The sequence below is a fragment of the Bufo bufo genome, chromosome 4, assembly GCF_905171765.1.
Source record: "Bufo bufo chromosome 4, aBufBuf1.1, whole genome shotgun sequence".
NCBI classification, from domain to species: Eukaryota; Metazoa; Chordata; class Amphibia; order Anura; family Bufonidae; genus Bufo; species Bufo bufo.
The window spans coordinates 166239050-166311138 of NC_053392.1; positions in this window are offsets into that span (position 1 = coordinate 166239050).

Here is a 72089-nt window from a genome sequence, read left to right on the forward strand (position 1 = left end):
GATGAATGAACAAATTCTGGATTCACTTCGTCTAACACGTGTAGTCTGTATACTTGAGCAAATCGACCTTCGGATCATAGATCCAAAGTTGATTCGTTCAAATGCTTCGATTTTAATGCTGTTTCCGTACAGCATTAAAACGTATTGGCTCTGTGAAGCCAAAGGTCATATCGCCCGAAGTCGCGCAAGACTTTGGTGAATTCCTACTATATTTATATCTGCGTATTGAAAAATAATTTAAAATAGCTATCTGAACTGGGCTTTGGTACTGGCCTGTACCTGGGTACCAAAGGGTCTGCTATGTTGTCTGAGTTGATTTTTAGTAGGGGATCTGAATTAATTTTGACACTTAGTCTGGAGACTGAACTTATTTAGAGTTTTGGGGTCTCTACATGTTGACCTACCCAATAAATGTAGGAATGGGGGAGCTGGAAAACAAGACTCGCTACTCATGTCAATGACTAATAGTGAAACAGTTGCAGTAGAAACCCCTGTTAGTAAAGCAATAAATCTGGACGTACAGTACAGACCAAAAGTTTGGACACACCTTCTCATTCAAAGAGTTTTCTTTATTTTCATGACTATGAAGGCATCAAAACTATGAATTAACACATGTGGAATTATATACATAACAAACAAGTGTGAAACAACTGAAAATATGTCATATTCTAGGTTCTTCAAAGTAGCCACCTTTTACTTTGATTACTGCTTTGCACACTCTTGGCATTCTCTTGATGAGCTTCAAGAGGTAGTCCCCTGAAATGGTCTTCCAACAGTCTTGAAGGAGTTCCCAGAGATGCTTAGCACTTGTTGGCCCTTTTGCCTTCACTCTGCGGTCCAGCTCACCCCAAACCATCTCGATTGGGTTCAGGTCCGGTGACTGTGGAGGCCAGGTCATCTGGCGCAGCACCCCATCACTCTCCTTCATGGTCAAATAGCCCTTACTTTCAAAGTTTTCCCAATTTTTCAGCTGACTGACTGACCTTCATTTCTTAAAGTAATGATGGCCACTCGTTTTTCTTTACTTAGCTGCTTTTTTCTTGCCATAATACAAATTCTAACAGTCTATTCAGTAGGACTATCAGCTATGTATCCACCTGACTTCTCCTCAACGCCACTGATGGTCCCAACCCCATTTATAAGGCAAGAAATCCCACTTATTAAACCTGACAGGGCACACCTGTGAAGTGAAAACCATTTCAGGGGACTACCTCTTGAAGCTCATCAAGAGAATTCCAAGAGTGTGCAAAGCAGTAATCAAAGCAAAAGGTGGCTACTTTGAAGAACCTAGAATATGACACATTTTCAGTTGTTTCACACTTGTTTGTTATGTATATAATTCCACATGTGTTAATTCATAGTTTTGATGCCTTCAGTGTGAATCTACAATTTTCATAGTCATGAAAATAAAGAAAACTCTTTGAATGAGAAGGTGTGTCCAAACTTTTGGTCTGTACTGTACATAAGACTGAAAACTTTGTGACCTCCATATCCCCAATAATATCATATTCTCCCAAACCCAAAGAGTCTGCCATTGTAGCCACTGGTGTTCAAAAAGAATGGGTACCAAACTCTGAGTAGTTCAGACCCAATTGACTCAAACAAGTTTGAAAATGGCTGAGAACTGGTACTGAGTTAACTGGGATTCATTGGTGTGAATTAACAACTGAGGATTATCAACCCGCACATATGAAAACTCCTTTACTAGGGAAACAGGACAACCTGCACTGCTGTGTGAATTCATTACCATCTACAAACCTATTCCTCAAGCATCTGTTTTGGAACGCCTGACACATACCCTGATGCAGGTGCTTAACATGGTACGCCGACAAGCTGCCTTGACATGATGCTGAAAGCGGCACCAGTTTGCTGATCTGCAGCACTGTGAAAAAGGCCAATGAAAATGCAGCCCTAAAAAAAACTACTTCTCTGGGAGCTGAACACACACCAGCAACCACTCCCAACAGTCTCTACAATATTGTGAAGGATACTGGGCACTTGCACAGCCAGGATACAATCTCCTTCATAATGTTGCAGAAACCCACACATTTTTTTAATTATGTCCCCATCTGGTGCAAATGAAAAGTAATCTTATGTTACTTCCAAATGAACACTATTATTCGCTGGAAGCTGCTTACCAATGACATCCAACCCCCCATTCCAAGTCTTACTTTGATTGTGCCACGTAGTCTATACGACCAGATTCATTAGTTGGCTTTGACCAGCTGCTATAAGAACAAGGCAATGCTCCCTTTTCTCTTGGTTTGTCTGTTCTATGTTTCTCTCCAGAGTTGCTGTTGGGTACAATTCTCGGAAGACCTGCATCAGACATGGAATTTTCCACACCCAGAACATGCCATACCTTAAACCAGATATGCAACTGTAAAAACCTTAAAGGGGTTGTCCGAGTTCAGTGCTGAACCCGGACATATGTAAGCCCCCCTTCACTTATTTAGCATGTGTGAGTGGAGCATAGGAGCATTTCTTGTTCCGATGCTCCCCCTTGCCTTGCGCTCCATCGTGCAGGGCAAGGGCTTTTTCTTTACTACCGGTGATGTACTGGGATTTACATGGGTATGCAAGGTAGAGACTTCCACCTAGCAGTGATCCTGGTGACATCACTAGCACAAATAGGCAGTCTTATAGTACTGCCCTAGGCTGTTTAGGGATCACTGTTAGGCGGAAGTCTTCACCTAGAATAGGGAGAAAATAAACAAAACAGACCTTTTCCTTCACGATGCAGAGCAGGGCAAGGGGGAGAAAGAAATGCTCCAGTGCTCCACTCATACATGCTAAAGGAGTGAAGATGAGATTATGTCCGGGTTCAAGCTCTAAACCCGGACAACTCCTCTAATACTAATTGACGCAGCAATACAAGAACAAGCAACAAACTGGATGTCAAATTGTCAATCACAGGACCAACCATCATGTTATCTGTCCAAAAATGAATCTCCTGTTTGCCATTCTTTCACCCCATAGCTCAATAGCCACAACTGTGGGAAAAAATTCCAGCAGTGTTACATTCTTGGTTAAACCCAGAGAATGTCAATGATCTGAACAAGGTGCCTTGCACAAGATTCCCCTAAATAACCCCAAAACCTACACCACCTGCTGCATCCATAAACAACTTCAGCTCAATGCTTGACACCTCTGTTATTTGACAAATTGGCTGTCTGGAGAAACTATGCAAAAAGGACCACCAAACTAACTATTTCTGACACATGCACCTAGTAATTCTTATAAAATGATGTGGACTCTTCACCACTTTTGTTGCCAACGATAAGCGATGTGAAAAAACATGGGCCATGGGAATAAACCCAACAACAACTGCAACTGCATTAGTGTCACTTTCAAAGCCGCAATTACCTGATCCATACATATAACCAAACCAGCCAGCTTATCCCTCAGGAGCCTAAAAACCATATCCTCTGAGTTTATCTCTATGCCTAAGTAAGACAAATAAGTGGTGGGACTTTCTGTCTTGTCTTCTGCCGGCACCCTGAAATTGGTCCTGGTTCAATGGAAGCATTTGAAAAAAATATAACAAACATCAGTGTCTCAGGGGCCAATGAACAGAAAATCATCATAATAATTTATCACAGAATGAATCCCAGATTCGATCTTGACCACTATTCCAAGAAAGTGCTAAGCAACTCAAAATAACTAGAGAACAAGATGCAAAGATAAGCCGCACTCACCATTCGTGTTCCCGCTTCTTTATTGTAGGGTATGTTACGGGGGCAGACTCACATGGAGTATCAATCCACAGCGACGGCCGTTTCGCGGTGCGACCGCTTCCTCCGGCTGTTTGATCCACTCTGGGAATCAAGTGTGCGCTAGCTTATAGCATCATGTGGGGGAGGGTCAGCTGACCCATCACTCATTCACCCTTGACGCTCCACCACCTGCGCACACCTGAAACACAGGTGCATCGATACATCAGTGCAGGTTTCAGTTTAAAAACAATACTGACATAAATGAAACAATGGTTACACAAAGTGACACATAGTCTGTGAATAGTATCTACACACATGGAAGGGTACATAAATATATATGAAAGGGATGCAAAAATTAATGCAATAGTATATAAATACAAAAACTTATAAATATATATACACAGTGACTAAAGATAATCCAAGGTATATTCATAAGAGAATCGTATTCACATAGCGTCCTATTCAATGAATGCTGCCAAATCATTGCGTTCGTTTAAGCCTAAACAACCTGTGGCATCAGTTTTAATAATATACCGAGCTTCCTTCTGGAGCACGGTACGGTGTCTATCACCTCCCTGAATTAGTGGGGGGACATGTTCTAGGCCCACAAATCGCAAGACACTTGCGTCTCCCCCATGTTGGCACCGTACATGCTCAATTAGGCGGGTACGTCCCTTGCCTGTTTTAATTGAGTTACGATGTTCTCGTACCCGCTCCATTAAGGACCTCTTGGTTTTCCCTATATAAAAGGAATAAGAGGCAACTCACCGCCATACAGGGAGTGCAGAATTATTAGGCAATTTGTATTTTTGAGGATTAATTTTATTATTGAACAACAACCATGTTCTCAATGAACCCAAAAAACTCATTAATATCAAAGCTGAATATTTTTGGAAGTAGTTTTTAGTTTGTTTTTAGTTTTAGCTATTTTAGGGGATATCTGTGTGTGCAGGTGACTATTACTGTGCATAATTATTAGGCAACTTAACAAAAAACAAATATATACCCATTTCAATTATTTATTTTTACCAGTGAAACCAATATAACATCTCAACATTCACAAATATACATTTCTGACATTAAAAAACAAAACAAAAACAAATCAGTGACCAATATAGCCACCTTTCTTTGCTAGGACACTCAAAAGCCTGCCATCCATGGATTCTGTCAGTGTTTTGATCTGTTCACCATCAACATTGCGTGCAGCAGCAACCACAGCCTCCCAGACACTGTTCAGAGAGGTGTACTGTTTTCCCTCCTTGTAAATCTCACATTTGATGATGGACCACAGGTTCTCAATGGGGTTCAGATCAGGTGAACAAGGAGGCCATGTCATTAGATTTTCTTCTTTTATACCCTTTCTTGCCAGCCACGCTGTGGAGTACTTGGACGCGTGTGATGGAGCATTGTCCTGCATGAAAATCATGTTTTTCTTGAAGGATGCAGACTTCTTCCTGTACCACTGCTTGAAGAAGGTGTCTTCCAGAAACTGGCAGTAGGACTGGGAGTTGAGCTTGACTCCATCCTCAACCCGAAAAGGCCCCACAAGCTCATCTTTGATGATACCAGCCCAAACCAGTACTCCACCTCCACCTTGCTGGCGTCTGAGTCGGACTGGAGCTCTCTGCCCTTTACCAATCCAGCCACGGGCCCATCCATCTGGCCCATCAAGACTCACTCTCATTTCATCAGTCCATAAAACCTTAGAAAAATCAGTCTTGAGATATTTCTTGGCCCAGTCTTGACGTTTCAGCTTGTGTGTCTTGTTCAGTGGTGGTCGTCTTTCAGCCTTTCTTACCTTGGCCATGTCTCTGAGTATTTCACACCTTGTGCTTTTGGGCACTCCAGTGATGTTGCAGCTCTGAAATATGGCCAAACTGGTGGCAAGTGGCATCTTGGCAGCTGCATGCTTGACTTTTCTCAGTTCATGGGCAGTTATTTTGCGCCTTGGTTTTTCCACACGCTTCTTGCGACCCTGTTGACTATTTTGAATGAAACGCTTGATTGTTCGATGATCACGCTTCAGAAGCTTTGCAATTTTAAGAGTGCTGCATCCCTCTGCAAGATATCTCACTATTTTTGACTTTTCTGAGCCTGTCAAGTCCTTCTTTTGACCCATTTTGCCAAAGGAATTATGCACACCTAATATAGGGTGTTGATGTCATTAGACCACACCCCTTCTCATTACAGAGATGCACATCACCTAATATGCTTAATTGGTAGTAGGCTTTCGAGCCTATACAGCTTGGAGTAAGACAACATGCATAAAGAGGATGATGTGGTCAAAATACTCATTTGCCTAATAATTCTGCACGCAGTGTACAATGGCTGCGTAACTCAGACCTCATTATCAAGCAGGCGGACAAGGGGGATAATGTTCTTGTTATGTCACGTGATTTTTATGCCACTGAGGCGGAAAGACAGTTGAATGATGGTTCGACATATGAGAAATTACTCTCTGATGCCATTCCCGAGATTAGGTCCAAATTGGTGGACCTGTTGCAGAGGTACATTGAGGCAGGTGTCCTCCATGGATCTACCATTGACAAATTGGTTCCTTCTTTCCCGAATAAACCCTCTTGGTATTTTCTCCCTAAGGTGCACAAGTCACTGACCCATCCCCCTGGACGTCCTATTGTGGCGGGGGTTGGGTCAGTGACTGAACCCTTGTCGAGGTACCTAGATTGGTGTCACGTATCTCGGTGACACCAACGACTTCCTCCTGGCCCTTGATGGCTTCCAGTGGCAGGAGGGTTGGAGTTTGGTGTCCCTGGATGTGGTCAATCTTTACACCCGGATTCCACAACGTGGAGGTGTAAACGCAGTCCTTGAACTCGTTGAACATTTGGGAAGGAGCCTTCAGTTCAGTGAATTTGTAGAAGAATCACTTTTGTTCATTTTAGAGAACAATACGTTTCTCTTCAATGACCAGTGGTATAGGCAGATCTTTGGAACAGCCATGGGGACACCTGTCTCATGTACCTTTGCGAATATATTTCTGGGCAGATTCGAAGATAGATATATATTCTCAACGTCCAACCCTTTCCTCAGTCACATCCGCTACGTGGATGATATCTTCATGGTGTGGTCGGGAACACAGGAGCAGTGTGAGCATTTTGTGGCACATCTTAACGGCACAAACGACATGAACTAAATGTTCACCCTCAATTTTGGGGGTACGACCATCGAGTTCTTGGACGTCCGTGTTGTTGTAGAAGATGGTGCCCTATATACCGAAGGGTATCGCAAACCCACTGCCACAAACACACTGCTGCACCATGGGAGCTATCATCCACGTAGCGTAACTAAATCAGTCCCTTATGGACAGTTTTTAAGACTTAGACGTATTAATAGTCAGGATACAATATTCCTGAGACAGGCGGATGAACTGAGGAACAGATTGATCCAGCGTGGATATCCATCAGAGCAGTTAGACACAGCCCTAGAGAGGGCTAAAACTCACACACAGCGATCACTAATGAAACGCAGGAAAAGAAAAAGTGGGATGGATAGTGGTGGCAAGAAAAAGGACAGATTTGTGTTCGTGTTTAAGTACAGTCCTATGGCAGACTATATTAAGAAAACAATATTAAATAATTGGGAGATCTTAAAGGCAGAGGATGATCTGGGTGAATTCACAGATCAGAAACCCATATTAGCCTTCAAACGGTGTCGCACGTTTAGGGACATTTTGATGCGCAGCCGCTACAGCGAGCAGAAACCGCGCGATTGGTTGTCACTCGGTAAGTCGGTTGGCAACTATCGCTGTGGTGACTGCTCCCTGTGCGGATACATGTTTAGAGGCCGCCATTTTTTCTTTGGAGGTCTGGAACATTGTGTACATCAATTCATCAACTGTAGAGCGACGCACGTAGTCTATGTATTAATTTGTGTATGTGGATCCTTTTATATAGGGAAAACCAAGAGGTCCTTAATGGAGCGGGTACGAGAACATCGTAACTCAATTAAAACAGGCAAGGGACGTACCCGCCTAATTGAGCATGTACGGTGCCAACATGTGGGAGACGCAAGTGTCTTGCGATTTGTGGGCCTAGAACATGTCCCCCCACTAATTCAGGGAGGTGATAGACACCGTACCGTGCTCCAGAAGGAAGCTCGGTATATTATTAAAACTGATGCCACAGGTTGTTTAGGCTTAAACGAACGCAATGATTTGGCAGCATTCATTGAATAGGACGCTATGTGAATACGATTCTCTTATGAATATACCTTGGATTATCTTTAGTCACTGTGTATATATATTTATACCTTTTTGTATTTATATACTATTGCATTAATTTTTGCATCCCTTTCATATATATTTATGTACCCTTCCATGTGTGTAGATACTATTCACAGACTATGTGTCACTTTGTGTAACCATTGTTTAATTTATGTCAGTATTGTTTTTAAACTGAAACCTGCACTGATGTATCGATGCACCTGTGTTTCAGGTGTGCACAGGTGGTGGAGCGTCAAGGGTGAATGAGTGATGGGTCAGCTGACCCTCCCCCACATGATGCTATAAACTAGTGCACACTTGATTCCCAGGGTGGATCAAACAGCCCATAAATGGGCCCATTTGACAGCAGTTATAGACAACTGAGATCATGTTACAATACTGTTACTTAGGCCTATTGCACACGGACGTTTTTTTTTCCCGTTTACTGGCCGTTTTTTGCGTTCCGTATACGGTCCGTATACGGAACCATTCATTTCAATGGTTCCGCAAAAAAAACGGAATGTACTCCGTATGCATTCCGTTTCCGTATTTCCGTTTTTCCGTTCCGTTTTAGCATAGAACATGTCCTATTATTGCCCGCAAATCACAGTCCGTGGCTCCATTCAAGTCAATGGGTCCGCAAAAAAACGGAACACATACGGAAATGCATCCGTATGTCTTCCGTTTCCGTTCCGTTTTTTGCTGAACCATCTATTGAAAATGTTATGCCCAGCCCAATTTTATCTATGTAATTACTGTATACTGTATATGCCATACGGAAAAACGGAACGGAAAAACGGAACAGAAACGAAAACACAACGGAAACAAAAAACGGAACAACGGATCCGTGAAAAACGGATCGCAAAACACTGAAAAAGCCATACGGTCGTGTGCAATAGGCCTTATACACATTTCTTTTCATTCTGATGTCCAAAAAACACAGAACAGACAAACCAAGAGAACAGCTGACCAAGTGGTTTGGACCTTCAACTCAAGTGACGCAGCAGGCCAATTACCTTATGCTGCTTGCTACTATCAATACACAGCGTCCCCTTAGCCAATTCCAATGAGGCCAAGAAGAAGAAACAGGGACAAGTTGCAGATAAAAAAAAAAAAGCGTAGCTGTCCCTTGGACCTCCACTGCCTGGCCTCCTCATTGCTAGTAGTCAGCCAAGTCTTAGTATTTCACACCCTTTTCATCTGAAGCACTTTTTACTTCTATATATAATTTTATTCTGTTAAAAATATGTTTTAGATGTAATATTTTAATATTTTATAACAAGGTTCAAGCAAAGCTCTATGTCATCATCCTCACGTAGGAGATTAAATCCAAAACAAACAAAGAAATCTGACAATAATTAAAATGAGCATAACTTCCCCGGTCCCCTTGTGGATATGCAGCATGAGTCAGTTCAATTTTACGAGGTGACATATAACTGCATGGACTAATAGCAATAGCTACAAGTAGATATTTACAAAGAAAATCTCTTTCTAGAACAGAGAAAAGTAACAACTCACAGACCAATATCCCCTAACCCGGAACTACAATGATCAGCATGCTATAGAAGTGCCAATGTCAGAATATTTAATATTAGTAAATCATACTGAAGCGCATCTGTCACAACGGGAGAAACAATCCCAGTATCTTATCAAAATAATGCATGGGGTAACGAAAAAAATAAAAGGCACTTGCCCTTAAGGTCAGTGTTCCCCAGCATTCCTAGTCAATTTACTTTAGGTATATCCGCAATATCCCCCAATCATGGCATGTAAAAAATTAGATCACCTTGAAATAAAAGAATTTTCAAACTTATCTTGTCAATATACTCCGCTTAAGGCCCCATTCACACAACCGTATTTTTGCTCTGCATCCGATCTGCATTTTTTACGGATTGGATGCTCTCCCATTCATTTCAATGGGGCCACAAAAACTGCGGACAGCACACAGTGTCCCACATCCATATATCCCTACCACAGCCCTGCAAAAAAGATAGAACATGTCCTATTCTTGACTGTTTTGAGGACAAGAATAGGCATTGTTACAATGGGTCCGCAAAAAATTTATGCAACAGGGATGTCACATGCACATCATCAGTTTTTGCGTTTTGTGGACTGCAAAATGCATACGGTTGTGTGAATGCACCCTAACACAAACCCGTCAATATGACAGGAGGAGCTGAGCAGATTGATACATAGTTTTGCAGGAAATGATTTGTAATTTATTCATTTATATCCCTGCTCTTTCTGGGCTTTGGAGTCCAGTGGGTGGTCCTACTCAGTGACTGACAGCTATCTGTGTATAACTGTGGATATAGATATAGTTAGCAATTGCAGATCCACCACCTGGACTCCTAAACTCAGTATAATCATACTTTTAAATTAATAAAATGCAAGTTATAAAACTATACTGTATATCAATCTTCTCAGCTCCTCCTGCTCTCTCTATAACATGCTGACAGCAGATAGCACTGCATTTTCGTGGTGACAGGTTCACTTCAAAAAACATTTTTTATTTTCAAGGCTGCCACTGCCCATCAATCTTTGCTATACCTTTAGTAGGTGTTCCATACTACACTGATCACTATTATAACCCCCTGCAGTGATGTCATTATTTACAACATCACAATCGCAACCAGTTCAGAGTTAAAAAAGACAGTACAACTGTATAGCATCAGTAGTCAGGTTCATACTAGTATAAGAGAATTCCATAACTATTAGTTTCCTAGTAAAAAGTTATTATTGGAGATTATTGGAAAAGTTATTATTGGAAGTTATCAGTGAAAGGTACCCATTATTAACCCACTGGGATGACATTTTAGTAACCTGTCATTACCTTTCAGAGACATTATGATAATACAACAACCATAAATAGCTTAAAGAAATAATTCCAAGCTAAAATCTCTATTTTTATATCCTCAGTACTGAATGGGTTGTCCAATTTTGAGTAAACCAGGACAGAAGGATGTAATTAGCCTAAAGTAAAAGGTACTATGGTCACCTGGTCAAATGCCAAGAATGACTACACTTTGGATCATTTAAATACAGTGTGAAAAAGTCATAAACTGCATTTTTTGAACAGCACTTATACAAAAAGTTTTGCACAAGTGCAGGTACTCTGCTAGCCTTGGCACATTCCCAAAAAGGGGGCGTAGCGAGATCAGGGCCCAGCCACATTTATCATCTTCTGCACCAGTTTCCCTGTTTTATTATGGAAAATCCCTTTACAATCTGTCATTCCCTTATCATTCTCCCTAATGAATAGATTGGCCCACATATACTAAGTTCACCTAGCTTTTGTAATAAATAGTTCCCAAAAATGGGGCAGTTTGGTGCAATTTGGTGCATCTAGCTTTAGAGAAAGTTTAGTCTGAAAAGGGAGTTGCTTTTTGGCAAGGGGCATGGGCTAAGATCCAAGGTTTTGGTCCAAAATTGGGCCACAATTATGGTGTCAAATTCTGCCCCAAAGTAAGCCAACCAATGATTGGTTAGATAAATGTGTCTAGTCATGCAGCTTATTACTTCATCCAGCATGAGGCACTGTGATAAATGTGATGCATGTTTACACAACCTGTCTATAAGGATGAGAGATCTTCAAGTTTTGAAGTTCGGGTTTGGGTATATGGTGAATTGCGTTATGGATTCCGTTACAACGGAGCATAATGCAATTCCATGACAGAATGCCTTTAGAGGCATTCCATTATGCATTCTGTCATAATAAAAGTCCATGGCCATCATAACGGATCCGTCCTGTTTCCGTTATGCATAAGAAGTTCGCTCATCCCTACCTGTCTAAATTTATACCATGTGTAGGATTACTAAATTTGACCAGTATGTCTATTAAGACAATGCCAGGGTCCATTAGCATAGGAGTAGACATTCGCTGAGGCAGGTCACCTCTGCGGCCAGTGATTGGTTGAGCACTCATATTTCCTCGTTTGAGAGCGATGAGGGAGTAGAGATCGTCGAGGAACCAAGAAAGCATTGATCAGTAAACTTGGTATGACTTATTTTATTATTTTACAACATTCTGAGCCTTTAAAAATTATAATAATTTGCCAGACAACCCCTTTACTTTTTCCTGTGTGCATTTGTGTAAAAAGAAGGGCCACACCTTACAGCGGTGCAGCAGTGGAGATTGCCACCACCGACCGGCATAAAGGGTAAGCAAAAAATGAATTTACACAAACACACAGTTAAGTCTATTAAGGCCTAGTTCACACGAACGTTTTTTTTGCGGGTGTACGGGCCGTTTTTTTGTGTTCCGTATACGGTCCGTATACGGAACCATTCATTTCAATGGTTCCGCAAAAAAAACGGAATGTGTTCCGTATGCATTCCATTTCCGTATTTCCGTTTTTCTGTTCCGTTGAAAGATAGAACATGTCCTATATTTGGCTGCAAATCACGTTCCGTGGCTCCATTAAAGTCAATGGGTCCGCAAAAAAAACGGAACTCATACGGAAATGCATCCGTATGTCTTCCGTATCCGTTCCGTTTTTTCTGAACCATCTATTGAAAATGTTATGCCCAGCCCAATTTTTTCTATGTAATTACTGTATACTGTATATGCCATACGGAAAAACGGAACGGAAAAACGGAAAGGAAACGGAAACACAACGGAACTCAAATACGGAACAACGGATCCGTGAAAAACGGACCGCAAAAAACTATAAAAGCCATACGTTCGTGTGAACTAGGCCTAACACTCTGCGAGACTACATGGCTTACAATGGTATTAGATGGAGCAGGTGTTGTCCTGGTGTGAGGTCATACACGTCATGCTAAGACATGTTTAATTCACATGGCTTTTAATTGTTGCTTAATGCATATGCTTAGAGAAAAATACAAAACAATCCGAGAGGCAGAGTCTTTTTATTTCACTCTTGTGCTTCAAGAAGTTTTTAGTACAGCATGACATGGACATTATTTAATATAAGCGGCTGCTGTGTACAGCTGCTGCTGTGTAAGCTATAGAGATAACCGCTATCTATCATCAGACACACTGCTTAGGACTGGAAGCAATTAGGACTTTGCAAGTTTAAATCACTGCAGCACCATGTTTATTTCAATTGTGGAATTATAATGCAGCCTGTTAGGAAAATGTTTTATTACTACTTCGGCTAAATCTAAACCACTTTGTAAGTTTATGTCCCTTCCTGACTGGTTCTGTATGTCTGCTATTGCCTGGTAAAGTGATACAATTATACACTTTTCAGTGCTGTTGGAGGCGCAGGGGGGTAACTGCATGGGGTGCAGATGTAGCCTTCATGCCTGAGAAGGATCAAAAGGTACCTCTGTCACAAAATGCCACATGGTAGATTAGGGGCCTTGTTAAATATGGTACTTTGTATCCCGATGCATAAACTTTAAGTTACATCTTTGATACCATCTAAATGTATGTGCAACAACCCGGGAGGAGCTGGAAAGGAGAATGTGTCATAGTAATAGTGGCTCTGGCTGTTACAGTCAATCACGGTGGCTTTTCCCACACCGTTGCTCCCTTGGGCCATGAAGTGAAAGGTGAGCGCACCCCTTCTTCCCCGAGGGGTGCCCGTGATGGTAAGTGTTTGTATGGGTTCAAGGCAAGGCATGTGGAGTGCAGTAGCTAACGTATGGTGTAGGAGCTGGAAAACCAGGCCAAAGGTAAAAGAATAAGCACCTCTCTTTACTCGAGTGCAAAATGGGAGTTGTAGTACATCCAAATGGCAGACATAGTGGGCACTACAGTCATTATTGCACAAGTACTATTGCTTGCCATAGAATCTACTAAGAGAGAGTTTAGCAAGCTAGAGAGGAAAGAGGGCTATAACTCCCATCCTTGCTTTAAGGGATTCTGTCATCAGAATTACATAGAATGTGTCACCAGATAAGAACCATTTGGCCCATCTAGTCTGCCCAATATACTGAGTACTATGGATAGCCCCTGGCCCTATCTTATATGAAGGGTGGCCTTATGCCTATCCCATGCATGCTTAAACTCCTCCACTGTGTTTGCAGCTACCACTTCTGCAGGAAGGCTATTCCATGCATCCACTACTCTCTCAGTAAAGTAATACTTCCTGATTATTACTTTTAAACCTTTGCCCCTCTAATTTAAAACTATGTCCTCTTGTAGCAGTTTTTCTTCTTTTAAATATTCTCTCCTCTTTTACCTTGTTGATTCCCTTTATGTATTTAAAAGTTTCTATCATATCCCCTCTGTCTCTTCTTTCTTCCAAGCTATACATGTTAAGGCCCTTTAATCTTTCCTGGTAAGTTTTATCCTGCAATCCATGTACCAGTTTAGTAGCTCTTCTCTGAACTCTCTCCAAAGTATCGATATCCTTCTGGAGATATGGTCTCCAGTACTGAGCACAATACTCCAAATGAGGTCTCACTAGTGCTCTGTAGAGCGGCATGAGCACCTCCCTCTTTCTACTGGTAATGCCTCTCCCTATACACCCAAGCATTCTGCTAGCATTTCCTGCTGCTCTATGACATTGTCTGCCTACCTTTAAGTCTTATAATGACCCCTAAATCCCTTTCCTCAGATACTGAGGTTAGGACTGTATCACTTATTTTATATTCTGCTCTTGGGTTTTTACGCCCCAGGTGCATTATTTTGCACTTATCAACATTAAATTTTAGTTGCCAGATTTTTGACCATTCCTATAGTTTTCCTAAATCCTTTTCCATTTGGTGTATCCCTCCAGGAACATCAACCTTGTTACACATTTTTGTGTCATCAGCAAAAAGACACACCTTACCATCGAGGCCTTCTGCAATTTCGCTGATAAAGATATTAAACAATATGGGTCCCAGAACAGATCCCTGAGGTACCCCACTGGTAACAAGACCTTGGTCTGAATATACTCCATTGACTACAACCCTCTGTTGTCCGTCCCTCAGCCACTCCGTACAGTATTAGGGTCCATTCACACGTCCGTTGTTTCTTTCCTGATCTGTTCCGTTTTTTGCGGAACAGATCTGGACCAGATCTGGACCCATTCATTTTCAATGAGTCCTGAAAAAAATCGGACAGCTCAATGTCTGATTTTTTTTCAGGACCCATTGAAAATGAATGGGTCCAGATCTGGTCCAGATCTGTTCCGCAAAAAGCGGAACAGATCAGGAGAGAAACAACGGATGTGTGAATGGACCCTTAGAATGTATTGTCTCTGATGAGCCAAAGTTATTGCTTTGCGCAATAACTTGATAAATTAAGTTGTACTGTAAAAAAAACATTTTCCCGAACTCGTGTTCGGTTCCAAGTGGTATCTTGGAACCGAACCCGAGTTCGGGAAATGTTTTTTTTTACAGTACAAATTAATTTATAAAGTTATTGCGCGAATTCTCGCGATACTTCGCGAACCAATAACTTTGGCTCATCGGAGACAATACATTCTAATACTGTACGGAGCACTCGCTCCGTACAGTATTAGAACAAAGTTTTATATGAATCGACTTCGGATGTTTCATCCCAGCTCTTAATTTTTGTGTTCCTGTTATTCAACAGACAGTATATGTTTTCTTTTTCCATTTCCAACTCTTTCAACCTATGTAAACTGTTGTTTTGTCATTAATTCAGGATCCAGGGGTCACTAGGTGTAATACCCTAGGGTGATTTTTAGCTTAGGGACAGGATTTACTGATTAAAATCAAACCTAAAGTTGAAAGGAACAGCATTTATTAAAGTATTTATGCTACTACTATACATGGATATTTTAATATTGTCCCTGCTGGAGACTTTTTAAACTTCTTTCATTTCCCTGCAGCATAGCTTATAGAAAACAATATCTTTTTATGAGCGATTTATAAAAATGCAAAGCAAGTAAATCTTTAGATTGATTATACAATACAAAGACACCAACAGCAGATGTATATAGAGTTATTGATGTAAAAGTTCAATCATTTGTGTGAAAATGTAGTCGTGTGTCACATAAGGCCTCAATATGTTCTAAGAATTTTAAGTACTTGCCATATTATAGGAAATAAACACTAACATATGTAGATAGGGATTTCTTTATTGCTGGCCATGCATATTCTCCTGTATAGATTACATCAAATTGAACAAATCAGAGCTCCAGCCACATTGTTACATCTACATGTAAATTGGGCCCTATTCACTTATTGCAAATCTGCAATACATTCCAAAACACTGTAAATAAACTTGCATAAATCATGCTCTATAAAAGTAATGCAGTCACATCACTCCGTTTGTAGCAAGAATGTGGTCACATTATCACTATCTGTGCACTTACATTGATCTCTATATGTAAATGGAATGCGTTCTGATCAATCCCTATCAGTAAACAGAATTCGCCCATATACATGCCTATCTGTATACAGACTTCACTTATATCAATCCCTATTGATAATTAGAATGCACTCAAATCAATCCCTACTGGTAAATGGAATGTGTTCAAATCAATCGCTATCTGTTAATAGAATGCACTTGCTTTTAACCCTGTCTGTGACCATATACAGCGGGGCAAAAACTATTTTAGTCAGCCACCAATTGTGCAAGTTCTCCCACTTAAAAAGATGAGAGAAGACTGTAATTTTCATCATAGGTATACCTCGACTATGAGAGAAATAATGAGAAAAAGAATTCCAGAAAATCACATTGTCTGATTTTTAAAGAATTTATTTGCAAATTATGGTGGAAAATAAGTACAAACCGGATTCCAAAAAAGTTGGGACACTATACAAATTGTGAATAAAAACTGAATGCAATGATGTGGAGGTGCCAACTTCTAATATTTTATTCAGAATAGAACATAAATCACGGAATAAAAGTTTAAACTGAGAAAATGTACCATTTTAAGGGAAAAATATGTTGAATCAGAATTTCATGGTGTCAACAAATCCCCAAAAAGTTGGGACAAGGCCATTTTCACCACTGTGTGGCATCTCCCCTTCTTCTTACAACACTCAACAGACGTCTGGGGACCGAGGAGACCAGTTTCTCAAGTTTTGAAATAGGAATGCTCTCCCATTCTTGTCTAATACAGGCCTCTAACTGTTCAATCGTCTTGGGCCTTCTTTGTTGCACCTTCCTCTTTATGATGCGCCAAATGTTCTCTATAGGTGAAAGATCTGGACTGAAGACTGGCCATTTCAGTACCCGGATCCTTCTCCTACGCAGCCATGATTGATGCAGAATGTGGTCTGGCATTATCTTGTTGAAAAATGCAGGGTCTTCCCTGAAAGAGATGACGTCTGGATGGGAGCATATGTTGTTCTAGAACCTGAATATATTTTTCTGCATTGATGGTGCCTTTCCAGACATGCAAGCTGCCCATGCCACACGCACTCATGCAACCCCATACCATCAGAGATGCAGGCTTCTGAACTGAGCGTTGATAACAACTTGGGTTGTCCTTGTCCTCTTTGGTCCGGATGACATGGCGTCCCAGATTTCCAAAAAGAACTTCGAATCGTGACTTGTCTGACCACAGAACAGTCTTCCATTTTGCCACACTCCTGTTTAAATGATCCCTGGCCCAGTGAAAACGCCTGAGCTTGTGGATCTTGCTTAGAAATGGCTTCTTCTTTGCACTGTAGAGTTTCAGCTGGCAACGGCGGATGGCACGGGGGATTGTGTTCACTGACAATGGTTTCTGGAAGTATTCCTGAGCCCATTCTGTGATTTCCTTTACAGTAGCATTCCTATTTGTGGTGCAGTGTCGTTTAAGGGCCCGGAGATCACGGGCATCCAGTATGGTTTTACGGCCTTGACCCTTACGCACAGAGATTGTTCCAGATTCTCTGAATCTTCGGATGATGTTATGCACAGTTGATGATGATAGATGCAAAGTCTTTGCAATTTTTCGCTGGGTAACACCTTTCTGATATTGCTCCACTATCTTTCTGCGCAACATTGTGGGAATTGGTGATCCTCTACCCATCTTGGCTTCTGAGAGACACTGCCACTCTGAGAAGCTCTTTTTATACCCAATCATGTTGCCAATTGACCTAATTAGTGTTAATTGGTCTTCCAGCTCTTCGTTATGCTCAAATTTACTTTTTCCAGCCTCTTATTGCTACTTGTCCCAACTTTTTTGGGATTTGTTGACACCGTGAAAATTGGAATCAACGTATTTTTCCTTTAAAATGATACATTTACTCGGATTAAACGTTTGATCTGTCATCTACGTTCTATTACAAATAAAATATTGACATTTGCCATCTCCACATTATTGCATTCAGTTTTTATTCACAATTTGTTTAGTGTCCCAACTTTTTTGGAATCCAGTTTGTATTTGGTCAATAACAAAAGTTCATCTCAATACTTTGTTATATAATATAATATTTGTTGACAATGACAGAGGTCAAAAGTTTTCTGTAAGTCTTCACAAGGTTTTCACACATTGTTGCTCGTATTTTGGCCCATTCCTCCATGCAGATCTCCTCTAGAGCAGTGATGTTCTGGGGCAGTCGCTGGGCAACACAGACTTTCAACTCCCTCCAAAGGTTTTCTATGAGGTTTAGATCTGGAGACTGACTAGGCCACTCCAGGACCTTGAAATGCTTCTTACAGAGCCACTCCTTTGTTGCCCGGGCGGTGTGTTTGGGATCATTGTCATGCTGAAAGACCCAGCCACGTTTCATCTTCAATGCCCTCGCTGATGGAAGGAGGTTTTCACTCAAAATCTCACGATACATGGCCCCATTCATTCTTTCCTTTACACGGATCAGTCCTCCTGGTCCCTTTGCAGAAAAACAGCCCCAAAGCATGATGTTTCCACCCCCATGCTTCACAGAAGGTATGGTGTTCTTTGGATGCAACTCAGCATTCTTTCTCCTCCAAACACGACGAGTTGAGTTTTTACCAAAAGTTCTACTTTGGTTTCATCTGACCATATGACATTCTCCCAATCCTCTTCTGGATCATCCAAATGCTCTCTAGCAAACTTCAGATGGTCCCGGACATGTACTGGCTTAAGCAGGGAGACACGTCTGGCACTGCAGGATTTGAGTCCCTGGCGGAGTAGTGTGTTACTGATGGTAGCCTTTGTTACTTTGGTCCCAGCTCTCTGCAGGTCATTCACTAGGTCCCCCTGTGTGGTTCTGGGATTTTTGCTCACCATTCTTATGATCATTTTGACCCCATGGGGTGAGATCTTGCGTGGAGCCCCAGATCAAGGGAGATTATCAGTGGTCTTGTATGTCTTCCATTTTCTAATAATTGCTCTCACAGTTGATTTCTTCACACCAAGCTGCTTGCCTATTGCAGATTCAGTCTTCCCAGCATGGTGAAGGTCTAAAATTTTGTTTCTGGTGTTCTTCGACAGCTCTTTGGTCTTGGCCATAGTGCAGTTTGTAGTATGACTGTTTGAGGTTGTGGACAGGTGTCTTTTATACTGATAACAAGTTCAAATAGGTGCCATTAATACAAGTAACGAGTGGAGGACAGAGGAGCCTCTTAAAAAAGAAGTTGCAGGTCTGTGAGAGCCAGAAATCTTGCTTGTTTGTAGGTGACTAAATACTTATTTTACCGAGGAATTTACCAATTAATTCATTAGAAATCCTACAATGTGATTTCCTGTATTCTTTCCCTCCATTCTGTCTCTCATAGTTGAAGTGTACCTATGATGAAAATTACAGGCCTCTCTCATCTTTTTAAGTGAGAGAACTTGCACAATTGGTGGCTGACTAAATACTTTTTTCCCCCACTGTACATCCCAGAGAGAGGTGTGGTCAGGGAAAACAGGTATTTTCCTCCCAGCATGTGCTGCTGGGCTGATTTACAGCCATGTGAGGTCAAATGCCGGACCGGATTTTAAGTGGCGGTCAGGGTTTTGGCAGCACCTGGCTGTCCTTAAATAGGCAGCTGGGCTCAGAAGCCATATCTCTGTATTGGGATCTGGGAGCCTTGTGTCTGGATGAAGGCTTGCTACCTGTTTGGCATGAAAACAGGTTGGTGCTGCTATGCTCAAGGATTCTTTGAGGAAGAATTGCCACATGGTGTGAATTACCACCAACACCACAAGGTGACATTTTGCTTGTTTATGACTGCTTGTTTTGTCACTTGCCTAAAGTGTGAATAAAACACTGAACTGTATGATCCAAAGAACTTGTTGTTGCCTCTATACTGCGTCCGCTAATCCTGTCTACCAGAGCAAAACCCCACTCTGTATATAGAATTCATTCATATCAATCCTTATCTGTAATTAGCATGCACTCGCATTAATCCCTATCTGTAATTAGAATGCTTTCACATTACTATGTTTAAACAGTATGCACCAGTATACATCCCTATCTGTATATAGAATTCAGTCACATCCATCCATTCCTTTCTGTAAATATGAATCTTTATTTATATAGCGCCACTATAATTTGCAGTGCTTTACAGTTCAGAGCGTACATATACAAATCAAAATAAGACATCACAGAATTACAGCCATGAGTGCAAGAGCTTGCAAGGAAGTAGGGGTAACACAAAGGGTACAATTGATTATTTTCTAAGGTGGTCCAGCCATCTTTGTACTAAACAGAGTAGGGCAGACCGAGTTGTATAAACCAGTGAATTGAGTGTGGAACTTAATGTTGAATTATGACATTTGGTTCTGAAGTATAAAGATCGGGGAAGAGACAGTTAAAGGAAAATGATAAGCCTGCCTAAAAAAATATGTTTGAAGGCATGTTTAAAGCTAAGGAAGTTAAGAATTAACCTGATTGTCCAGGGGAGTGTATTCCAGAGAGCTGGTGCAGTTCAAGAAATTTCATGAAAAAACGATAGTGAGAGGTTTGCATTATGGAGGATCTTGACAGAATGGAGAGTGCACGTAGGGAGGTACACAGAAATTAGGGAGGAAAAATAAGTAGGTACTGAGGAACTTTTGGGAACAGGGAAATGTTGTGGGTGAGGGTGATTGAATATGGGAAGCAAAGAAAAAAGAGTCAAACATAACTGTCACAGTCGTTACCTCTGGCTGTGACCATCTGTCTATGCTCTCGCTGCAGCTCCGTTCCTGTGTGTTGTTTGTGGTTCTTTATGGGTTAACTCCCCTGTGTGCCTATTAGGAGTTAATCCTCTCTGTCTGCTCCATGGGTGTGGCCTCTCTGCTGCAATCACGGAATCTGCATATAAGACTGATTTTCCCATAGTTCTGGGTCAGCTCTTATTGTATGTGTTTGTCCTGTCCTTCTCTTGGTTTGTATTTTGTCTCCCATGCTGCTGACCCATGGGATCCGTGTCTGTCTATGTTCTGTGAGTTCGCCTTCTTGTTCATTGTCGTCCTTTCTCCTGTGTTTCTGTTATCAGGGTTACCAGTTATGTTTGAGTTCCCCTGTGTTTATTATTACGTCTTTATGCTCTGCCCTTATTTGTCTTGCCTATTTTGTATCGTGCCTGTCTTCCCCCATTTCATATTCATTCCGCCGTATGGAGGGTTCTGTCTCTGCTTTAGGGGATATTCTGTTCAGCAAGCCCTTGCTGCACCTTTCTTTGCAGCAGAGTGCCATGGGCAAGGCCATGCAGTTTACTTCTGGTGGAGCAAGTCCTCCTCTGCCCATTGTCGCTCCTGTTTCCTTTCTATGTACTCCTGCTTGTGTTATTAGTTGCCCTCTTTGTATTTTCCTGTCTATGTTATGTTTCTCTATCTACCGCCGGTACCTTCTGGTACCTGTTGTCTGGTCGTTCTTGCTGTCACTGTCTAGTTCACGCTCTGGAGTGGACCCTGGCAACTTCCTGCTACAAAGTCTAACCCTACCATCTGGGGCCCTAGTGAATACCAGGAGTTGCTTAGTCACGCCCCTCTGGAGTATTACTAGACAGTGACGCAGTGGGGGTTTTCTCCCACTGTGCTGACGGTACATAGAGCTCATTTTTTGTCTGTGCTGCCTTCCCTGGTTTTTGTTTGTGCAATAAACTCTTGTGTGTCTGTACCTGATTTCCATTTGTTTATTGCGACGATGCAGAGGTCTTTCACTGGATCTCTAACTCGTGACAATAACACCAAGACAGTGCTGCCCACGATTTATGATAGTACCACAGATTGAAATAGAAATATCAGGCTTAGGTAGGTTAGTAGTTTGGGGAAAGGCAAGAAGATCAGTTTTTTGAGAGATTCAGAGAGAGGACATGATGTTAGAGAAGTTGCCAGACAATTATTGGTGTTTTGTAGTTCTGCTGGAATGATATCACAGGAAGAGGTATATGACTAGGTGTCATAGAGAGGATCTAGAACTGAACCCTGAGGACCCCCAACATCAAGAAGAAGCGAAAAAGATGTAGAATCGGCAAATGATACACTGAAAAAGCGGCCAAAGATAGAATACCAAGAGAGAGCAGTGTCCTTAAGACCAATAGAGTAGTTCATACTAAGGAGAAGCTGGTGACCTACAGTTTTAAATGCTGCAGAGAGATGTAGTTGAATCAGTAGAGAGTAGTTGCCATTCTTATTTGCTGTAAGGAGATTATTAGACACTTTGGTATAGAAAGTTTCTGAAGAGTACAGAGAGCAAAAGCCAGATTGCATGGGGTCAAAAAAAGAGTTAGCAGGGAGGCAACTTATTAAGGAACAGTAGACAAGACATTCAAGGAGTGTAGAGATGAAGTGAAGATTAGAGACAGGATGGTAGTTAGCAGCACAGGTCAGGTCAAAAGATGTACTTTTTAGTAGAAAAGCTATAACAGAATGTTTAAAAGAAGACAGAAAAATGCCAGAAGAGAGAGCAAATAGAATGTACTTTCTTCAATCCCTATTTGCAAATAGAATGCCAAGCACATGAATCCCTAACTGTAAATAGAATGCACTCACATCAATGACTATCTGTAAATAGAATACACTCACATCAATCCCTATTTATAATTACAATGCATCACTTACTATGAGTAAATAGAATGCACTCACATTTATCCCTATCTGTAATTAGAATACATTCACGTAAATTCTTATCTGCAATAACAATGCATTAACATCACTGACTATCAGTATTTAGAATGCCCTCACAGCTATACCTATATGTAACTAGAATGCACTCAAATCAATCCCTATCTGTAATTAAAATGCGCTCAAAATAATCTGCAAATAAAGCAAGCTCACATCCATCCCTATCTGTACACAGAAGGAGCTCACGTCAATCCCTATCTGTAAATAGAAGGAGCTCACATCAATCCCTATCTGTAAATAGATTGCACTGACATTGATCTATACATGTGAACAGAATGCAAGTCAAAAGTACTAACAATGCTGTCAAATATTCCATGTAAATAAGCAAATTTACTGTTAAAACTGCATGTAAATTTTCTATAGGAAGTCAAAGAATTTCCATGTTCAATTCATATTGATTTTTAGGAGGTTCATATCCATCCATTTTGTAATCTACTGTGTACATGCAGGATATACACAGAGAAGCATCTAGAGCAGTTTAGAACATGTTTAGTTTATGCAGAGCCAATATATTTTGCAGATTAAAAGAATACAGAGTGATCAACAGTAGTGTAGTTTTAATCACCAGGTTGTGATTTGGAAGCACAAAAGCACCAAGGATGAGTCCACCTGGACAAAAATAATCCAGGAATGATTGAGTAGATGAGATAATGTGCAGTGGTAAAAAAAATGTGACGGACATTTGAAGGCTTGTTCATAGACAATGGGATGGGAACCACATATACTGTACATTCTGTCAATTTTCATATGTTTGAAGGCATGTACAGTATCTCATCAGAAAACTACATTTGCAACCCCAATAAATAAATAAATTTGGGACGCTATGTAAAATGTAAATAAATGTAAATAAAAACACAATGCAATGATTTGCAAATGTAGTAGACCCATATTTTATTCACAATAGAACAAAGAACACATATCAGATGTAAGATGTTTTACCATTTCATTAAAAAAAAAGGCATTTAGACAATAATTTCTGAGTGTTCCTGAGCCCATGCAGTGATTTCCAGTAAGGAATCATGCCTGTTTTTAATGCAGTGCCGTCTGAGGGCCTGTAGATCACGAGTATCCAATGCTGACCATCAGCCTTGTCCCTTGCGCATATGGATTTCTCTAGTTTTCATGATTCTTTTGAATATATTATGCACTATAGAACGCCAGTGCGGGCATTCATTTCCGTCACTGCCATACGCAGGAGAGGAGTGTAGCCGGACCATGGACATCGAACACATGGAGAGCTAAGTATCTGCTTAAAGCAATGCAATACTGACAATTTCTTGTTCGCTTCATTTAACCAGGAAGTGACTTGGATTCCTGTACTGCCTAACTATTGTTAGTACTTTTTGGTGTTACCAGTCCCCTGATGATCTGGCTGATTGCTGGTGAAACGCGTCGGGACGTTTCTGTTTCAGTACTTTCTGTGTGTACCCTGGTGTGTGCCGCCTTTGTGTTCTGACGAAGCTGGGCAGTCATCACTACTGCAATTAAGGGACATCCAGGGACATATAGTGAGGGTTTCAATTTGAGCTAGAACATAGGGAGATACAGTGGCGGAAATAATTATTTGACCCCTCACTGATTTTGTAAGTTTGTCCAATGACAAAGAAATGAAAAGTCTCAGAACAGTATCATCTCAATGGTAGGTTTATTGTAACAGTGGCAGATAGCACATCAAAAGGAAAATCGAAAAAATAACTTTAAATAAAAGATAGCAACTGATTTGCATTTCATTGAGTGAAATAAGTATTTGAACCCCTACCAACCATTAAGAGTTCTGGCTCCCACAGAGTGGTTAGACACTTCTACTCAATTAGTCACCCTCATTAAGGACACCTGTCTTAACTAGTCACCTGTATAAAAGACACCTGTCCACAGAATCAATCAATCAAGCAGACTCCAAACTCTCCAACATGGGAAAGACCAAAGAGCTGTCCAAGGATGTCAGAGACAAAATTGTAGACCTGCACAAGGCTGGAATGGGCTACAAAACCATTAGCAAGAAGCTGGGAGAGAAGGTGACAACTGTTGGTGCGATTGTTCGAAAATGGAAGGAGCACAAAATGACCATCAATCGACCTCGCTCTGGTGCTCCACGCAAGATCTCACCTCGTGGGGTGTCAATGGTTCTGAGAAAGGTGAAAAAGCATCCTAGAACTACACGGGAGGAGTTAGTTAATGACCTCAAATTAGCAGGGACCACAGTCACCAAGAAAACCATTGGAAACACATTACACCGCAATGGATTAAAATCCTGCAGGGCTCGCAAGGTCCCCCTGCTCAGGAAGGCACATGTGCAGGCCCGTCTGAAGTTTGCCAATGAACACCTGAATGATTCAGAGAGTGACTGGGAGAAGGTGCTGTGGTCTGATGAGACCAAAATAGAGCTCTTTGGCATTAACTCAACTCGCTGTGTTTGGAGGAAGAAAAATGCTGCCTATGACCCCCAAAACACCGTCCCCACCGTCAAGCATGGGGGTGGAAACATTTTGCTTTGGGGGTGTTTTTCTGCTAAGGGCACAGGACAACTTATTCGCATAAACGGGAAAATGGACGGAGCCATGTATCGTGAAATCCTGAGCGACAACCTCCTTCCCTCTGCCAGGAAACTGAAAATGGGTCGTGGATGGGTGTTCCAGCACGACAATGACCCAAAACATACAGCAAAGGCAACAAAGGAGTGGCTCAAAAAGAAGCACATTAAGGTCATGGAGTGGCCTAGTCAGTCTCCGGACCTTAATCCAATCGAAAACCTATGGAGGGAGCTCAAGCTCAGAGTTGCACAGAGACAGCCTCGAAACCTTAGGGATTTAGAGATGATCTGCAAAGAGGAGTGGACCAACATTCCTCCTAAAATGTGCGCAAACTTGGTCATCAATTACAAGAAACGTTTGACCTCTGTGCTTGCAAACAAGGGTTTTTCCACCAAGTATTAAGTCTTTTTTTGTTAGAGGGTTCAAATACTTATTTCACTCAATGAAATGCAAATCAGTTGCTATCTTTTATTTAAAGTTATTTTTTCGATTTTCCTTTTGATGTGCTATCTGCCACTGTTACAATAAACCTACCATTGAAATGATACTGTTCTGAGACTTTTCATTTCTTTGTCATTGGACAAACTTACAAAATCAGTGAGGGGTCAAATAATTATTTCCGCCACTGTATAGGGGAAGAGACCCAGTATCTGTCTCCCTCTTAAACTATATCCCTATGTTTCTAAATCTCACCCTCTAAGCAAGTGTGTATATCTTACATTTGTCTTTATCTTTCAATATTTGGTGGCGCGTGATGACTGATGCATGCATGTTTTAAATTGACAAGTATTTTTGGGCCTATTAATTTCCTATTGACTATTAAAAGTGACTTTTTAAGGTTACCCCACTATTTCTAGTTATCATTTTCAATACCTATGGGTACCATATTATGGACACTGTATTGACTGGTATTTACCCCGGTAAGTGAATATTTTCACTATAGATGGACTTCACAATTTTTACGTTGACGAACATTTTTCTGAAATTGTTCCACTATTTTGAGATGTAGTTTTTCGCAGAATGGTGAACCTCTGCCTATCTTTGCTTCCAAGAGACTCTACCTCTGTAACCAGCTCTACTCAGTCATGTGACGTGCAAATTTTTCCTCCATTTACCTTTTACAGCCTTTTGTTGCGATTGCCCAAACCTTTTTTGAGATGCATTGCTGCTAATGAAGATCTCCAGGTGCAGTTTCCCATTACATGTAAGGTGGCATTAATCTTACCCTTTCTGTCAAGGAGGATAATCATTTTTATGAGATGTACGAGTTCAATTGTAAGACACCTTTGTGTATGGTTCAAGTTTGTCACAGGCAACCTATAGAATGCATACATTTCTGTAATCCCTATTCCCAGTCTTTGTACATGATTATTCACAATTCCACCCCATTGCCTGTAGCATTGTCATTGTTGAGACTTGAATAGCCATAGAAAACTAAGGGGGTCACTTATTAAGAGTGGCATTTTAGAAGCCGGTCTTAATAACCCCTGCGCTGGTAGTGGATCTGCTAAAGTTATATAGCAGCGCCGGCCTCTACATAACTTTGGCGCATCCACCACCGGTCTAAATCTACACCAGCAACGAAGCTGGCATAGATTTAGAATATTTTCTACACCTAAAGCAGGCATAGAAAATGATGAATTAAATGGGCCTGGTGGCTCGACCCCTTCCCTCCGACACCACGCCCCCTTATTTAGACCTGCCGGGAGCAGGCAATAGTCACATATTGTGGCGCAAATAACCTTTGCTCCACAATCTGCAACAGATATGCGCCAGAAAACTAACGTATATCAGTTTGTAAATTACTCTAAGAGTTTATATCCTATGACACCAATAGTCTTTTTTTTCCCCATTGATTGACAGTGGCTCAGTGGTTAACACTGGTGCCTTGTAGCGCTGGGGTCCTAGGTTTGAATCTGACCAAGGACAACATCTGCATGGAGTTCATATGTTCTCCCCGTGTTTGTGTGGGTTTCCTCCCACACGCCAAAGACATACTGATAGGAAACTTAGATCGTGAGCTCCAGTGGGGAAAGCATGATGCTAATGTCTGTAAAGTGCTGTGGAATATGTCAGCGCTATATAAGTGAGTAGAATAAATAAATTTACATTTTTCACACTGGTGCTCTGTGTAGATGGACTGCCAACTTACAAATTCTACCATCTAAATCAATAATGTTGTTTTGATGAATGTTCCAGAGATCCATATTTACTCACAGCAATATATTAAATGCAGAAGGACACTTAACTGTTGCACGTATTTTGATGCATGGGCATTAGAATCACCCAAAGGACACATAAATATTTACTATGTGATGCCATTACTAAAAATGAAAGCATATGTTCCATTTTGTTTGCTTGTAAATTACATTAATGCACTCCAGAGACTGGTGTGACCCCCTTTCTGCAATAGAATAGAGCATGGCACAGTGAGAAAGGAAAAGAACATTTCCTTTGATGCTGTAATCCTATCAATATACACTGTCAGGGAAGAAATACATCCTTCTAATGTAAATACAAAAACATAGGAAATGGCTGAAGTTGAAAGAGCAATTTTAAAGCAAGATGATCCCATCATATTACAAGAAAAGCCTTGCCACATGTACTGTACATCTCATCTAGTAAAAGAAATACTGTTTAAAGGTAGCAGTATCAATGGTTTCTTTCGTATATGTATGAAAGCAAATTCAGGTGTATTTTAGGATGTAACCTTCTTTAAAAACTGATGTCATATTAACACTTTATTTTAAAGGATTAAAAAGTATTTCTGTCTTTATTACGAAATCAGTGAACATTTAAAAAAAATTATGTTTTTGCCATCCAAACACATGTTGGAAACTTTGAATTTATTGTCTATATGGTAGCAGATCATTTTGTGTGAAGAAATGTATATGTAAATGCTAACTGGTTTCTTATTTTATTATTATTATTATTATCATTATTATTATTATTATTTTGAAAGAGCTATTAATTAAATGGCACTGTACATCTAAGAGAGAGTATACATACTGTACATAGTGCAGCGAGCCCCCCGAGAAGTCAGTGCAGAGTATGGTATACTTCTTCTGGTGTAACAGTACATGGGTAAAACATCACTATAGCATTACAAACCAAACTATTTGCAAATACCCTCTCTAGAAAATTGTGCAATAAGCATGAGAGGACCCTGTCCACGAGACCTTACAATCTACAAGGGAAGGGGAAGTTCCCAGTAGGTGAAGTTTAAAGCTGCTCATCTGGCAGTGTGGTGGCAGTATTATTATTATTATTGCAGGTGTCAGGCTTTCCTAAAGAGTTAGGTGTTCAGTTGCTTTTGAAGGTTTAGATATGAAGGGAGAGTCTGGTGTGCTGGGGTAGTAGGGGGGATACACAAGAGAAATCTTGTAGATTATTGTTCAAGTAAAAGACAAGAGGAGAATGAAGAAGGAGGTCTTATGAGGATCAGAGATTTCTTGTGGGGACATATCAGGAAAGCAGTTCAGAGATGTAATGAGGGAATATATTCTGAATAGCCTTACAGTCAGGTCCATAAATATTGGGACATGGACACAATTCTAACATTTGTGGCTCTATACACCACCACAATAGATTTGAAATGAAAAGAACAAGATGTGCTTTACCTGCAGACTGTCAGCTTTAATTTGAGGGTATTGACATCCAAATCAGGTGAACGGTGTAGGAATTAGTGAATACTGAAGGACCGGGCAGAATCAAATGTTCGCCCAAGGTAGCAGATCTTTAAGACTGGAGAAAGTGTGGTGCTGCTGGCTGTAATGCATAGGTCTGGTAGGGAAATTGAGTGAAATGGGGGAAAGATGATGAATTCTGTTTTCGTCTTGTTGACCTTTAACAAGCAAGAGGAGAATAATAAAGACATAACTGATAGACACTTTGGGATTCTAGATAGAAAGCAAGAGACATCTGGGCCAGACAGGTAGATTTGTGTGTCATCAGCATAGAGGTGGTATTGGGACTCTATGAGCTGTCCCAGGCCATATGTATAAATAGAGAATAAACAGAGCCCTTCCTTGGCTGATACCAACAGAGAGAGAGGACGTGATGAGGAGGTAGTGTATGAATGGGAACCGCTGAAAGGTCTGTTGGTGAGGTACGAGGAAATATATACCTGTGTGAATATATTACAGGAGTAGTGAGTGCATATAAATTCTGAGAGTGGCTAATATAACTATAAAATCTAAAGAAGCAGTATGTAAATAATACTTAAAGGTAATCTGTCACCATTGACCTCCATATACAACTCCATAGACACATAGCTGTGGTTCTCCTAATTAAAAAGCTGTTTTTATTTTGTTAATCTGAGGCTACATTCCCGAGTTGTGATATTTTTTCATAAAATGCAAATTAGGCCTTTGGTGCAATGAGCGTTTCACCATTGCTCTTGTTGCACCCAAGCTCCAATCCTTTCTGTGGCCAGTGCTTCTCTCACTGCTTTGCCACTGCCTGGCCCTTGAGAACACAGCAACAGATTTTCTCAAGTTCATTTTTATCAGTAGGATCACCCCTGCCAGTGACTGGTTTAATAAGGTTGATCCTGCTGAAGCCATCCAGCTAAAGTTACCTAACTTTTATAGGATGAAATCATTGGTGTTCAAATGTTTTTTCTAGAGGAAATTATTTCCACCTGCATATTTTGCTGCAGGGGAAATAGGAAACGTAATTGAAATAAGTTCAAATATTTCACAAATTCCTCTAAAGCGAGAATTGCTCTGCAGTGACTCTATACTCTGGCTAACGGGAAAGGGGGGGTCCTGATATAGGTGATCCCACATCTATGAGACCTACACAGGGGTGGACTGCAAACTTATTTTGTAGTCGGTTCAAAATTGACAGAAGACAGGGCCAAGAAAAGTCTGCGGGTCAGCAATACCATATTGCAGCACATTATATCACCCCAGCAGCAAAATATTTCCCCAAAATCAGTGCCACCTGCTATGTTCTGTCAACCTACTCCAGTTACCTCAGGATGGCAATACAGTTCAATTCAGAAGTGAGGAGGGGGAGTGTCAGATCATTACTTACCATGGTTGGTGGCAAAGAGTAGGGTTCCGGCGGCCAACTGAGCATTGGCCTACTGGGAATTTTCCCTGTAGGGTCTATGGCCAGTCTATCCCCTAATCTATATATCCTACAAGAAAACATATAGTTAATTCAGAAAGTCTTCAGACTCATTTTTCACATATTTGTTATTGATCTCTGATCAAGCCAATTTTCAATTACACCAGTTTTGATAAATTACACCAAGAAGGTTCAAAATCGTTGCTAATTTATTAAAAAGAAAAACTAAAAACTTGCATTGACATAAGTATTTAGACCCTTTTCTCAGTAAGCACTTTTGGCAGGGGTTCCAGCCTCCAGTCCTCTTGGGTATGATGCCACAAGGTTTGCACCTGGATTTGGGGATTTTCTGCCATTGTTCTCGGCAGATTCTCTCAAGCTCGGTCAGGATGGATGGGGACTATTGGTGGACAGCCATTTTCAGGTCTCTCTATAGATGTTCAAGTCAGGGCTCTGGCTGGGTCACTCAAGGACATTCACAAAGTTGTCATTAAGCCACTCCTGTGTTATAATACGGTGTAATAGGCCGCTGCGGACAGTTAAATTATCCGTGCCACATCTCCTGTTTAAAGTGTGCGCATCCCTAAAATATCAGTGACATCCAGTACACTTTTTCTGTAGACACTGCGAACTGTGACATTACCTGTGGTACCTGTCCTGTATAAATTTTCCTCATCACAAATACTGTTGTAAATTTTTTTGCACATACACTTCCAAATCCTACGCTACTGTGCGCGTGACATACTTTCAAGAATGAATCACATTTGAAATGAAGAAGGCAAGCAGTAGGGGACAGGGAAGTGGCCGTGATGCTGATGGTGCACGCAGAGGCCGTGGCCCTGGGGCGCGGAGAAACTGCCTGCTGCCAAAGCACAAGAAAAACAATCATCCAAGATACCTAGCTTCATCTCCCAGTTTGCAGGGCGGCACAGGACACCACTCTTGAAGTTAGCCCAGTGCGAGTAGGTGGTCAGTTGGATTGCAGCAGATAATTCTTCCAGTCGGTTAAGCACTACCCTGTCTTCCACCAAGTCCAGTCTCAGTAGCCAGGAGTCTGGTCCACACAATCCACAACCTGATCCTCCTTCCTCCCACCATTTACAGTGTGGCCAAACAAGTGATCCCACACTCGGATATTCCGAGGAGCTCTTTTCAGCGCCATTACTTGATTTGGCCCTCTCGCCAAGCATGCTTGAAGAGGGACATGGGATCTTGTGCCCTGATTCCCAAACTCTGGAGCATCCACAGTCACAAGAACATGACGGTGATGAATGGCAATTAGAGTTTAATGAGGTGGATGATGATGAGACACAGTTGCCAATGAGTCAACCGCAATTACTGTCTCAAGAGGTTCATGAAGAGGATGAGACACAGTTGGCAATCACTAAGGTTGTGGTTAGGTCAGCGAATCAGGAGGATGATGAGAGTGAGGAAGTGGAAGAGGAGGTGGTGGACGATGAGGTCACTAACCCAACCTGGGAAGGAGGCAAGCCGAGAGAGTACAGCAGTACAGAAGGGGAGGGATCTGCAGCACCGCAACAAGCTGGAAGAGGCAGTGGGGTGGCAAAAGGGAGAAGGCGAGCTACACCAAACAGGCCCGTAACTGTTCCACGGAGCACCCCCTTGCGGAAATCTCCCTTGCCAAGGGGTAGATGTTCCGCAGTCTGGCGCTTTTTTGAAGAAAGTGTGGACGACAAAAGAATAGTAGTTTGCAACCTGTGCCATACGAAAATGAGCCAGGGCGTGAACACTAGCAAACTCACCACCACCAGCATGAATCGCCACATGGCATTCAAGCACCGTAATACGTTGGACGAATGCCTGGGTCCACAATCTGGGTCTGCGGGTCACACCACTGCCTCCTCCTCCCCTATGGTACGTGCTGGCCAATCCCCTGTCGAAGACGCAGGTCTGGATGCCTACCATCCTGCACCTGGACCTTTGCAAGCACCATCAGCGACCACATCCACTTCCGTGTCCCAGCACAGCGTCCAAATGTCATTACCCCAGGCATTTGAACGCAAGCGAAAATACCCAGCCACCCACCCACAGGCCATAGCACTAAATGCGCAGCTTTCCAAATTACTGGCCCTGAAAATGTTGCCATTTAGGCTACTGGACACTGAGGCCTTCCGCAGCCTGATGTCGGCGGCCATCCCTCGTTATGCAGTCCCCAGCCGACACTATTTTTCAAGGTGTACCGTAGCCGCCTTACACCAACATATGTCCCGTCACACGTGCCCTGACCAATGCAATTACTGGGAAGGTCCACTTAACCACAGACACATGGACAAGTGCATTCGGCCACTGACGGCACACTGGGTGAATGTTGTGGAGGCAGGGAACAAGTCGTACCCTGGGATGACACAGGTGCTACCGACGCCAAGGATAGCGGGCCCTACGTCGATCAGGGTTTCCGCCAGCACCTACGTTAGTGGCTTCAACCCCCACTTCTCCTCCTCCACCTCCTCGTCCACTTCCACCTCCGAATTATCCGCGTGCACCACCAGTCAGTCATCAGTCGGTAGCTGGAAGCAGTGTAGCACTGCAGTGGGGAAGCGGCAACAGGCCGTGCTGAAGCTAATATGCTTAGGGGACAAACAGCACACCGCTGCAGAGCTGTGGCAGGAGATAAGAGACCAGACTGAGCTGTGTCTCTCTCCACTCAACCTAGAACCAGGCATGGTTGTGTCTGATAATGGCTGTAACTTGGTGGCGGCTTTGGAGCTCGGCAAGCTTAGACACATCCCATGTCTTGCACACATCTTCAACCTTGTGGTTCAGCGGTTTCTCAAAACCTACCCCAATTTGCCTGAGCTACTGGTGAAGGTGCGCCGCGTGTGTGCACATTTCCGCAAGTCACCAACAGCTTCAGCCGGTCTGTCAACAATGCATCAGCACTTGAAATTGCCAGCTCACCTGCTGTTGTGTGACGTGAGCACGCGCTGGAACTCCACGTTCCACATGTTGGCCAGACTTTGTGAGCAGCAGAGGGCAGTAGTGGAATACCAGCTTTCCAGTCATCTTACGCTATTCACAAGGGAGGAGTGGGCATGGATGTCTGACCTCTGTGAGGTTTTAAGAAACTTTGAGGAATCAACACAGATGGTGAGTGACGATAACGCTATTATCAGCGTAACCATCTCACTTCTGTGTCTACTCAAACGCTCGCTGCTCACAATTAAGGACGACACTTTGCATGTGGAAGATGTGGAAATGGGGAAGATATTACACTGGGTGATAGCCAGACCACCCTCAGTTCGTCTTCTCAGCGCAAATTGGACGATGAAGAGGAGGAGGAGGAGCAGGAGACAGTTGCTTCCGCTACTGAGGGTAGTACCCATGGAAGTTTAATTCCATCTGTTCAGTGTGGGTGGGCAAAAGAGGAGGAAGAGGATGAGGAGATTGAGAGTGATCCTCCTGATGACGACAAGTTAGGCTGCCTTTCCTGCGACCCACGTGTTATACGCATTTTAGATAACACGGATTACTGGTTGTTGACCCTTCTCAACCCCCGCTACAAAGAGAACTTCTCATCTCTCATTCCTCTGGTGGAGAGGACGAGCAAAACGGTGGAATACCAGAAGATCCTTGTTGAAAAATTGCTCCATAAATGTCCATCTGACAACGCTGGCAGCAGAGTCCGTAGTTCCTTGGCCAACCGAGGAGGGGAGACAAGGTGAACACACAGCAGTTCCAACAGAGGTAGGGCAACACTCTCCAAAGCCTGGGACAGTTTTATGACACCCCGCAAGCACCCTCACCCTGATGCACGGCCTACTGTCACAAGGAGAAAAAAAATTTGGAAGATGGTGAAGGAGTTCATAGCAGACCGTGTCAGCGTCCTCAATGATCCCTCAGTGCCTTACAACTACTGGATGTCAAAGCTGGACATGTGGCACGAAATGGCGCCCTACGTTTTGGAGGTGCTGGCCTGCCCTGCCGCCAGTGTTTTGTCAGAGCGGGTATTTAGTGCTGCTGGTGGCATTATAACAGATAAGCGTATCCGCCTGTCAACTGAAAATGCTGACAGGTTCACCCTTATAAAAATAACCAAGGCCTGGATTGACCATGACTTCTTGACTCCACCAGAGGAAAGCGGCTGAACATAAAGGCACTTTAAATGTGTTGTTTATAATGTACTGAATACACTGTATTCCCATGCACCCCTTTCACTACAAACAAGGGTATATGGTTAAATCTTACTTTTCTTATCCTCCTCCTCCTCTTCCATTATATCAACATGCTTATTCATCACATATAATGCCCTCGCATATATGTCCTTCAAATATAATGTTTTACAGGGTCAGCTCATCTGCAGGCCCTCGCATATAATTTTTTAGAGGGTCAGCTCAGCTGCAGCCCCTCGCATATACTTTTTTAGAGGGTCAGCTCAGCTGCAGGCCCTCGCATATAATTTTTTTAGAGGGTCAGCTCAGCTGCAGGTCCTCGCAAATAATTTTTTAGAGGGTCAGCTCAGCTGCTGCCCTCGCATATAATTTTTTAGAGAGTCAGTTTAGCTGCAGGCCCTCGCATATAATTTTTTAGAGGGTCAGCTCAACTGCTGCCCCCGCATATAATTTTTTAGAGAGTCAGTTTAGCTGCAGGCCCTCGCATATAATTTTTTAGAGGGTTCAGTTTAGCTGCAGTTTCTCGCATATAATTTTTTAGAGTGTCAGCTCAGCTGCAGGCCCTCGCATATAATTTTTTAGAGGGTCAGCTCAGCTGCAGGTCCTCGCATATAAATTTTTAGAGTGTCAGCTCAGCTGCTGCCCTGGCATATAATTTTTTAGAGGGTCAGCTCACCTGCAGGCCCACACCTAAAATCTTTTACAGGGTCAGCTCACCTGCAGGCCTGCACCTAAAATCTTTTACAGGGTCAGCTCACCTGAATGCCCTCGGATTGAATTTTTTAGAGGGTCAGCTCACCTGCAGGACCACAACTCAAATCTTTTACAGGATCAGCTCACCTGAAGGCCCTATCATATTATTTTTTCAGGGACAGCTCACCTGCAGGCCTGCACCTAAAATCTTTTACTGGGACAGCTCACCTGCAGGCCCTCACCTAATTATACCTAATAGGTAATTTGCGCGCATGCTGCCTTGCTTGGATGTGGTAGCAGTAGCCGTTTCTCAAGCTCCCTCTCCGGAATCAAACACTGATTCCCCGTTACCAGTAGTTGCAATGGTTTGCGCTGACAATAACATCGAAAGTTGATAGGCCAGACATCCGAATAGAACATCTCCATCACGGGGACGTGCGATTAGCCACAGGTTAACTAGAGTCACTAAAGCGGCAGCAGGCCCTCACCCATAATGTTTTAGATGGTCAGATCAGCAGGCCCTTGATCCAAATGTTTTTCAGAGTTACCAGCAGGCCATCAATCATAATTTTTCAAGGCTGTGTATGATGCCCTCCTTTATGTGTAATACAGGGTGTATTCCCTGCCGGTTCCTTGTAATTTTTGGCAGCCCTTTCCCTTAGTGCATAGGAGTCCCACTACCTGAACAATTGTACCACAATGTGAATGAGTCCCTCCTTTATGTGACATACAGGTTGTATCGGAGTGCCTCTTCCTCGTAATTTTTGGCAGCACTTGCACTTTTCATACAAGTAAATATACAGGAAAGAATGTTTCCTATCAATTTTTCCTCAAAAATAGATTTTTTTTTTCTTCGGTTTCGTGCGCATTATTGTCAGTCTGTAAAAGTGGCGTACTATTCGGACAACATCGTTCCCAGCAGCGACCTGCGAGTCCAAGATGCATCCAGACATCCTCCCCATGCTGTTCCAGGACCATTTTGGTGGTGTTTCCATCAATTTCTGACATTTTCCTATGAACCAGGCATCCTCGCCTCTTCAGAGCAGTGGGTACCTGGTTTAATGCTCGGGTTCTCCCATTGACTTCCACTATACTCGGGTGCTCGGTCGAGCACCCGAACATCCCGATGTGTTCGGTCCGAGCCCCCGAGCCCCCGAGCACCCAAGCACTATGCTCGATCAACACTATTCACCAGACGACGGCTAAAAAGCACTTTTTTCACACTAATACACACAAAAAAGGTCTTTAGAACATATAACTGCACCGCTGAACGGCAAATATATTTTTCTTTTGCCACTAATACACGCATAAAAGGGCTTTAGAACATATAACTGCACCACTGAAGGGCAAATATATTTTTATTTTGCCACTATTAAAAGGGCTTTCGAACATATAACTGCACCGCTGAATGGAAAATATATTTTTATTTTGCCACTAATACATGTCACAAAAGGCTTTAGAACATATAACTGCACCGCTGAACGGCAAATATATTTTTCTTTTGCCACTAATACACACGACAAAAGGCTTTAGAACATATAACTACACCGCTGAACGGCAAATATATTTTTATTTTGCCAGTATTACCTGACAAAAAGGGCTTTATAACATATAACTGCACCACTGAACAGCAAATATATATTTCTTTTGCCACTAATACACGCCACAAAAGGCTTTAGAACATATAACTGCACCGCTGAACAGCAAATATATATATATTTTTTTTACTTATACATGCCAGAAAAGGCTTTAGAACATATAAATGCAACGCTGAATGGCAAATATATTTAGCTTTTTCCACTTATACATGCCAGAAAAGGCTTTAAAACATATAATTGCACCGCTGAACAGCAAATATATTTTGTGCGTTAGTATTAGTAGTTGTGTGGTGAAGTGAGAAAATTATAGACTTTTTTGGGGTGTTTTAATTTCCTTTATTTATTTGATCTAACAGTATGTCAGACAGAGAAGTGACGTGTCATCTCTGTTTTGGATCCACTCCTGTTTTTTTTAGCATTAGCAATACTGATGAATTACTGACCAAATGCTGACCGAATGAAAGCAGATGCTCCACAGACAGGATCTGTTTATTGGTGGTTATTGTTCTGATGGATCAGAGGAAGGGAAAAATAATCAGTGACGTCAACACAAACTTACTGCTGTCACCCTCTCCACTCTGTCAGGGGGCTCTACTTATCTAAGCGTTTAATAGAACAGGTTCTGTATACATCTATGTTGAATCAGCGCTTCTTCTTGGCGCTAATATCGACCTGTAAGGCTGAGTTCATACTTGAGTTATTTGGTCAGTTTTGGCCCTGTGACTGCCCAAATAAGTGAAGTGTGCAGTGATTCTAAGAGCGACGCCTGTCACCTGCATGTCATACTGACTCACAGTATTATTTTACTACCACAGCAAACTCCCTATGCGTGTTACTGCAAGGCACAGTGTTCTACACCACTATAAAGGCTCTCTGCAGCCAGGAAATAGCAGTTTTTTTATGCAATTTGTCGCGAATAAATTCGGATCGAACCAATTTTTTTCAGAAAATTTGCCGAACCGGCCGAATCGAATTTTAAAAAAATTCGCTCATCTCTAGTGATAGCAATAATGCAAATCTAGGGGGACAGGAGGGTGGGAAGAACCCCTTTTCCCTTCACCAGCCCCTAGATGCCCTGAAATCACATGGTGTCTGCCCCATACAGCAACCTCACCCTATTAAAATCCTACAAAATCTCTACTCTGTCCCGATACTGTCTTTTTAAACCTCCCAATTACATATAGTATTACTAATTTAGGCTTTATTCAGGAGCCATATATTTAAAGTTTGAGATGACAAAAGCCTTTTCCTTGTAATGGATGGACCTTGTAAAGTAAAGACTTTAAATACTGGAAAATAATCTGATGGGAATCACGTTATTATGGAAGGTAAAGGCTAGTATGGGGGGGGCATAGGAATGTGGCTTTCTTTCAGACTGTTGTGCAAAATACCCCCCCCCCCCAATTAATTTGCACATCAAAAGCAAGTTAGCCTTGAGAACTTTTCTATCAGCAAGCTATTGACAGTCTATAATCTGAAAATTGGACATAGACTGACATAAACAAAGCAGCCTAGTCTTTTGATGGAGAGAAGAAAAGCTTCTAGAAATGTGGAATTCCTCTGGTTTTCCTGCTCTATTTACCGATCAGTCACTATCAAGAAACGTACACTGAAGTATTTATATTGTACCAAAATGTATTAATGGCTGAGAAGTCCCACATTTATAAATCAACTTTTAATGGTGCCGCTCTTCCTGTATAGATACATGGGTACTTGAAAGTTTGTGAACCCTCCAGAATATTCTATATTTCTAAATAAATTTATCCTAATAGTACATGATATTTTCACACAAGTTCTAAAGGTAGATAAAGATAAACAAATCAAACAAATGAGGCAAAATTATTTAACTTTATTTATTGAGTAAAATGGTTCAGTATCACATGTCTGTGAGTGGCAAATGTATGTGAACCTCTAGAATTTGCAGATAATTTTAAAGTGGAATTATAGGTAGGTGTTTTCAATCAATGAAATCAGGTGTGAGTGAGCGACATGTTTTATTTAAAGACCTATCAAAGTCTGAGTTCCATAAGTGTATAATACCATGAACAAAAGAGAATTTTGAGGACCTCAGAAGAAGAGTTGTTAATGCCCATGAGCCAGGAAAAAGTTACAAAACCACCTCTGAAGAGATTGGATCCTCCAATCCACAGTCAGACTGATTGTGTACAAATAGAGTGAATATCACACCAAGAACAAGGCAGACAGTTGTCTACAAGGAACCCAAGGTAACTACTAAGCAACAAAAGGCATTTCTTATATTAGCTAATGTTAATGTTCATTAGTCCATGATCAGGAGAATGCTGAACAACAATGATGTACATAGCAGAACTGCAAGAAGAAAGCGGCTGCTCTCCAAAAAGAACATTGCTGCCCTTCTAAAGTTTCGTAAAAATTACCTGGACAAGCCAGGAGGATATTGGAACAATGTTTGGTGGACGGATGAAACTAAAATAGAGCTTTCTGTTTGAATGAGAATCATTATGTTTTAAAAAAAGAATATACTGCATTCTAGAATACAAACTGAAAAGAATGGCGTGGTATTAAACAACCAGGAAGTGCTCAAACCCACATGCAGTTGTGCATATATATACAGGGGAGGAAATCCTGCACTTGTGGCCTGTTGCTAATGACGATCCCCAGCAAAAATGCATACAGTGGAGGATGCCCGCAGCGAACCACAAGTACCACAATAGACATCCTACACGAGATAGCAATTATGTGGATGTGATAATCAATATAACAATATAACAAAATAATAACAAAGCTACTTGAGAAACCTTGGCGCGGTGCTCGGGCTCAGACATGTCCTACACCTTAGGACATGTTGGCTAATCTCTCAATTTTAAAATCAGTTTGAGGGTTTAGTAAGACCACAGAGTGCACCTGTCTTTGTTATTATTTTGTTATATTGTTATATTGATTATCACATCCACATGATTGCTATCTTGTGTAGGATGTCTATTGTGGTACTTGTGGTTCGCTGCGGGCATCCTCCACTGTATGCATTTTTGCTGGGGATCGTCATTAGCAACGGGCCACAAGTGCAGGATTTGCTCCCCTATATATATATGCACAACTGCATGTGGGTTTGAGCACTTCCTGCTTGTTTAATACCACGCCATTCTTTTCAGTTTGTATATATAGAGATGCCTGGAGGTGTATAAACTCCAATTTAAATGTGCCTGCTTTCCATCTACAGGCTACATTTAGGTGCACCTGTGAGGCCTGGGCCATATCAGCCAATCTTGAGTTGGACTCGCAGATTCCTCCCTCCTCCCATTGCAAGCATGGTTACATGCTGGAGGTAACTGGTGAGTTGTTTGTGAGTCGGCCTCATGCTCCTGTAATGTACCACTGGCTCCTAGTATTGCCCACATGGCCCAGGTAGGTGAGTGTTAGGTCCCGAGCTACTTGAGAAACCTTGGCGCGGTGCTCGGGCTCAGACATGTCCTACACCGTAGGACATGTTGGCTAATCTCTCAATTTTAAAATCAGTTTGAGGGTTTAGTAAGACCGCAGAGTTCACCTGTCTTTGTTATTATTCTAGAATACAAACCTCAAACCTGATAGTACCATGGTTTCAGCCTGCTTTGCCGCATCTGGACCAGGATGGCTTGCCATCATTGAAGGAACAATGAATCCTGAATTATACCACCAAATTTTCAAGGAAAATGTCAGGGCATTTGTGCATGAGCTGAGTCTCAATAGATCTTGAGTCATGCAGGAAGAAAACGACACTAAGCACACAAGTTGTTATACCAAAGAATGGTAAAAAAAAAAAAAGTTATTGGTTTGTAATGACCTGATCTTAATCCAATAGAGATGTTGTGAAATGCCCTGAATCAAGCAGTTCATGGGAGAAAGCCCAACATAAAAAAAATGAAGCTGTTTTGTATGGGGGAATGGACTAAAATTCCTCCAAACCGATGTGCAGGACTAAGCAACAATTACCAGAAACGTTTACAGTTATACAGTGCGGAAAATAAGTATATTATACACTGGTGATTTTGCAAGTTTTCCCACCTACAAAGAATGGAGAGGTCTGTAGTTTTTATGGTAGGTACACTTCAAATGTGAGAGACAGAATGTAAGATGTTTCCTCTAGTTATTGACCAAGTTTGCACACACTGCAGCAGGGATTTTGGCCCACTCCTCCATACAGATCTTCTACAGATATTTCAGGTTTTGGGGCTGTCGCTGGGCTACATTGAGTTTCAGCTCCCTCCAAAGATTTTTGATTGGGTTCAGGTCTGGAGATTGGCTAGGCCACTCCAGGACCTTGAAATGCTTCTTACAGAGCCACTCCCTAGTTGCCCTGGCTGTGTGTTTCAGGTCATTGTCATGCTGGAAGACCCAGCCATGACCCATCTTTAATGCTCTTACTGAGGGAAGGAGGTTGTTGGTCAAAATCTAGTCATACATGGCCCCATCCATTCTCCCTTCAATACGGTGCAGTCTTCCTGTCCCCTTTGCAGAAAAGCACCCCCAAAGTATGATTTTTCCACCCCCATGCTTCATGGTTGGGACAGTGTTCTTGAGGTTGTACTCATCCTTCTTCCTCCTCCAAACACGGCGAGTAGAGTTGATACCATAATGTTCTATTTTGGTCACATCTGACCACATAACCTTCTCCTATGCCTCTTCTGGTTCATCCAGATTTTCATTGGCAAACTTCAAACAGGCCTAGACATGTGCTGGCGTGAGCAGGGGCATCTTGTGTGCCCGCAGGATTTTAATCCATGACGGAGTAGTGTGTTACTAATGGTAATCTTTGAAACTGTGGTCCCAGCTCTCTTCAGGTTATTGACCAGGTCATCCCATGTAGTTCTGGGATGTTTCCTGACCTTTCTCAGAGTCATCCTTACTCTACGAGGCGAGATCTTGCATGAGGCCTAGACTAAAGAAGAGTGACAGTCATCATGTCTTTCTTCCATTTTCAAATAATTGAGCCAACAGTTGTTGCCTTCTCACCAAGCTGCTTGCCTATTGTCCTGTATCCCATCTCAGCCTTGTGCAGGTCTACAATTTTGTCCCTGGTGTCCTTAGACAGCTCTTTGGTCTTGGCCATGGTGGAGAGGTTGGAGTGTGATTGATTGAGTGTGTGGACAGGTGTCTTTTCTACAGGTAACAATTCAAGCCTGTGAGAGCCAGAATTCATGCTGGTTGGTAGGTGATCAAATACTCATTTCATGCAATAAAATGCAAATAAATTATTTAAAAATCATACAATGTGATTTTCTGGATATCAAATCCAGAAAATCACATTGCAAAATCCCCAGTTTATCAAATACTTATTTTTCCCACTGTAGATGCACAAGGGAGTCACACCAGATACACAAACACATACACACACACACACACACACACACACACATACATACACACTGGATATGAATAATATTTCAATTGAATCTTTAACATTCATAATCATAACTGGATATGTATTCAAGTGCCATGATGATGCAGTTAGAGATAGTGAGAGGTCTATTTTAGGGACACACTTGTTGACCTTGAAACTCAGCTGCTCATTAATATTGTAAATCATAGCAACAAAGTTCCTTTTAAGTAGATCCACTTGGTAGAGTTGAATCGTGTTCATTTTGGCACCTTATTAGTATTACTACAAACTAGAGCAATCTTAGTTAGAACCAGCAAGGTATATTTCATCGTCTTGTAACCTAAGCTGTTTCCAAATAATATCTGTGAGCCTAGTACAGAAATAACATAGGCAACATTTGTGTTACTTAACCAGCTTGCTTAGTTGACATGTGGAAATATATCTCTCTGTCATTTACACACCATGAAGCACTGGAAAAATGGCAACAAATTATGTAAACTAAGGCTAGTTTACATAATTTGCATGCTGCACTATTTTGTTGAGAAAGTGACAGACAACATAACAGAAAACAAATCAACCCCATTACAGTCAATACTCTGTTTGGCACCATTACCCTATCATGGAGGTATTCTACCCTACAAGTGTTGCATATGGGGAGAACACAGTGACTCATAGAAACACTATTTCATGGCAAACAGGATTCTTATTACAGACTCATAGTCTAGCCCGTGCACTATATCAGCTTTTACTGTGGGATAACAATGCATCTAATTAAAAAAAATTTGTCCATTAAAAAAACTTTTGTGATTGCACTGATGATATGTGATGTATGACAACACATTGTAAATGTGGAATGACAAGAAGAAACGATCCTGTACTCCTATGAACAGTGGCAAAAGAATTTAAAAGATTAATTTAACAGAATATTTTCCTTCAATATTCAGAACACTTGCAGACTTTTTACAGCTTGGAAAACCTCTTTAACCTCTTGAAAAACATGTTTAATAGAGTAAATCAATAGGCAAAGGTAACCTAGGCTTTCTAACGTACAGTACTTAACAATCATGTTTAAAGATCCCTCTACAAGAAGTTATAGTTCCTCCAATTTAGGAAAATCATAAAAAATCTTAAAAAGCCTGACATGTTCACTTATTAACACTTAAAAAATGATTTAATTGGAGGCCAATTGCTTAAAGAGTCACTGTACTTTCACACAATTTCATTCAATAGAGACTGATGTAATTAGCAAATTTCTAAATCACTTCATTTAAAAAAATATATTTGCATCCACCTGAAAAAAAGCTGTAAAGTCATGGCCACCAGGAGTCTCAATTCAATCTAAGTAACAGAGACTCCTAATACAGCTGAGAGGAAGTGAGGTGTGTTCCACACTGTTTCTGAACATCACAGGAGCCTCCTGCCTTTATGTGTGATTTATCCCTCATTATCTGTTCTATGTGCTCCCTAGATGAAAACAAAACATTGTGGGATGTAAGGGAAAGGATGTCACAGCATTACAGTGCTAGTAGAACGGAGACGCCATCTGTTTCTGAGTGAAATGCATCTAGCTGTGCAACTGAAACAGGAACTAATATGGCTCAAAAAAATATTAGGGAAGCCCAAATATGACTGCTCCTTCACAGTTATGATTGTACAAAGAAGCACAGCCATTATACAAACTTTGTTTGAAAACTCAGTTATGCTCTAAGTGCTATTGTTCACATGTTCACTTAGCAAACTTTGTCCTTAAAAGGGATACCCCGTATTTTGAAATTGATAACCTATGTTCAGGAGAGACAATCCGTATCAGATTGGCAGAGGTCCGACACTCTGCACCCCCAATGAGCAGCTGTTTCATTTAGCTTCAGTGTCATAAGTGGGTGCCAAAATTGCAAAGCTCAATGGTGGATGATGCTGATAATAATCATAATGACCTAAGCTTTACCAAAGTAAATAAGTGTCAATTACATTTAGTAATGCTGCTAAGGATAGCAGAATGAATTGTAATCAACAACAGTTTTCTTCTTTATTGACAATCTTTATGACAACTGTTTGGATGATTCAGAGAACAAGAACCATAAGAATTATTTCTGCCTGTAAACTAGGCTTCATTTATTAAAGGGAATACTGCATATCTATAGAGGAAAAAATGTACACCAAGTTTTTAGATATATGGGGTCATTTATCAAACTCATGTAAAGTAGAATTAGCTTAGTTGCCCATAACAACCAATCAGATTCTACCTTTCATTTTCCAAACGAGCTGTCAAAAATGAAAGGAGGAATCTGATTGGTTGCTATGGCCAACTAAGTCAGTTCTACTTTACACTAGTTTGATAAATAACCCCAATAGTTTTACACATGCAGTTCAAAAGTTTTAGGCAAGTGTAGAAAATGCTGCAAAGTAGGAATGCTTTCAAAAATAGAAGTGTTAATAGTTAAAATTTTAATTTATTGCACAACCACCTCAAACATACAGAAAATGCCATTAACCCTTAGAGGATCTTGCAATTTTAAATTTTTGCATTTTCACTACCCGCCTTCCCAGGGCCATAACTTTTTTTTATTTTTCTGTTCACATAGCCGTATGATGGCTTATTTTTTGCGGGACAGGTTGTATTTTCTAATGGCACTATTCAGGGGCAGATTGGCCATAGACCCTACAGGGAAATTTCCTGGTGGGCCGATGCCTAGGAGGGCCACCCAAGCACTCCTCACAGTCGACAGCCAGGTTCATAAGGATCTGATTCTTACACACCTGGTCAACAGCCACAGGTGCCCTCCTGAATTTATCTGTATCAATGCCCTCAGGACAGTGATGCAGTTGAATCCTCTGGCACAGGTGGCAGTATTTTCTGCTGCACTGTGATATTTGGTTCAGTTGGGCCAGTAAATTACCCTGCACAAATGTATTGCTGGCCCTGCCTACTTCTGTTGTCCCGCCTTCTGCCTACATAGGGCACTTTTACCTTTTTTTCCAGGGCCACTTTTAGTTCCCAGTCCGCCTCTGGCACTATTTAATACTGCGTATTATGTAGTGAGGAGCAACGTTTTAGGGAGCACGCCCCCTTTTCGCAAGCACAGAGGGGGGGCTTGACAAAGTGGGCATGTCCCCAAAACCATTGCTCTTCAGCTGTGTACAAAATTGCTGCTCCAGCTCTTGTGGATGTTGCTGTATGGAAACACTGCCTGAGTGCACATGGATTGTAATGCACAGAGACACAGCAGTCTGAACATGGCAAAAAGGAATATGTCACGTATTACTGAATTTAATTTTTTTATGGAATATAAAATGGATTTATGAATAAAGGAACTGTTTAATCTATTTCGGTCCCCAGATCATCACACCAGTAGCTGGGGCAGTGTGTTGCTCCACATCAAGAGCAGGATCGAAGCGCTCACCATGAGGCCTCCATACTGGAACGTGACTGTTGATCCTTAACAGAACCTGGATTCAATGTTAGAAACTATACCGTTCCAGTCCAGAGCAGTCCAGTTTTCTTGTTCATTACCCTACTGCAAACAAAGGTGATGGTGGCTAGCTGTCGATGGCTGGACACACAATGAGCACCATGACATAAAATTAATTTCTGCTAGATGCCTGGAAATGGTCTGGACAGAGACAGTAATTTGAAATGAAGGTGCCACCGGTGTCTGGATTATGGGCAACAAAACTGTGGGAGCTGCTCAAGCTTGTCAATGGATTAAACAACCCTCTCCACTGGTAGTCTGTCTAGGCTGTCCAGAGCCTGTTTACCATGTTTGTGTGTCCTCATGTAACTGCTGCGCCTAACATCTCCTAACAGCTAGATTAGTACGACCTAGATGGCAGGCAATTCATCAAAATGACCACCTGGTTTAACCTTCTCAGGACCGCCGTACGCAGGATTGCGTCTTTGTGGCGGCCCTGCTCTTCTGGGTGGATGTGCCGGCGCGTCCTCTCGCGAGACGCAAGATTTCCTGTGAACGCGCGCACACAGGCGCGCGCGTTCACAGGAACGGAAGGTAAGAGAGTGGATCTCCAGCCTGCCAGCGGCGATCGTTCGCTGGCAGGCTGGAGATGTGATTTTTTTAACCCCTAACAGGTATATTAGACGCTGTTTTGATAACAGCGTCTGATATACCTGCTACCTGGTCCTCTGGTGGTCCCCTTTGTTTGGATCGACCACCAGAGGACACAGGTAGCTCAGTAATATGTTGCACCACTACATTACCCCCCCCTGTCACTTATTAACCCCTTGATCACCCTTGATCACCCTTGATCACCCCTGATCACCCCATATAGACTCCCTGATCACCCCCCTGTCATTGATTACCCCCCTGTCATTGATCACCCCCCTGTAAAGCTCCATTCAGATGTCCGCATGATTTTTACGGATCCACTGATAGATGGATCGGATCCGCAAAACGCATACGGATGTCTGAATGGAGCCTTACAGGGGCGTGATCAATGACTGTGGTGATCACCCCATATAGACTCCCTCATCACCCCCCTGTCATTGATTACCCCCCTGTCATTGATCACACCCCTGTAAAGCTCCATTCAGACGTCCGCATGATTTTTACGGATCCACTGATAGATGGATCGGATCCGCAAAACGCATACGGATGTCTGAATGGAGCCTTACAGGGGTGTGATCAATGACTGTGGTGATCACCCCATATAGACTCCCTCATCACCCCCCTGTCATTGATTACCCCCCTGTCATTGATCACACCCCTGTAAAGCTCCATTCAGATGTCCGCATGATTTTTACGGATCCACTGATAGAGGGATCGGATCCGCAAAACGCATACGGACGTTTGAATGGAGCCTTACAGGGGCGTGATCAATGACTGTGGTGATCACCTCATATAGACTCCCTGATCACCCCCCTGTCATTGATTACCCCCTTGTCATTGATCACACCCCTGTAAAGCTCCATTCAGATGTCCGCATGATTTTTACGGATCCACTGATAGATGGATCGGATCCGCAAAATGCATACGGACGTCTGAATGGAGCCTTACAGGGGCGTGATCAATGACTGTGGTGATCACCCCATATAGACTCCCTGATCACCCCCCTGTCATTGATTACCCCCCTGTCATTGATCACCCCCCTGTAAAGCTCCATTCAGACGTCCGCATGATTTTTACGGATCCACTGATAGATGGATCGGATCCGCAAAACGCATACGGACGTCTGAATGGAGCCTTACAAGGGCGTGATCAATGACTGTGGTGATCACCCCATATAGACTCCCTGATCACCCCCCTGTCATTGATTACCCCCCTGTCATTGATCACCCCCCTGTAAAGCTCCATTTAGACGTCCGCATGATTTTTACGGATCCACTGATAGATGGATCGGATCCGCAAAACGCATACGGACGTCTGAATGGAGCATTACAGGGGCGTGATCAATGACTGTGGTGATCACCCCATATAGACTCCCTCATCACCCCCCTGTCATTGATTACCCCCCTGTCATTGATCACACCCCTGTAAAGCTCCATTCAGATGTCTGCATGATTTTTATGGATCCACTGATAGATGGATCGGATCCGCAAAACACATACAGGCGTCTCCCTGGAGCCTTCCAGGGGGGGTGATCACCCCATATAGACTCCCTGATCACCCCCCTGTCATTGATCACCCCCCCTGTGTCATGGTCTTACCTGCTTGCTGCTCTCCTTCGTTTGACATGTGCTGGCGGCCATCTTGGTTTCTGGGTTTCTTGTAGCCTTCCACCCTGCAGCTCCTCCTTCCCCTGGGAGGAGCTGGATGCCTAGCTCATATATATAGGAGGTCTGTGGCTTCAGTTCCTTGCTTGGTCCTCTTGTGTTCACATGCTTCTAAGACTGCTGCTGCTTCTGGTTCCTGATCCTGGCTTCGTCTGACTACCCTTCTGGTTCCTGATCCTGGCTTCGTCTGACTACCCTGCTGGTTCCTGATCCTGGCTTCGTCTGACTACCCTGCTGGTTCCTGATCCTGGCTTCGTCTGACTACCCTGCTGGTTCCTGATCCTGGCTTCGTCTGACTACCCTTCTGGTTCCTGACCTCTGGCTTCGCAAAGACTCTGCTCGGTTTCACCATCCGTTTGGACTTTTGCTTTACAGCTTTATTTTCAATAAAGCCTTCTTATTTTCACTTATCTCTTGTTGTACGTCTGGTTCATGGTTCCGTGACATTAGGACCAAGCCATGAATTCTGACGGTACAGGGCCATCCTCGCTACCCACGCTGGTTGCCAGACTTGATCAGCAGGATCACCTGTTGGGTCGGTTCGCTGTGGCGTTGCAAACCCTGCTTGAACGCACGGCTCATTTCGCTCCCGTTGCCGATGGGTCGGTTGTCGCTCCTGGGCTCGCTCCTACTGCCGCTCCGGTTGTGGCGCCAGAGTCTACCCCGACACCTGTTGTTGCGCCTGCGGTGTTTCGGGGTATGACCGGTTCTGCCCCTCTTCCACAGCGCTTTGGGGGAGAGCCAACTCAGTGCCGAGGTTTCCTTAACCAGGTGGGCATTTATTTCGAGTTGCTGCCACATGCCTTTCCTACTGAGAGATCAAAGGTGGGCTTCTTGATCTCGCTGCTCTCGGACAAGGCCTTGGCCTGGGCCAGCCCTTTATGGGAGAACAACAATCCGGTGGTTGCCGAGTTTTCCGGTTTTGTTGCTTCTCTTCGGAAGGTATTCGATGTGCCGGCTCGTGCTGCCTCTGCTGCGAAGCTCCTTATGTCCATCAGACAGGGTTCACGATCCGTAGCTGAATACGCCATTGAGTTTCGTACCCTGGCAGCAGAGGTGGGCTGGAATAATGAGGCTCTGGTCGCTGCTTTCTCTCATGGTCTCTCGGATGCCTTGAAGGATGAGGTTGCAGCTAAGGACCTACCAGTTGAGCTCGAGTCTCTTATTTCTTTCCTGATTTTGATTGACACCAGACTCAGGGAGAGACCTTCCTTTAAGGAGAACCTGCGGAGGTCTTCTAACAGATTGGTGCCTACGTTTGCTGTCCCACCCGTGCCTCCCTCTCCTCCCACGCCTCCTGGGGATGACTTGTCTGGGGGTGAACCCATGCAGCTGGGGTTTGCTCGCCTGTCCGAGGGGGAGAGGGCACTCCGGAGACGTGAGGGCCGATGCATGTACTGTGGTCTCGGTGGGCATTTTCGGTTGGCATGTCCGAACCGTCCGGGAGACGCTCGTACCCTGAGATCCTGTCGGGGGCAGATCTTGGGTGGAGTCTCCTCGTCCCCGGTTTCCCGTGTTGACAAACCACTGATCACTGTTGTCCTCTCCTGGGTCGGGGGCTCGGTGACGACCCAGGCGTTGGTGGACTCTGGTGCTGGTGGTTTGTTCATTGATAGTGTGTTCGCTGCCGCCAATTCCATTCCTCTGCAGGCTCGAGGTTCCCCACTGGCTCTTGGGGCGATTGACGGCAGACCCCTTCTGCCGCCACACGTGACTCATGAGACCCTTCCAGTGGGGATAGCCATTGGTGCCGTTCACAGAGAGTCGGTCTGCCTCCAGGTTATTTCGTCTCCACACTACTCGGTGGTCTTGGGGTACCCCTGGCTCCAGAAGCATAATCCGACTTTCGATTGGAGATCGATCGAGATCCTCTCGTGGTCACCGCAGTGTGGGGCTAGTTGCATCCATGGGTCTGTCAAGTTGCTGTGTACTTCCTCGGACTCTCTGTTGCCTCCTGAATATGAGGAGTACCGGGATGTATTCGATAAGGTGCGCGCGGTTGCCCTACCTCCGCACCGCCCATATGATTGTGCCATAGAGTTACAATCTGGTGCCGTTCCTCCTCGTGGCAAAGTCTATCCACTGTCGGTAGCGGAGAATGAGGCCATGGAGGAGTACGTGAGGGAGGCGCTTTCACGCGGACACATTCGCAAATCTTCGTCCCCGGCAGGGGCTGGATTTTTCTTTGTGAAAAAGAAGGGCGGTGAGTTGAGGCCTTGCATCGATTACAGGGGTCTCAATCGCATCACGATCAAGAACGCTTACCCGATACCCTTGATTTCCGAGCTGTTCGATCGCCTTAAAGGGGCCACGGTCTTTACCAAACTCGACCTGAGGGCGGCATATAACCTGGTAAGGATCAAGGCGGGCGATGAGTGGAAGACAGCGTTTAACACCAGGACCGGTCATTACGAATCCTTGGTTATGCCCTTTGGGTTGTGCAATGCGCCCGCAGTCTTTCAGGAATTCATCAACGATGTTTTCCGTGACCTGTTGCAGCAGTGTGTGGTAGTCTATTTGGATGACATCTTGGTATATTCTGAATCCATGGAGGCCCACATTCTGGATGTCAGACGAGTGTTGCAACGGTTACGAGAGAACAAGCTGTTCGGTAAGCTTGAGAAATGCGAATTTCACAGATCCCAGGTAACCTTCTTAGGTTACATCATTTCCGCTGAGGGGTTCTCCATGGATCCTGAGAAGGTTTCGGCTGTCTTACAGTGGCCCCAGCCCAGTGGTCTTCGTTCCCTGCAGCGCTTTTTGGGCTTCGCCAATTATTATCGGAAGTTCATCAGGGACTTTTCCATGCTGGCCAAGCCTCTCACGGATCTGACCAGGAAGGGCAGTAATTCCCAGGTCTGGCCGCTCGAGGCCATCCGAGCTTTTGAGGCCCTAAAGTCCGCCTTTGTGTCGGCTCCGATTCTGTCGCATCCCAACCCTGGGTTGCCCTTTGTCCTCGAGGTGGACGCGTCTGAGACGGGAGTAGGCGCCCTTCTGTCTCAGCGTAGAACACCAGAGGGTCCTCTGCTTCCTTGTCGGTTTTACTCCCGAAAACTGTCTTCCGCGGAGTGCAACTATCAGATTGGTGACAGGGAGTTATTGGCCATCGTGCAGGCCCTTAAAGAATGGAGGCACTTGCTCGAGGGTTCGGTGGTTCCGGTTCTCATCCTGACGGACCACAAGAATCTGACCTACCTTTCTGAGGCCAAGAGATTAACACCACGTCAGGCCAGATGGGCTCTGTTCTTGTCACGTTTTAATTACGTGGTCTCCTACCTACCCGGTTCCAAGAACATCAGGGCGGATGCCTTATCACGGCAGTACTCCGAGCTGTCCAGGGAGGAGTCGATTCCGACTTCGGTCATACCTCCGAATCAGATCCTGGCCGCCATTCGCACCAGCCTGACCTCTCCCCTGGGTGAGCAGATTTTGGCGGCTCAATCTGGTGCTCCCTCTGGGAGACCCAACGGCAGATGTTTTGTGCCTGAGGAGTTGCGCACTCGGTTGTTGCGAACCTACCATAACTCCAAGACCGCGGGGCATCCTGGAAAGAATCAGCTGTCCTGGGCTGTTTCACGTCTGTTCTGGTGGCCTTCCCTACGTTCCGACATCGCCGCATATGTAGCGGCATGCTCCGTTTGTGCCCAGAGTAAGTCCCCTCAGCACCTTCCGTTGGGCCTTCTGCAACCCATAGCCACCGGGGAGCGTCCATGGTCACACCTGGGGATGGATTTCATTGTGGACCTCCCTGCATCCCGAGGCCATACGGTCATTCTCATGATTGTGGATCGGTTTTCCAAAATGTGCCACTGTGTTCCTCTTAAGAAGTTACCCTCTGCACAAGAGTTGGCCACGATTTTTGCCAGGGAGGTCTTCCGGTTGCACGGTTTGCCTAAGGAGATTGTGTTGGATCGGGGGAGTCAGTTTGTGTCCAGGTTCTGGCGCGCCTTTTTCTCCCAGTTGGGGATTCATCTCTCCTTCTCCTCGGCCTACCACCCTCAGTCCAATGGGGCCGCAGAACGATCCAATCAGGCCTTGGAGCAATTCCTTCGTTGCTATGTCTCCGATCACCAAGACAATTGGGTTGACCTCCTGCCTTGGGCTGAGTTTGCCAGGAACACGGCAGTGAACTCTTCCTCTGGGACGTCTCCCTTCATGGCCAATTATGGGTTCCAACCTGCCGTGTTACCGGAGGTATTCTCTCCCCAGGATATTCCGGCTGTGGAGGATCACCTTTCCGTCCTACGTGCTTCTTGGGTACAGATCCAGAAGTCCTTTGAGGTCTCTGCGCAGCGCCAGAGACTCCAGGCTGATCGCAGACGAGCGCCTGCTCCTTCCTACCAGGTCGGAGACCGTGTATGGTTGTCCACCCGCAACCTCAACCTTCGAGTGCCCACTCCCAAGCTGGCGCCTCGCTTTGTTGGTCCCTTCCGAGTGCTTCGCAGGGTAAACCCGGTAGCCTATGCCCTTGCGCTTCCTCCTGGCATGCGGATCTCCAACGTGTTTCATGTCTCCCTGTTGAAGCCACTGGTGTGTAATCGTTTCACTTCCTCGGTTCCTCGGCCTCGTCCGGTCCAAGTGGGCAATCGTGAGGAATATGAGGTGAGCAATATCCTGGACTCACGCCTGGTCCGCGGTCGGTTGCAGTTTTTGGTCCATTGGCGTGGTTATGGTCCAGAGGAGCGTTCCTGGGTTCCCTCCGCAGATGTCCATGCTCCTGCCTTGCTCCGAGCCTTCCACGCACGCTTCCCTCAGAAACCGTTTTGTGCTCTGCGGAGGAGGGGCCCTTGAGGGGGAGGTACTGTCATGGTCTTACCTGCTTGCTGCTCTCCTTCGTTTGACATGTGCTGGCGGCCATCTTGGTTTCTGGGTTTCTTGTAGCCTTCCACCCTGCAGCTCCTCCTTCCCCTGGGAGGAGCTGGATGCCTAGCTCATATATATAGGAGGTCTGTGGCTTCAGTTCCTTGCTTGGTCCTCTTGTGTTCACATGCTTCTAATACTGCTGCTGCTTCTGGTTCCTGATCCTGGCTTCGTCTGACTACCCTTCTGGTTCCTGATCCTGGCTTCGTCTGACTACCCTGCTGGTTCCTGATCCTGGCTTCGTCTGACTACCCTGCTGGTTCCTGATCCTGGCTTCGTCTGACTACCCTGCTGGTTCCTGATCCTGGCTTCGTCTGACTACCCTTCTGGTTCCTGACCTCTGGCTTCGCAAAGACTCTGCTCGGTTTCACCATCCGTTTGGACTTTTGCTTTACAGCTTTATTTTCAATAAAGCCTTCTTATTTTCACTTATCTCTTGTTGTACGTCTGGTTCATGGTTCCGTGACACCCTGTCATTGATCACCCCCCCCTGTCATTGATCACCCCCCCTGTCAGGCTGCATTCAGATGTCCGTATGATTTTTACGGATCCACGGATACATGGATCGGATCCGCAAAACACATACGGACATCTAAATGGAGCCTTACAGGGGGGTGATCAATGACAGGGGGGTGATCACCCCATACAGACTCTCTGATCACCCCCCTGTCATTGATCACCCCCCTGTAAGGCTCCATTCAAACATTTTTTTGGCCCAAGTTAGCGGAAATTATATATTTTTTTCTTACAAAGTCTCATATTCCAATAACTTGTGTCAAAAAATAAAATCTCACATGAACTCACCATACCCCTCACGGAATCCAAATGCGTAAAATTTTTCTCACGCTTTAGGGCCCCTAGAATGCCAGGGCAGTATAAATACCCCACACGTGACCCCATTTCGGAAAGAAGACACCCCAAGGTATTCCGTGAGGTATTCCGTGAGGGGCATATTGAGTCCATGAAAGATTGAAATTTTTGTCCCAAGTTAGCGGAAAGGGAGACTTTGTGAGAAAAAAAAAAATATCAATTTCTGCTAACTTGTGCCAAAAAAAAAATATTCTATGAACTCGCCATGCCCCTCATTGAATACCTTGGGGTGTCTTCTTTCCAAAATGGGGTCACATGTGGGGTATTTATACTGCCCTGGCATTCTAGGGGTCCTAAAGCGTGAGAAGAAGTCTGGGATCCAAATATCTAAAAATCCCCTCATAAAATGAATGTGGGCCCCTTTGCGCATCTAGGCTGCAAAAAAGTGTCACACATGTGGTATCGCCGTATTCAGGAGAAGTTGGGGTGTTTGGGGTGTCATTTTACATATACCCATGCTGGGTGAGATAAATATCTTGGTCAAATGCCAACTTTGTATAAAAAAATGGGAAAAGTTGTCTTTTGCCGAGATATTTCTTTCACCCAGCATGGGTATATGTAAAAAGACACCCCAAAACACATTGCCCAACTTCTCCTGAATACGGCGATACCACATGTGTGACACTTTTTTGCAGCCTAGGTGGGCAAAGGGGCCCACATTCCAAAGAGCACCTTTAGGATTTCACAGGTCATTTACCTACTTACCACACATTAGGGCCCCTGGAAAATGCCAGGGCAGTATAACTACCCCACAAGTGACCCCATTTTGGAAAGAAGACACCCTAAGGTATTCCGTGAGGGGCATGGCGAGTTCCTAGAATTTTATATTTTTTGTCACAAGTTAGCGGAAAATGATGATTTTTTTATTTTTATTTTTTTCCCTTACAAAGTCTCGTATTCCACTAACTTGTGACAAAAAATAAAAACTTCCATGAACTCACTATGCCCATCACGAAATACCTTGGGGTGTCTTCTTTCCAAAATGGGGTCACTTGTGGGGTAGTTATACTGCCCTGGCATTCTAGGGGCCCAAATGTGTGGTAAGAAGTTTGAAATCAAAATGTGTAAAAAATGACCAGAGAAATCCGAAAGGTGCTCTTTAGAATTTGGGCCCCTTTGCCCACCTAGGCTGCAAAAAAGTGTCACACATCTGGTATCTCCGTATTCAGGAGAAGTTGGGGAATGTGTTTTGGGGTGTCATTTTACATATACCCATGCTGGGTGAGAGAAATATCTTGTCAAAAGACAACTTTTCCCATTTTTTTATACAAAGTTGGCATTTGACCAAGATATTTATCTCACCCAGCATGGGTATATGTAAAATGACACCCCAAAACACATTCCCCAACTTCTCCTGAATACGGAGATACCACATGTGTGACACTTTTTTGCAGCCTAGGTGGGCAAAGGGGCCCACATTCCAAAGAGCACCTTTCGGATTTCACTGGCCATGTTTTACAGAATTTGATTTCAAACTCCTTACCACACATTTGGGCCCCTAGAATGCCAGGGCAGTATAACTACCCCACAAGTGACCCCATTTTGGAAAGAAGACACCCTAAGGTATTCAGTGAGGGGCATGGTGAGTTCCTAGAATTTTTTATTTTTTGTCACAAGTTAGTGGAAAATGATGATTTTTTTTTTTTCTTACAAAGTCTCATATTCCACTAACTTGTGACAAAAAATAAAAACTTCCATGAACTCACTATGCCCATCAGCGAATACCTTGGGGTGTCTTCTTTCCAAAATGGGGTCACTTGTGGGGTAGTTATACTGCCCTGGCATTCTAGGGGCCCAAATGTGTGGTAAGGAGTTTGAAATCAAATTCTGTAAAAAATGACCAGTGAAATCCGAAAGGTGCTCTTTGGAATGTGGGCCCCTTTGCCCACCTAGGCTGCAGAAAAGTGTCACACATCTGGTATCTCCGTATTCAGGAGAAGTTGGGGAATGTGTTTTGGGGTGTCATTTTACATATACCCATGCTGGGTGAGAGAAATATCTTGGCAAAAGACAACTTTTCCCATTTTTTTATACAAAGTTGGCATTTGACCAAGATATTTCTCTCACCCAGCATGGGTATATGTAAAATGACACCCCAAAACACATTCCCCAACTTCTCCTGAATACGGAGATACCACATGTGTGACACTTTTTTGCAGCCTAGGTGGGCAAAGGGGCCCACATTCCAAAGAGCACCTTTCGGATTTCACCGGCCATTTATTACAGAATTTGATTTCAAACTCCTTACCACACATTTGGGCCCCTAGAATGCCAGGGCAGTATAACTATCCCACAAGTGACCCCATTTTGGAAAGAAGACACCCCAAGGTATTCGCTGATGGGCATAGTGAGTTCATGGAAGTTTTTATTTTTTGTCACAAGTTAGTGGATAATGAGACTTTGTAAGAAAAAAAAAAAAAAAACATCATTTTCCGCTAACTTGTGACAAAAAATAAAAAGTTTTATGAACTCACTATGCCCATCAGCGAATACCTTAGGGTGTCTACTTTCCGAAATGGGGTCATTTGTGGGGCGTTTGTACTGTCTGGGCATTGTAGAACCTCAGGAAACATGACAGGTGCTCAGAAAGTCAGAGCTGCTTCAAAAAGCGGAAATTCACATTTTTGTACCATAGTTTGTAAACGCTATAACTTTTACCCAAACCATTTTTTTTTTTACCCAAACATTTTTTTTTTATCAAAGACATGTAGAACAATAAATTTAGAGCAAAATTTATATATGGATCTCGTTTTTTTTGCAAAATTTTACAACTGAAAGTGAAAAATGTCATTTTTTTGCAAAAAAATCGTTAAATTTCGATTAATAACAAAAAAAGTAAAAATGTCAGCAGCAATGAAATACCACCAAATGAAAGCTCTATTAGTGAGAAGAAAAGGAGGTAAAATTCATTTGGGTGGTAAGTTGCATAACCGAGCAATAAACGGTGAAAGTAGTGTAGGTCAGAAGTGTAAAAAGTTGCCTGGTCTATCAGGGTGTTTAAGCCATGGGGGCTGAGGTGGTTAATTAGTCCAATGATGCACCTCTTTTCAAAGCGTGTAAACTGGGAAAAATGTCTTCGAGTGCATCGTAGAGGCAAGTCTATCAGTCAATGATCTCTCTCCAAGAGGTACACTACCCAAAAGTAGCCTCTTGGAGCCTTTTTTATAAGGCAGCGGGGAAGCACTTTTACGCCCTCTTGTGACAAGACTCAGTGTCTAATCAGACCACACCACATATCTGCCTGAGACATAACTGCATGCTGAGTTTTGCAGCATTTCTCTGACATTTCTCTGTGGGTGCATAATTTTTTTGTCAATGAGTGTATATACACACATGCAATCATAAATAATATAGAGGCAGATTGGAATATAGAAAGAGAATTCAATATGTATAGTTTTAATTAGTAAAAATTCCATTTAAAGAGGACCTATCACGAGAATTTGCTAGTTTAATTAAACATCTTTCCTTGCGGGGTACCCCCCGCTGATGCTAACACCCTGGTTGATTTTTTTTAAATACCACTTGTACGCCCCGCTGTGCCCCCCTGAAGTTTTCCCGCTCTGTATGTTAATCCTGAGCATCGGTACAGGGAGGAGGAGATGCCAGGGTTTCTCAATAGGCGTCTCCTTCTTTCTGGTTGTGCAGCGGTCCAATCACAGCGGAGAGCGTCATAGCCAGAGAGGAGGTGAGCTGTTTTTTCTCCTCCTCCCTGTACAGATGCTAAGGAGTAACATACTGCACGGGAAAACTGAGGGGGGGGGGGGGGGCGTAAGAGCGGTATTTAAAATAAATAAATAAATTAGTACCCCGAAAGGAAAAGTATTTAATTAAACTAGAAAGTTCCTGTGAAAGGTCCTCTTTAAAGATGCAAGGAAATCAGTACGCCAACACTTCTAGAACTGCCTATTGTTTGCCTTTTTTCTCAGCTCGGTGTGACAGCCACATGATAAGAAATTCAATTCCCAAACAAGTAAATCTGTGCTTTTACAAGAAAAGCTGAGATGATCCATGTGCAATTATGTGCTCTAAAACATCTACTATACATGGAAGCTTAGAAATGTATAATTATGGATGAGGTCATTGGAAAACACAATGCACTTTACACTGGTTTTCAGGCAGGGATCTCCTTCTAATATATTTCTCCTTCTCAAGCTTTTACCTCACAATTACCTGATGTCATTTTTATTGCAGCCATGTCATTCTTGCACACTACTAGCAGGCGGTAGTATGTTGATGATGTTTGCACAGTTACCATGGGGAATGCTCGGCTGAAGAAGATAAATGGAAATTGTGTCTAAACTTGTCTTTAACTTTATCCTTCTTTGAACTTTTATAGTCAATAATGTTCTGTTTCAGGGTTTTCTCAACCTCCTTGTCTGATACTAATGGATAAAAAATTAACAACACGTGGCCATACATGGCCGTCTTTATGCATTTAGTTTACTGCTCGGAATTCCAGCTGCTGTCGAGGTTTAATAACCACAGTTGCGTTTCACATTCTGTACTGGTCAGTTTAATCTAGAAAGCTAATGGGGCTCATTTATGTATCAGAAAAGCAGAGGTTATTTCCTTTTGCTTTTTATGTAGTTGATATTTATCTATGATTATACAATGCTTCTGTAACAACACCCCAGGCATAAAAGGGGTTAAAACAGTTTAGGCGATCTTCCCCTTCCAGAGCTACAGGCACAGCCAAACTCCCGAAAGGAACCTCACGAATAGCTGCTAGCAGACGAATAGGAAACGCACCCCAGCGGCTTACACTACTAGCAATCAGTCTCTAACAGCATACAGTGAATCCCCCCAAGAACGAGACCAAGCTCTGTGTTGAGGGTAAAGCAGTGGACAGCCAGAGCTGTGTGTTTATTTATCTTATATACACATTCTTACACATTAGTACCACCCACAGGGTTTTGTAAAACAACCACTAACCACGTACAATACATTCAGACACTCCCACACAAAATCCTCCCCTCTGCCTGTGATACAATTACTTTACACAATGGGTTAAGTTTTACACAATGTCTTCTGCCCTGGAGACAATTGGGAAGTAATCCAATTTATCTCCAAGGGCAGAGGCAAAACTTCATTAGCCACATGGTAGCAAAAGACAATCAAAGACATAAGAATATTTAACTGTGCAGCTATTGCATAAAACATAGACATTTAACATATCCCCAGATAGCTCAGGTTTGAGTGCATATTATTAGGTGAATGGCACTCAGAATGCTTCCTTATTACTTTTGCTACCACTGTAGCTTAGGTTACTTCCACGCTTGCGTTGTTGTTTTCCGGTATTGAGATCTGGCAGAGGAACTCGATACCAGAGGAAAAACGTTTCTGTTTAGTCTTCATGCATTCTAAATGGAAAGAAATCCGTTCTGGATGCATCACAATGTCTTCCGTTCCAGCAGCATTCCGTTTTGTGACCGGACACAAAACCGCTGCAAGCTGTGGTTTTGTGTCCGGTCATAAAAACGAAAAGAAAAAAAAAAACATCTGGCACTGAAAACAATGTAAGTCAATAGTGATGGATCCGTTTTTTAGAAGCCTAAAAAAAGTATCCGTCACCCATTGACTTTCAATGTATTTTGTGACAGATCCGTTGCTTTCCGCTTTGATTTCACACAACCGCATCCTAACGAAACGGATGTATCCTGATGTGCAAAATCAAAACGGATCCGTTTAATTCCGGTATTGAGATCCTCTGCCGGATCTTAATACCAGAATTAACAGCGCAACTGTGAAAGTAGCCTAAGTCAATAGTGCCTGTTACAAAAAAAACTGATTGGTCACCCATTGACTTTCAATGTATTTTGTGACAGATTTGTTGTTTTCCGTTATGATTTAACACAATCGTATCCTAACGGAATGGATGCATCATGATGTGCAAAATCAAAACAGATTAGTTTAATTCCGGTATTGAGATCCAATGTCGCATCTCAATACCGGAATTAACAATGCAAGTGTGAAAGTAGCCTTAAAGGGGTTGACCACTCAGCTGAAAAGATAGAGCATTGTAAGTAACGTACCCATCAGACTCCATTTTGGCTCTGACCCCTGTTCTGCTCGATGGTTTCATGACTGGAAGAATGTGAAGTCCAATATTGTGGAAAGACATACTGCCTGCCGATCACGTAATAAACTTTATTGTATCTTAAAGTGACACATAAACATTTTCTATCGCATATTAACAGCATATATGTGAATATTTTAATTTTTTTTAAATAAAAAATGACTCATGGATGGTTTTCTAGAAGTCATTTTTTGAATTCACTCCATATATTCTACGGTAATTCCTGTCCTGCCTCTTAACTTCCTCTTTGTTTGGACTTTTAGTACAGCAAACAGCCTCACTTAAATTTTTCAGGCAGATCATTCACTGCGACCAAAATGGAAAGGAGGGGTGAGTGACTGTATTGGATCAGCATACGCTACATTAAAAAGTGAAATGCTTCTGTGGGCACCTTTATCAAGGCCTATAAAGAGAACAACAGAGGTGTAATACTGTTATCCCAATTCTACACCTACAATTATCATTTGTTTTACCCTTCATATTACATCTTCTCCTCAGATCTGTAAACTAAAAATGGATTACCTATCTATATAAAAGGTCTTACCACTTGTGTTGACTTCTAAGGCAGAATAATATTGTGTATTACATTTTCAATGGCATGGTTGTGATAAAAAACAAAAACAAAAGTAACTAGTTTTTCATGCTGAATTATATTAAAATAACATTTAATAGTGGCACAACTCCATTAAGCATTATGTAGGTGGAAGTATGGCATACTACGTATTTACTATATAGATTATTCTCCCATGCCGTTTTGCTGGGATCTGCAATGCGAGTCATTGGCTCTGGTTTAGGAAACAATAGTGAAATTAGACTATTACCTCCTCTACCGCTCGTATGCTGATGATTTGTAATGATTATTATTACCAGCATTAGTTAATCCCTTTGTGCAAAATCGCATTAGAGACATTATAATGACATAGAAATAGAAATAAACACCAGCAGATGAATACTTACTGTAATAATAATCATTCTTCTCTTCCTGTTACTCATGTGATGACCCCCACACGGTAATTCACACTCACCAAGGATCTTTTTAATTTTATTTAGGGCACTATACATTACACTATTATGTAATTAAAATAACAATGAAAAAGTAAAATGAAAATAACTTCCCAATGATGAGCTAACAAAATGAATATTAGTCATTTGCTGAAATTAAGAGGACCAGATGTCTGGAAAGCCCTGTCTGTCAAAAAGCCCTTTGTGTCAAGGAAGGAAACTTAATGCACATCTCCGTATCTTTAGCATAGCAAATAGTTGTCTACTGCAGGTCACTCAAAGAGGTGAAATGTGCCAGTGGTGGGCTTCTAATTCCTAATAGGTACACTAAGGGGTTAGCTGCTATAACTTGAGACAAGAATATAAAACATAGCTATGTATAATGTGAGCATTTTAAAAATTACAAAATTCTTGCTACATGCAGCAACAATTAAAGGGAACCTCCTGTCAAACTGCTTGCATAGACACATAGCTGTAGTTCACCTGACTAAAATCCTGCTTCTCTTTTGTGGATCTGAGGCTCCATTATGATACTTAATATGAAAGGTAGACCTTTGGTGCAATGAGGGCATCACCATTGTCTTTGCTGTACCCAAGCTCCACTCATTTCTGTAGCCAGCCCCTCCCTCCCTGCTTTGATTGACACTGCCAGGGAGCGGAGCTTGGGGGCAACAAGAGCAATGGTGATTCCCTCATTGCAGCAAAAGGCTAATTTGTATATTAAAAAGTGATATCTAAAACATATTCAGATGGGCGAAGTTCATGTCTTGGTGATATCTGAGTGAAGAACGTCAGCACCCAGACTGAACATTGACCCATTATAGTCAATGGGGCAATTCACCTGCTACATTTTCTGCATGGACTATTGGCCATGCAGAGAAAATCCCAGGGTGCACAATCCAGATCTCATTTTCATGAAAGACCATGCATGGTGAGCAATACAAACCAGAGCAAGATAAGATTAACCATGGCTGGTCTGGAAGAACCCTTACAGGGAGCTTAGGAGCTACTTACATACTGTTTATACATTTAACTCAATAGAAAGACTGTATGTAGGAATCAGAATGTTATCAGTTACACAGGGGGATTGGAGCTCTTCATCTAAAATGGGCAGCATGGTGGCTCAGTTAGCACCCAGTTAGCATTGGTGCCTTGCAGTGCTGAGGTCTTAGGTTTGAATCTGACCAAGGACAACATCTGCATGGAGTTTGTATGTCCTCCCTGTGTTTGTGTGGGTTTACTCTGGTTTCCTCCTACACTCCAAAGACATACTGATAGGGACTTAGATTGTGAGCCCCATTGGGGACAGTTGGATGCTAATGTCTGTAAAGTGCCCCCGCCCCTAATACTCATCTTCAAAGTTCATCACTATCAGAAAACAAATGAACAAGAAATAGAAAATACAAAGTCCCTTTTTTTAGACAACTAATAAACATATATAGAAAATAAGAGTTCATTTTAAAGAAGCTTCTCGTATTGTCACCGCCAGTTCTGTGAGAAGGTCTGGCAGACGTTCTTCTCTATCTCTTGCATGACATTCTTTGTTTTGGTTTCACTTTGACATCTCCTTTCCTTCTCCCAGGTGTCACCTATTTAGACTAATTGTCTCCCTTTATATTCCCTCCCATACTGCTTCACTTTGTGGTTTATACTACTTCCTGGATGAGGTGTTCACTGTTGGAGGCTGCTGCTATTGTTTCCTCAGATAAGTCTTTTTCCTTTATTTGTTTTTCCTTGCTGGCTTGATTCTAGGTGACCCTGACTCCGTCCGTATTAAGTGCAGGGAGCCGGTGGTCATGTCCCCTCACTATTATAGGGTTTTTAGGTGTCACAAAGTATTAGGTACGTGGGCATGCAATCGTCTACCATAGAGACCCTTGCATGGGCATAGCAGTCAGGGAGAGCTCTAGGGGTTTTATAGGGCTCACCCATATGCTCCTTAGTTTGGTATCAAGCCAGTCGGATGTTTATTTATAAGTTCCAGCTTTCTGCAACATCATCCGTGACATTATAAACCGCCATAACTGTCTTAAGCATGGATCCGGTTTCAGCCTTGATTGACCGCATGCAAGGTCTTTCGCTGGAGGTAGCAGATCTCCGTAAAACTGTGTCTCAGTTTCAGGTGACCGGTTTCGCTGGGCCTTTTCGCTGCCGGTGGGGGCACGGCCCCTCTGATCGGTGGATGAATTTTTTGTAGCCCTGGGCAGATATATGATGACCCGGATCGTATTGATCTGGCTGAATCTAAACTGCTTCTTTTATGCCAGGGTAAACAGTCCACAGAGATATATTGTTCTGAATTTCGGAGATGGGCAGCTGATACTGGTTGGAATGATGCTGCATTCCAAAGTCAATTTTGCCATGGTCTTTTGGAAAGATTGAAAGATGCATTTGCTTTTCATGAGAGACCAGTCTCGTTGGAGTCTGCCATGTCTCTGGCTGTTCGTATTGACAGGCGTCTTAGAGAGAGAGAGGAGACTACTCCTTCCTGTCATATTCAGCCCAAGGACAGTGGGGCTGTCTCATTCAGTGCGCAAGGGTCTCAGTCTCTCTCAATCCCCTCTGAGGAGGAGGCCATGCAGCTGGGTTTGCTTGCCTCTGATAGTAGAGGATTCAGCTCTCAGAGGAGGGTTTGTTTCTGTTGTGGGGGTATAAATCATTTGGCTAATGTTTGCCCCTCTAGGAGATTCATGGAGTTTTCTGAGGGTAATAAAACAAAAACAAAAATAAAAAACCCTCTAAAAACTTTCCATTTGCTACTATTGGCAATGTTGATGCGGAAATTGAAGGTTTGCCGTTTACTTGTAGTTCCCGTTTTCTCCTACCTGCCAGGGTGGCGCTAGACAGTAAGAACATTGTTTGTGAGATTTTTTGTAGATAGCGTAGCAGCTGTCAATCTCATTGATAATCAATTTGCAATAACGCATGGTTTCCAAGTATGCACTTTGGAAAAGGATATACCTGTTTTTGCTATCGATTCCGCTCCACTTTCTCAAAGATCGTTAAAGGGCATAGTTCACAATATCCGTTTGACTGTGGGTGACGCTCATGTTAAGGATATGTCGTGTTTCATCCTAAGTGGATTACCTACTCTTCTAGTGTTGGGGCTACCCTGGCTCACTAAACATAACCCCACTATTGATTAGCAAGCAAGGCAAATAAATGGTTGGAGTGAGTTTTGCAGAGAGAATTGCCTCACGGCGTCTCTTTCAGAGGTTTCTACCAAGACTGTTTCTATGTAAGACGGCCTTCAATACCCCTGAGGGTCATTTCAAGAATTTGGTTATGCCCTTTGGTTTGATGAATGCTCCGGCCGTCTTCCAACATTTTGTGAACAGTATTTTTTTTTATTATTTAATGGGGAAATTTGTACTGGTGTATCTAGATGACATTTTGATTTTTTCTCCTGATTCCAAGACTCCTCGAGACAACCTACGTCAGGTCTTGCTGATTCTGCGGGAGAATAAATTGTACGCTAAACTGGAAAAATGTGTGTTTGCGGTTCCGGAGATTCAATATCTTGGTTTTCATCTCTCCGCTTCTGGTTTTCTCATGGACCCTGAGAAGGTCTGCGCTGTGCTTGATTGGCAGCTTCCTGAGAATCAGAAGGCGCTGATGCGGTTTTTGGGTTTTGCCAATTATTACAGAAAGTTAATTTTGAATTATTCCTCTGTTGTTAAGCCACTCACTGATATGACTCAAAAGGGGGTAGATTTTTCCTCGTGGTCAGTAGATGCGCTTAAAGCCTTTTCTAGTATCAAAGAGAGTTTTGCTTCCGCTCCCATTTTGGTACAACCTGATGTCTCTCTACCTTTTATTGTTGAGGTGGATGCTTCTGAGGTGGGTGTGGGTGCAGTCTTATCTCAGGGTCTCTCTCCTGCCAAATGGCGACCGTGTGCATTTTTCTCAAGGAAACTCTCCTCTGCACAGAGAAATTACGATGTGGGAGATAGGGAGTTGTTGGCCATCAAATTAGCTTTTGAGGAATGGCGCCATTGGTTAGAGGGAGCCAGACACCCTAGTACCGTGTTTACCGACCATAAAAATCTGGCCTACTTGGAATCGGCCAAGCGTCTGAACCCGAGACAGGCCAGATGGTCTTTGTTCTTCTCTAGGTTTAATCTTGTTGTCACGTTCCGCCCTGGGGTTAAAAATGTGAAGGCGGATGCCCTCTCACGTTGTTTTCCGGGAGGTGGGAACTTAGAAGACTCGGGTCCCATTTTGGCTGAAGGGGTGGTCGTCTCTGCTCTTTATCCTGATTTGGAGGCAGAGGTTCAGGCAGCCCAGGCAGAGGCTCCTGATCTTTGTCCTCCTGGGAGGTTGTTTGTGCCTCTCACTTTACGACACAAGGTTTTTAAGGAGCACCACGATACGGTGCTTGCTGGGCACCCGGGGAGTAGAGCCACACTGGATCTCATTGCTCGGAGATTCTGGTGGCCAGCTCTTCGTAAGACGGTTAAGGGTTTTTGTGGCAGCCTGCGAGACCTGCACTCATGCCAAGGTCCCTCATTCACGGCCATCGGGTTCTCTCCTCCCGTTACCCATTCCTTCCCGTCCTTGGACGCATCTGTCCATGGACTTCATTACGAACCTGCCTCGTTCCTCGGGGAAGACTGTGATTTTGGTGGTAGTGGACCGTTTTAGCAAAATGGCGCATTTCATTACCTTTCCTGGGTTATCCAATGCTAAGACGTTGGCGCAAGCGTTTGTTGATCACATTGTTAAATTGCATGGCATTCCTTCAGACATCTTTTCTGATAGGGGCACGCAATTTGTTTCCAGATGCTGGAAGGCCTTCTGTTCTCGTTTGGGGATTCGGTTGTCGTTCTCTTGTGCTTTTCACCCGCAGTCGAATGGTCAGACCGAACGCGTTAATCAGAATCTGAAGACATATCTGCGCTGTTTTGTGGCGGAGAATCAGGAGGATTGGTATTCTTTTTTGTCCCTTGCTGAGTTTGCTTTAAATAACCGTCGCCAGGAGTCCTCTGATAAGTCACCATTTTTTGGTGCATATGGCTTTCATCCGCAGTTTGGGACATTCTCTGGAGAGGGGTCTTCTGGTTTACCTGATGAGGAGAGATTTTCCTCGTCTTTGTAATTTATTTGGCAAAAGATTCAGGGTAATCTGAAGAGGATGAGTGAGAGATATAAGAGTGTGGCGGATAAGAGACGTGTGCCTGGTCCGGACCTGAATGTGGGTGATCTGGTGTGGTTGGCTACAAAGAATATCAAACTGAAGGTTCCCTCCTGGAAGTTGGGTCCTAAGTTTATTGGGCCTTACAAGATCTTGTCCGTCATCAATCCCGTTGCCTTCCGTCTTGATCTTCCTCAGACTTGGAAGATCCATAATGTTTTTCACAGGTCCCTATTAAAACCTTATGTCCAACCCACTGTACCCTCCTCTTTGCCTCCTCCTCCGATTGTTGTTAATGGTAATCTTGAATTTCAGGTCTCTAGGATTGTGGATTCTCGCATTATCCGCGGTTCTCTCCAGTACCTCGATCATTGGGAGGGTTATGGTCCTGAGGAGAGGATGTGGGCCCCAGTGGCGGACATTAAGGCCACTCGTCTCATCAGGGCTTTCCATAGGTCTCATCCTTAGAAGGTGGGCTCTGAGTGTCCGGAGTCCACCCGTAGAGGGAGGGATACTGTCACCGCCAGTTCTGTGAGAAGGTCTGGCAGACCTTCTTCTCTACCTCTTGCATGACGTTCTTTGTTTTGGTTTCATTTTGTCATCTCCTTTCCTTCTCCCAGGTGTCACCTATTTAGACTAATTGTCTCCCTTTATATTCCCTCCCATACTGCCTCACTTTGCGGTTTATACTACTTCCTGGATGAGGTGTTCACTGCTGGAGGCTGCTGCTGTTGTTTCCTCAGATAAGTCTTTTGCCTTTATTTGTGTTTCCTTGCTGGCTTGATTCTAGGTGACCCTGACTCTGTCCGTATTAAGTTTAGGGAGCCGGTGGTCGTGTTCCCTCACTATTATAGGGTTTTCAGGTGTCTCACAGTATTAGGTACGTGGGCATGCAATCTTTAGAGATGTCCCAAACTATTCGCCGGCGAACATCGCTTGTTCGCGTTCGCCGCGACGGGCGAACATATGCGATGTTCGGTCCGCCCCTATACGTCATCATTGAGCAAACTTTGACCCTGTACCTCACAGTCAGCAGACACATTCCAGCCAATCAGCATTCCCTCCCTCCCAGACCCTCCCAACTCCTATCAAAAAGCAAGGACAACATCCATCTTAGAATCATTCTGAAGCTGCAGTGTTAGTGAGAGCAGGGAGAGTGCAGCTGCTGCTGATCTAATAGGGCATATCGTGAGCTAGGCCAGTGTTCTGTGTCCACTCCAGTCCTCAAAGACTAGTACATCAGTCTGCTTTTTTTCCCTCTGTAATATAATTGCAGTTGCCTGCCAGTGTGTGTAAGGCCCACAGAGTGTACTGTGCCCACTGCCAGTGCCCACCACTCATTTCCGGTGGCACAGTAGCTTGAAGTTAAAACAATTTAAAAACAAATCTCTGTAATATAATTGCAGTTGCCTGCCAGTGTGTGTCAGGCCCACAGAGTGTATTGTGCCCACTGACAGTGCCCACCACTCATATCTGGTGGCACAGTAGCTTGCAGTTAAAACAGTAAAACATTTTTTTCTCTGTAATATAATTGCAGTTGCCTGCCAGTGTGTGTCAGGCCCACAGAGTGTACTGTGCCCACTGCCAGTGCCCACCACTCATATCTGGTGGCACAGTAGCTTGCATTTTAAACAGTAAAAAAATAAATCTCTGTAATATAATTGCAGTTGCCTGCCAGTGTGTGTCAGGCCCACAGAGTGTACTGTGCCCACTGCCAGTGCCCACCACTTATATCTGGTGGCACAGTAGCTTGCATTTAAAACAGTAAAAAAAAAAATCTCTGTAATATAATTGCAGTTGCCTGCCAGTGTGTGTCAGGCCCACAGAGTGTACTGTGCCCACTGCCCACCACTCATATCGGGTGGCACAGTACCTTGCACGCATAGTACCACTAATCTAAAAAAAAAATGACAGGAAGAGGCAGGCCACCCCGCAGGGGCCGTCGTGGTCGTGGTGCTGTTATTTCCTTTGGCCCTAGAATAATGCCCAGTGTTCAGAGGCCACGTACCCTGAACTCGAAAAGTTCTGAGGACATAGTTGACTGGCTAACAAAGGACACCCAATCTTCTACAGCTTCCACTCGGAAACTTGGCGCACATCCTCCTCCAGCTCAGCTTCGGGTACCTCTCAAGTTACCACTCGCCCGCCTGCCGCCACCATCATCACTAGCACCACAGCCGCTTCACTTGATCTGTCAGAGGAGTTATTTACACATCAGTTGGAAGAAATGAGTGATGCGCAACCATTATTGCCAGAGGATGTAGATAACAGGGATATGTCTCAGTCAGGCAGCATTACACACATGGATGTACGGTGTGATGATGATGATGTTGTACCCGCTGCTGCTTCCTTTGCTGAGTTGTCAGATACAAGTGAAGTGGTTGATAATGACGATGTGTCCGTGGATGCCCGCTCGAAGAGAAGAAGAACAGGGGGAAAGTTCAGATGGGGAGACAGAGAGGAGGAGGAGACGAGTTGGAAGCAGGGGGAGGTCGTCGCAAGGAGCTAGTGGCACAGTCAGACAGCATGTATCGGCACCCGGGGTAAGCCAGACAGCACGCCAATCAACGCATGCTGTTGCAACCACCAGAATGCCGTCATTGCAAAGCTCAGCAGTGTGGCATTTTTTTGTGTGTGTCTGCCTCTGATAACAGCAATGCCATTTTCAACCTGTGCGAAAAGAAACTGAGTCGTGGGAAGTCCAACACCCACCTAGGTACAACTGCTTTGCGAAGGAACATGATCTCACATCACAAGCGCCTATGGGATCAACACATGATGAGTACAAGCAGCACACAAACTCAAAGCCACCATCCTCCTCCTGGTCCAGGATCTTCAGCCACGTCAACCACTGCTGTCCTCCTTGCCCCCTCTCAACCACCCGCCACTCCGCCTCTCACCTTCAGCAGTTCCTGCTCATCTGCCCACAGTCAGGTGTCTATCAAGGAAATGTTTGAGCGTAAGAAGCCAATGTCACAGAGTCACCCCCTTGCCCGGCGTCTGACAGCTGGCTTGTCGGAACTCCTAGCCCGCCAGCTTTTACCATACAAGCTGGTGGAGTCTGAGGCCTTCAAAAAAAATTTAGCTATTGGGACACCGCAGTGGAAGGTACCCGGCCGAATTATTTTTTTCACAAAAGGCAATCCCCAACCTGTACTCTATTGTGAAAAAGGAAGTCATGGCATGTCAGGCACACCGTGTTGGGGCAAGGGTCCATCTGACCACTGATACCTGGTCTGCAAAGCACGGTCAGAGCAGGTATATCACGTACACTGCGCATTGGGTAAACCTGCTGACGGCTCTGCAGAGGAGTTGGTAACTCCGCCACGAATTGCAGGCAGGCCTGCTGCCACCTCCTCTACTCCTCCTACTCCATCCTCTTCGCCAACCTCCTCGGCTGAGTCCTCTTCTGCTGCTGCGTCTTGCTCCACATCAACTGCACCCCCCCCCCTATTCCACATCCCGGATACGACAGTGTCACGCCGTCTTGGGGTTGACTTGCCTGAAAGCAAAGAGTCACACCGGACCACCACTCCTGTCCGCCCTGAACGCACAGGTGGATCAGTGGCTGACCCCGCACCAACTGGAGATCGGCAAAGTGGTGTGTGACAACGGAAGCAATTTGTTGGCAGCATTGAATTTGGGCAAGTTGACACATGTGCCGTGCATGGCACATGTGTTGAATCTGATTGTACAACGCTTTGTGCATAAGTACCCAGGCTTACAGGACGTCCTCAAGCAGGCCAGGAAGGTGTGTGGCCATTTCAGGCGTTCCTACACGGCCATGGCGCACTTTTCAGCGGCGAAACAACATGCCAGTGAGGCGCTTGATTTGTGACAGCCCACACGTTGGAATTCAGCACTTCTAATGTTCGACCGCCTGCCACAACAAGAAAAAGCCGTCAACGAGTATTTGTATGACCAGGGTGCTAGGACAGCCTCTGCGGAGCTGGGTATTTTTTTGCCACGTTACTGGACGCTCATGCGCAATGCCTGTAGGCTCATGCGTCCTTTTGAGGAGGTGACAAATCTAGTCAGTCGCACCGAAGGCACCATCAGCGACATCATCCCATTTGTTTTCTTCCTGGAGCATGCCCTGCGAAGAGTGCTGGATCAGGCCGTAGATGAGCGTGAAGAGGAAGAGGAAGAGTTCTGGTCACCATCACCAAAAGAAACAGCCTTAACAGCATCGCTTGCTGGACCTGCGGCAACGCTGGAAGAGGAGTCTGAGGAAGAGGAGTCAGAGGAGGAATGTGGCTTTGAGGAGGAGAAAGACCAACCACAGCAGGCATCCCAGAGTGCTCGTTGTCACCTATCTGGTACCCGTGGTGTTGTACGTGGCTAGGGGGAAGAACAGACCTTCAATGAGATCAGTGAGGATGAGGAACGGGACATGAGTAGCTCGGCATCCAACCTTGTGCAAATAGGGTCTTTCATGCTGTCATGCCTGTTGAGGGACCCTCGTATAAAAAGGCTGAAGGAGAACGACCTGTACTGGGTGGCCATGCTACTAGACCCCCGGTATAAGCAGAAAGTGGCTGAAATGTTACCGAATTACTGGAAGTCGGAAAGGATGCAGCAGTTCCAAAACAAGTTAAAAAGTATGCTTTACACAGCGTATAAGGGTGATGTCACAGCACAACAGGAATCTAACAGGGGAAGAGGTGAAAGTAATCCTTCTCCTACCACGACCACGCCAGCAAGGACAGGACACTTTACAGACGTGTTGTTGATGGAGGACATGCAGAGCTTTTTAAGTCCTACGCATCGCCACAGCCCTTCGGGGTCCACCCTTAGAGAACGACTCGACCGACAGGTAGCAGACTACCTCGCCTTAACTGCAGATATCGACACTCTGAGGAGCGATGAACCCCTTGACTACTGGGTGTGCAGGCTTGACCTGTGGCCTGAGCTACCCCAATTTGCGATAGAACTTCTGGCCTGCCTCGCTTCAAGTGTCCTGTCAGAAAGGACCTTCAGCGCAGCAGGAGGTATTGTCACTGAGAAGAGAAGTCGCCTAGGTCAAAAAAGTCTAGATTACCTCACCTTTATTAAGATGAATGAGGCATGGATCCCGAAGGGACTGACAGTGGGGGATGCATTTGACAAAAAAAGGCCTGATGAGATGCCTTGGGCTAAAAATGGTCGACACGCTGCTGTATTTAATCTCTGCATGCCGGATGACTTGCGTGACTTCTCCGCCACCAACTAGGGTTCAAGCCGCAATGTTTTAGTGCTCTTTTTGCCTGGAAAACATCAATTCGAATTCCCCTTCGTGATCGTTACCTTGTTGTGGTGAAGGGGCTTGCGTATCACAATGAAGCGATCACCTCTATGAGCGTGTTGGCAATGGCAATGTTGGCACACCCCAGATGATAAGGTCGTTGCTTCATTGTGAACAGACCAAAAGCGATCGGCTGGATAACTTTGCATAGAAAAAACATTAATTTTCTTTGTGATCATCTAAGGTGATCATTAAACCCTACTAGGCCAACAATGGGACCACACTGCAGAATCATTGTTTTCTGGGTCACTTAGCTGTCACTGAACTACCTCAGCACGACCATAGACTTTGAAAAACCGCCATCGCCTGAAATCTCCCAAACGTGCGCACGAGCACAGTCATCACTACACCAAGATTGACGCATAGAGAAATAAAATTTATGTCATGAGTGTGTCAACTATTGACAACTCTTTGCGGTTGCCTAAACTCTATTCGATACACGTAACAGGGATTAAACTTATAAGAATAGTACTACTTAACACACCACTCATATAGGGTGGCACAGTACATTGCATGGCGCACGCGCTGTGCCCCAAATTGGAAGTAAGAGGACCAACCAAGCATCTTTTTCCATCTCCCGGTTCCTAAAATCTATTCCATACACCGGCCCCTGATAGGGGACAAAACAGAGATTAAATTGGTAAGAACAGATTTTTTTAATAAAAAAAAAAGGACAGCCTCTGCAGAGCTGGGTATTTTTTGGCCGCGTTACTGAACGCTCATGCACAACGGCTGTAGGCTCATGCGTCCTTTTGCGGAGGTGACAAACCTGGTCAGTCAAACCCAAGGCAACATCATCGACCTCATCCCATATGCGTTTTTTCTGGAGCGTGCCCTGCGAAGAGTGCTGGATCAGGCCGTAGATGAGCATGAAGAGGAAGAGTTGTGGTCACCATCATCACCAGAAGCTGCCTTGTCGTCGTCGATTGCTGGACCTGCGGCAATGCAGAGAGAG